General features: G+C 41.4%; 1 protein-coding gene across 2 annotated transcripts; it reads right to left on the minus strand.

The window, feature by feature from the left end:
• Positions 1–9,125: 9,125 nt before the first annotated feature.
• LOC148033552 (Lojap-related protein) lies at positions 9,126–51,061 on the minus strand. 2 transcript variants are annotated; one of them, XM_087681496.1, is made up of 5 exons: positions 50,787–51,057; positions 50,219–50,342; positions 49,987–50,125; positions 21,987–22,075; positions 21,281–21,884 (listed from the first exon to the last, which is right to left on the minus strand). In XM_087681496.1, exons 1-5 carry the CDS (start codon positions 50,991–50,993, stop codon positions 21,760–21,762), a joined length of 684 nt encoding a protein of 227 aa, XP_087537622.1. In that variant the 5' UTR covers positions 50,994–51,057; the 3' UTR covers positions 21,281–21,759. The 2 variants fall into 2 exon arrangements, with proteins under 2 accessions (XP_087537623.1, XP_087537622.1); XM_087681497.1 differs by lacking the exons at positions 21,281–21,884; positions 21,987–22,075 and adding an exon at positions 9,126–9,443 and having other exon boundaries at positions 50,787–51,061.
• Between the last annotated feature and the right edge of the window lie 21,028 nt (positions 51,062–72,089).

Consider the following 72,089-nt stretch of genomic DNA (forward strand, 5'->3'; position numbering starts at 1 on the left):
TATTATAGCAGTGTTATACTTACAGTATTCAACATTGTTTTGGAGAATAAACATTTTACTTTCATAGTCTATTGCTTGTAGTTGGTGGATAGCTCTACACTTTGGTATTCTCCCCTATTTTTTCATTCTTTTAGCTAAGTTTTGGGGCTATTTTGCAATCATTTATAACAGCCTATTCTCTTAAATTTTGCATTGCTATATTGTCATTATGACCGATTCTTTGAAGGATAATGCTATTTTCAATATTGAAAAGCTTGATGACACAAATTTCACCTATTGGACGAATAATTGGTATGGCAATATTTGGGGCCAAAAGAATTATCTAAACAAGTTTATTTCAATGTTTCTACACTTGAGGATAATGCATTGCAGTTATGTTAAAAGATATGTAGTTTTTATAACAAGCAAAGTTATACATCACAAATGTATTGATTGAAACAATATATGGACCTTCTCATGAAGGAAGGAACTTCTATGTGTCTGCTCACTTAAATGCGTTTCATTCAATTTTCAACCTATTGACTTGCCAAGGCATTGAGTTCAAAGATAATCTACCTCTCTTGGTCTTGCTTATGATAATTTCCAAGTCATGGTACACTTTTTGTCCAGCCATGTGTACCAATATTCCTAAGGAAGGCTTGAAACTCCCAGATGTTGAGGGTGCTTTACTTAATGACAAATAAGGGTGTGTTCACACCCGTATAACTTTACATAGAGACGAAGGGACTTTACACCTAACAACTTTCCACTTAAAGGCCCGAAGTGGTACCTTTAAGCTAACCAAATCCCACTAATGGGATGCAATGCTCATGTTGATACTTTGCAAGACTCTTAGTGAAAACATCTATAGGGTTATCTTGGGTTTTGATATTAGTCAATGTGACAAGAACATCATCCAAGACCTATCAAATAAAGTGGTACCAAGCATCTATGTGTTTGATACGTGCATGGAACATTGCATTCTTAGCAAACATGTTGCACTTTGGCTATCACAACCAAGCACTAGAGTATGTGAAAGAAATACCAAAATCCTTGACCAAACGACCAAGCCAAATAGCTTCCTTAGAAGCTTATATGTGGTTGAAATATATTTAGCCTTTGTAGTACTCAGTGCCACAATTTTTTGCAACCTTGAACACTAAGAGATAGCCCCACTAATCAAAGTAAAGACATACCCAATGGTAGATTTCCTAGTGTCAAGATCTCCTGCCATGTCCGAAACACATAATTTTTGCAACTCTAGTGTACCCTTTCCATAGCATATACACTTCTCTTATGTACCTTTTAAGTATTTGAAGATACATTTCATTGCTTTCCAATGTGGCTTGGCAAGGTTAGACATGAATCTACTAACAAGTCCCACTGCATGAGCAATGTTAGGGCTAGCTACAACCATAGTATACATTAAAGATCCATAAGCTGATGCATAAGGTATGCCACTCAGAGCACTAGGAGTTGCATCATCTTTTGGGCAATCAGCTTTGCTAAGCTTTGTATGTGGCGGTAAAGGCACACCAAGAAGCTTAGCATTAGCCATATTAAACTTGTCAAGTACTTTGTTAATGTACTTGTCTTGTGAGAGAAACAACAAGTGTTGCCCTCTATCTCTTTTAATGTGCATGCCCAAGATGTGTTTAACTGCCCCCAAATATTTCATAGAGAAGGCTAAACTTAGCTATCTTTTAAGAGCATTCAAATTTTCCTCATGCTTTCTTGCAATCAGCATGTCATCCACATATAAGACTAGCACAATAAGACTTCCATCGTCAACTTGTTTAGTGTATAAGTAGTGATGTGCATGACTGCATTTAAATTCATGGTTGAGTATGAAGGTATCAAAATTTTTGTAGCATTGTCTAGGGGCTCGTTTTGGCCCATATAAGCTTCATGTCAGCTTACAAACCAAATGCTCTTTCCTTGGAATGGTAAAACCTTCTAGCTATTTCATGTACAGCTCTTCATCCAGGTCACCATAAAGAAAAGCAATCTTCACATCCATCTGATCCAACTCTAAATCCAAGGATGTAGTGAGAGCAAACAAAACACAAAGCACAGTCATTTTCACCACTGGTGAAAAGACCTCCTAGAAGTCTATGCCTTCCTTTTGTATATAGCCCTTAGCAACCAACCATGCCTTGTACTTGGGCTTCCCATTGGTACATTTCACTTTGTAAACCCATTTATTAGGGATCCTTGGGCAGATGTACAACCTCCGAAGTGTAATTTGCATACAGAGACTTCAACTCTTCATGCATAGCAAGTTCCCACTTTCTCTTGTTTTCACATGATTGTGCCTCTCTAAATGTCAGAGGCTCACCCTCATCAATTAACAAAATGCAATCTCCAAACTTGATTGTTGAAACCTCTATGGTTGCCTTCTAACACATGTAGACCTTCTTACCCAATGATCTATATTGTTACACAATGAGCCTATATCCTCAGATACATGCACATCATCACCAAGTTGATGATCTTCATCATTTTCATGTTGCTGTAACCTATTTTTAGCATGTTCTTCTTGTTGTCATATTCCATTCTGTGCATTTATTTGGTGTCCATCATCTTCTAGCTGCTATGGCACGATGCGTTACTGCTCATTTTCAACATCAAAAGGGACTTAATCTTTAGCTAAGGGATGTTGCATGGCTAACTATTTATACTGAAATTTGTCATTCTCTTTGTCAAGGTCACCTTGTGTTGCATGTTTCAACAACTTTGCCTCATTAAATACTATGTCTCAACTGTGTACCATCTTCCTACCTTGAGGAAGCCAAACTCTATAATCTATCTCTCCCTCATCTCCATATCCCATGAACATGCCCTTTATGGATTTCATGTCTAGTTTGGTCCTCTGATCTACAGGTACATGCACAAAGGCATCACAACCAAAGATATGCAAATGGTCATATGAAGCAGGTTTGCCAAACCAAACCTCTTCAGAAATGTCATTTTCTAATGCATTATTTGGAGAGTGATTGCATACATGAATTGTTGTTTTTTAAGAGCCTCTCCCCATAACTGTTGTGGGAGATTAGTTGTGGACAACATGCATTTGACTCTCTCACAAATTGTGTGATTATATCTTTCAGCCATGCCATTTGGTGCAAGACTATAAGGGGTTGTCAGCTCCCTCTTAATGCCATGCATCTCACAAAATTTTTGAACTCATTAGAAACATAATCGCCTCCATTATCCATTCTTATAGCTTTTGACTTGAGTCCTTTTTGTGTGGTATTTTGTGTGATAACCAAAGGATGAAACCTTTTAAAAGTATCCAACACTTCCTTTTTGCTCTTTAACATATACACCCATGACTTTCTAACTACTGAAATAATCATTGAAAGTGACAAAGTACGGTGCACCCACATATGAAATGACATGCATAGTGCACACCTCAAAGTGTACTAAATCAAGAGCATTGGACTTCTTAATGACAGCAGAGTAATAATGAGACTTCACATGTTTTCCATATATGCAATCATTAAAAATGTTGAGACCAGAGCCTTTTACATCAAATCTCCCTAAAGAGGAAAGAATTTGAAGGTCCTTTTGGCTCATATGGCCAAGTCTTTTGTGTCAAAGTTCCATCTATGAATGAACTTCAACCATAGCTAAGAGCTTGCCAAGTAATGCTTTACAATGCAAATAACAAAAATTCCTATTTTTTCTACCTTTAACAATTAGCAGAGAGCCCTTATGGACCTTCCAAGATCCACCACCAAAGGTAGTAAAATACCCTCTTGCATCAAGCTACCCAATTGACAGTAGAATTTTCTTTATGCTAGGTACATATCTAGCATCTTGTAAAGTTAGCTCTTGGCTATTTTTAAGAACAAAATGTATGGTATCTACATCCTCTATCTCACATGCATAGTTGTTGCCCAAGTAAACCTTGCCTAGGCAACTTGCGATGTATTGAGAAAATGACTCCAAGGAGAGAGTAACATGAAAAGAGGCACTAATGTCCACTATCCATGATTGGGACATCCCATCATGATCTGAAAGTAAGGCATCAATTACTTCCTTTTTGGTGATGTGCATATCATCTACTCTACTAGCAGAATGTCTGCATTGCAAGAGGCTACAATAGGTATCTCTCTAGTGTCACAGAGCTCTTCAATGACTACACTAGATGCAGCATTTGCCTTTGCAAATTCTTTTGAGGGAGAGTTCATCTTTCTTGTCATCCTTTCTTTTTTTCCCCTGTTGTTTCTTTTTTTCTCGCTCTTTCTTGTAATATACCAACACTCATGCTTTTTATGCACTTTACGTACACATTGATAGCAAGTAACATCATGTTGTTTGTCCTTGTGTTTACTTTTACTTTTGCCTTTATTTGTTGCATTACCCCTCTTCTTTGACCTATCTCTAAGACGATAGGTTGAACCACTACTTTCTCCACTAGACTTTCTTCTGATCTCATTGAGAATAGAGCCCCTAACACCAAGTGAAACAACCAAAGCCTCCCAACTATCAGGTAAAGTCATCATCAAGATGGTGTGAAGTACTTTGTTATGTTCATTGATGATCATTCACATAAGGACTAGGCATATCCTATTAAGTAGAAATCAGATGTCTTATTTACCTTTCAACATTGGCTTGCTCTTGTTGAGAATCAAGCTGGGTACAAACTAAAATGCATAAGGTCTGACAATCAGGGTAAGTATGTCTCTAAATGATTTGAGTAGCTTTGTGATGAGAGGGGTATTAAGCATCAGTTTACCGCCCCATACACCCCACCCAAAATGGTGTTATCGAGTGCATGAACATGACCATTCAGTAAAGTGTCACCAATATGCTTAGTTAGGTAGGCTTCCTATAGCATTTTCGGGCTAAGACTATTACTACTGCCTTATATTTGATAAAAAGATCCCCACATGTGCATCTTAGAGTCTTTGGATGTGAGGCTTTCTACTATGTACCCAAGGACAAATGCAATAAGCTAGATCCTAGCTCATTGAAATGTATCTTTCTTGGTTATGGAGATGCAAGTGAGATGGGCTATCATCAATGGGATCTGCAGGCTCGAAAGGTGATTCACAGCTATGATGTTGTTTCCAGAAGGAATGCATAAGCAGCCTAATGAGCAAGTAGATGAGGTACGCATGGCGACCTTTCAAGAGGACTCCTTGTTAGAGTACAACTAGCTAGACAATCTTTAGAGTTGATGTTCCAATGGCCCATGATCATGATGTTGGACAAGATGTACATATCCCACAACTTGCTTTGAGATAGTTTACTAGAGATAAACATTAACTTGATTGGTTTGCACCCTCCATGGACTATGTTATAGTGGCGGATTCTCATGAGTCCCTTACTTATACGAGGCCATGTATCGAGATGATAGTCACTTTTGGGAGAGTACCATGCAGTCTGATTTTGATTCGCTGCAAAAAAACCATACATGGGATCTGGTTCCTTTTCCTAATGGAAAACATCCATTACGATGCAAGTGGGTGTACAAGCTGAAGAGTACTAGACGCCCCAAGCTAGCATATAAGGCTAGATTAGTTGCCAAGAGTTTTAAACAGGAGCATGGTGTTGACTTTGATGAAGTCTTTTCTCTTATAGTCAAGATGACTATCCTACACATGGTTTTGGCCTCGATTGTGCAGTTAAATCTAGACCTTTATCGGATGGATATGAAAATGGCTTTTTTGCATGGGGATTTGCATGAGGATGTCTATATGCAATAGCCTAAGGGCTTTATGGACAAGGAATACCCAGTGTGTATGTTAAGAAATAGCCTTTATAGCCTTAAGCAAGCATCTAGGAAATGGTACCAGAAGTTTGATGCTTTTATATATTCGCAAGGATATACTTGCAGTGATATGGATCCATGTCTTTACATAAAGAAGGCTTATGATGGCAGCCTTATTATCTTGGTACTTTATGACAATGATATGTTAATTACTCCGAGAGCTCATAATGAGCTAGATGCCTTGAAGACTCGGCTCAAGAAGAGCTTTGAGATGAAGGATGTGGGGCAAGCCTTACATATTCTTGGTAAGCACATCACATGTGATTGCTCTAAGAGGCTCCTTTACCTGTCACAACAGGCATTCATACAGAAGGTACTTAAGTGATTTTATATGTAGGTTGTTAAGCCTATCAGTTGTCCTTTACCTTTCCATGTGAAGGTTAGTTAGGTTAATGGTCCCCAATCAGATAAGCAGAAGGCCAAGATGCCCAAGTTTGCTTATGCATCCATAGTGGACGATTTGATGTGTCCCATGATAGCCACTTGCTTTAACTTAGCATTTGCAATGCGAGTTTTAGCACACTATATTGATACACCTAGTTAGAAACATTGGGACCTCATGAATGGTATCATGAGATACTTGAAAGGTATTGAAAATATGCACATTTGCTATGGTGGCTAGGATACTATAGCCATGGGTTATACTAACTCCAACTATGTAGGATATATAGATAGTAGGAAGTCTACCTTTGGGTATGTCTTCACCTTTGCTGAAGGTGTTATTTCTTAGATGTCTAGGGTATAGAAATGCACGGACTTTTCTACTATTGAGGCATTGTATATTGTAGTCACTTAGACTTGCAAGGAGGCCCTATGGTTAGACTATCTAGTGGCAAAATTTGGTATATTACTGTTATAAGTACTATTTTGTTGGCTAAGAATTCAATCTTCCATGTGAATATAAAGCACAGAGTGTGCCATCACTTCATTAGGGAGATGGTAGAGGACAATTCTATTGACCTTGTGAAGATCTCGTGGATTGAGAAGAATCATGTAGATCTGCTCATTAAAAGTCTCTCAATAGAATGTTTTGTATATACCTATGCCACCTTGTATTTAATACACACACCAATGACCATACACATATATACTACAAGTAGCAAACACACATCACTATCACTTTAATCTTTATTCTTTCACTATGACTACTAAATAAGGAAAGGTTGGTATGATTGTTGGAGTTCCTCTCTCTCTCTCTCTCTCTCTCTCTCTCTCTCTCTCTCTCTCTCTCTCTCTCTCTCTCTCTCTCTCTCTCTCTCTCTCTCTCTCTCTCTCTCTCTCTCTCTCTCTCTCTCTCTCTCTCTCTCTCTCTCTCTCTTTACCATAGCTTGCATCTCTCTTGCTTCTGATTGCTCATGCTTCCACTCAAGCTTCACCTCTTAGTTCATTGAAGAAACTAATAAAAAAGATCCATTACTCATCACTTTGAGCAAGAATGTTTAGATGTTTGGGAAACATCATGAACATGCATTAGGGGTGACTCATAAATAGGTAAGTCTATCACATGGGTAAGGGATCTTAAATTTTTCTTTTTTAGAAACTCTTTACATATACAAGGGTAACAATGGGGTAGGTAATTCATTAGTTTAATAGAAAAAGGTTCTATTTTATTCATTATAAGTTTGCATGTAAGGTGCATTTGAATTAGGCCTTGAATGCACATCATAGTAAGGATTCATATAGTAAAACCCCCAAACATGTGAGTGTGCAATCATAGCACCATAGCTAAGAAAGAGGCCTCACAACTTGTTCTCTCCTTCATAGAGACATACAAAAGTTTTTATTCATTACTTCAAGGAGCAATGGATTGAATGTTTACGTTAAAAATGTAACTAGTGGACTAGTGATAGTAATATTAAAATCAAATAATGGACCCTCATGTGTTTGCATGTGCTTTGTAGTAAGGTGGGTCCATCCAACAAGACTATTGCCAGATGCCAATCAAGAAACTAATGATAGTGTCTAGCTCTATCATATAGTTTTTATCTCAATCCATAATTGGAAGGAAGACAATTCATAATTATTGTCTAAGTTGGTTGCTTTAGAAACTTCTAGGACCATGTCACTTTTTCTATCAGTAGTATCAAGATACATTGTAGAAGGTGAGTTTCAAGAAAAACTTCAATATTATGGAGGCTATGGTCAATTCTTGTGAGTGGGCCAAGAAGCATGTAATATTCTTGGATGATGACAAGAAATATGCCAAGGTCAAGAGTCGAAGCAAGGCATATGCTTGGTACACAGTGTTGAATGTAGATTATGAATGGGCATGTTACTTATGTGAAATAGTGATGAAGGGATACATATGCAAACACAATTGCAAGTGTTAATATCTTAGTCTAGAGCATGCCACCTTGTCGAATACTTCCTTGGATATGTACAATGACACCTTTGCAAGGCCATCACATGAGTGTTCACTCATAGGCCTAACATTATACTACTAGTTCAAGGTTTAGGGTGATAACACTCTCACATATAGGTCATGGGTATGGGTGGGAGTAACACCACAACCTTGGATGCCTCCGCATCACCATTAAATGTTCCTCCTACAAGTAAGGTACAATGCATGTTTTTCATAAAAAAGGTTTGATGACCTCCCTTGATAACTTTTCATTTTCTCTTGTAAGACGATGATCATTCAAACATGGAAGATGCTTTACCAAAATTCAACAAGTATGTCATAAGGACACTTCATCCAATTTGGCAATTTTTTAGCAAGTGCCTCACATTTACATTTAGAACCTTGTTTGTGAGCAATGTGCACTTATAATCCCATGCCCTTCATTTAACATTGGCTTCCTTGTGACAAATGAGGACCTTGAAAATGACATGGCACCACATCTATGCTTCCAATTAGAGCTAATAGATTATGGATTTGGGAATTCCTTATTGTGAGATAAACCTTTCATAGGAAAGTAATTGTCATAGTCACAAAGGTGAACAAGGGCACATAATAAAGTGATGCATTGTTTTCCAATTCCCACAAAGAAAAGAAACAAAAAATGCTAGAGAAACTAGATCGTATTTATAATGATGATTATGGAAGGGAGAAGCAACTATCTCCTACATACAAATTGTATCCTTTCCATGTTTTGTCTCCATGACTCAAATTCTATTCCATCCATTTTTTAACTCCATGAATAGTCTCTTATGATTTATTTCAAGCTTTTTGAAACTATGAATTTTTAAACCACCTCCACTAAATGTTTGGTAATGCATAAGTATTAGCAAGTATATTGTATATACTATATCAACTAATACTTGATTAGTAATGTTTGTATATCAACTAATGTTTAATTTGCTAATGTTTCTATAGTAACATCTTTTGACCATTAATCAAGTAACATACAATGTATAGTTACGTAGCACTCTTTGCTTAAGTCATTGCCTTCCTAAATTAGTATTGCCACATGTATCTTTTATTACTCCATCTCCTCACCCTTTATCATTATAGCTATTATCATTTCCTTTGTCACCACTCCTACATACCATCCTCAATAATCATCATCTTCATCCTAACCTCCAACATATGAGAGGGAAAGTGCCCCTTTCTTTTCACTTGTCTTTGTTTTAATGCAATCATCTTCTTTTTCTTGCAATCTGTGCCCATTCATGCAATAGTCCACCTAGATTAGCCACCTTCTTTCCAAAAAGTCCTCTTTGAGTGCTAATACACTTGCACCTAGTATAATATATACCCTTGGTGGTCAGTATAGCAGAACTCACATTAAAAAAGCATTACATGGAAAGCTTCAAAGACTAGAAAATTAGTGCTAAATCCTCCAACTTAGTTGGATAGTTAGCAATGAGGTCCAAAATTTCACTCACAATCAAATAAGTGCATTGAATCAAAATATAAAATTTCAACCACAATTTTAGAAAGATTCAGAAACAAGCATGCATTCATATGCTTCTTCATCACACTACTATGAGGGATAGACAATATTAAGCCTAAAAGTCAACCATGAATGTCAAAACTACATGCAACTACCATAGAAGATTGTTAATCATATTATCCCTCAAAGTATATAAAAGAAAGCACACCATGGTAAGAAAGAATCATAAACAATGTCGATACATAATGGATAATAGGATCTCTAACTAATACCATCATTCACAATAATATAATCTTTGAATTAACAAAAGGAAATATGTATTATCATAAATTTGGATTGTTGAAAGAAACAAATGTGTCTACAACTTAACGGCTGAATACAAGTGAATACTCAGTGCCCCAAGCGAAATACCAAAAGGCATACGGAACTACAAATAGAGCAAAAGCATTCACATCATCCTGTCTTGGTAATGACCACTTGAGGTATCATGAGTGTGAAAACTAGTTCAATTACAAATATTGTATTTGTGTGATGAGAAGTATGCACAACCTCAATAATATTGTCATTCCTAAAAACCTTCACATGCTACTCCACCATATTGGATTCTTTGCTCAATGACCTTGTAAAAGCAAGGTAGGATGAGACGTCATTAACATAAGATACAAATAGCATTGGACAAAAGATACAAAATTAGCTAAAAGCTAGACATAAAACCTTTACTTGTCTCTTTTCAAGTGCTTGATTGTATACCTTCACTAATTAGAGGGCCTACATGTGTAGAGACAACATTTGAACATAGGGAACACGTCTAATATCAACATGAATAACAATTTTAAATATTAATAGGAGCAACATATTTTCATACTGTGGATTGCTACAACTAGCTCCATCCTCTCCCCAAAAAATGTAGACCTTTTGTAATACCAAGTGTAGCATAAACTCAAGCTAGTAAACCCTTAAAATTAATGAAATTTCTGTTAAGGGTAAAGGCGCATCCGCCTAGCCGCCCGTGTATTATTACACTAACAATGCCCACCACTGCACATTGCACGTGGCGGATGCTCGTCACCATCACTTTATTCTTTATTCTTTTAGTGATAGTTTGAATAAAGGAAGGCCCGATCACACATTGTGACTATTGGAGTTCCCATTTTGTGTCTCTCTCTTTCTTGCTTTTGCTCTCCCGCCATAGCTCTTCCAAGCAAGCTTTGATCCTTCTCACCTTTCAATTAGTATCAGAGTATGGTTACTCCAGCATTCCGACTTGGTTTGTGATTTCTTCAGCTTCCCATTGAATCCCTACATTCATTGGGTCTCCTTCCCAGCAACCATAGTCGACTCTCTCGAGCTCCCGTTACTCCCCAGCTTCCTGAGCACCTACCCAGTCCCTTTGGGCATCCTCAGGGCATTGCATCAAAGGCATTTCTTCATTTTCTTCAGGGTTTCATTGAGTTCATAGGTCTAGAGGTCTGAGAAGAGAACGGGGGCAACACCATTGAAGCTCCCGTATTTCATATCTCATCATAGACCTCTTGTGGGTACTTGAGGCTTCTTGTGTGCCTCTCTTGACACTTAGTAAAGCCCTTGAGCACCCTAAATTCCATCATTTACAGCAGCAACAACCCCATGTAGATTATCGTGATTTGCGCCTGATCTACAGGTCCCTGGACAGCTCATCCTAGTCATTGGCAGCCTCATTTGGGCACTATACACTTGGTTTATGCTTGGCATTTGATCCCGAGACTTGGCATTGAGCATTGATGTGATTTACTTCGGGTTTGGGAATGTTATACACAGTTTACAGGCAGCCCACAACAGTGCTACATTAGCATTTTATGTATGGACCACTTTGGCATTGACATTGGTTGCCCAGTTGGTCCCGAATGCTCTCCGAATGCTAGGAGAATGTATGCCTATGATGTGGGATGCTTTTGGGGATGAATTTGCTCAGCCATTGACTATTTTACACAATCCACAGGCAGCCCAAAACAAGGCAGCCCCCAATCATTACACTTTATGCTTATGCTACATGGTCATTTGATGCCCGATTATGCCCGGTTGGTGCCTAAACATATGGGAAAGTACGCCTATGGTTTTGAGCTTGGATTGAGCCACTGTTTGCTCAATTTTGGGCATTTATTTGCTGCTAGAATATTCAGGACTAAAGCTCATTTTCTTATGTTTGGATATGCCTATTGGATTCGAGCTATGTCTTCGATGTATTGATAATCGGGGATTGACTTTGAGCTTGATATTGCTTCAGATCATTGGTTGAGCTTGAGCTCCGCTTTGTAGCACTTGAATCTCCGTCTTTGGATGTATTTTGGCATGTACCTCACTTATGTCTGACCAGTCTTGACATGCTTGGCTTATGCCATCTCTATATATGCTAGTTACATTGTCCTGGAGTTGATTGCTACTGCAACTTACTTGGGCTTGACATTTGATTGCTCGGAGCTTACTTTGGCTATTTCTTGGCTTGCCAGAGTTACAGTTTGGATGTACTTGATGTGTATGAATGCTATGTATGGATGCTAAGGATCCTATATGCTCAGGATGTCTCATTGATGCTTGATCTTGGACACCTGTCCTGGTGCACTCTTACATGCTTTGTTCGAGTTTTCTTGCTTGAAATTTACGGTTGTTGTGCCAATGGGAGTGTCTTTGGATGCTTGACAGACATTGAGCAGGTGGCTTATGCTATTGAGCACTTTGGATACTTGAGACTATTGGGATCTTCACTTTGGATGATACTTTGCTTCTACTGTTTGGTCCACTCTACTTGGTTATGAGCTGACACCTATTTGTGTCAAGTCTTAGCAGTGGCACGTACATTTTGCTTCGTTGATTGGGAGGTGTACCACCTCACTGGCAGATGTTTGTATGACATGTTTCGATATTGATTTCATGATTATTGACTGTCATATGCCTACGCTATGCCCACATGATGCTGGTAGATGTTTGTATGACATGTTTCAGTGTTGATTTCATGATTATCAACTATCTTATGAGTTGACACCTACTTGTGTCAAGTCTTGGCAGTGGCACGTACATTTTGCTCCTTTGATTGGGGGGTGTACCAACTCACTGGCACATGTTTGTATGACATGTTTCAGTGTTGGTTTCATGATTATCGACTGTCATATGCCTACGCTATGCCCACATGATGCTGGTCTTGGACTTGGCAGTATTTGATTGACTTGGGATCCGCTTTTGGCACTTCCAACTCTCATTTTCATAGTTCTGTAATTTATTACAGCAAGTATTTATATATGGACTAACATGGAATTTTCATGCTGAATCATCTTGATTCGATATATTACTGATGGTACTTGGTAGACAACATCATTGGCTATCAGTTCGTGGTTATTTTACCTTGGTTTTGGTGGTCTTTTGGCTGTTTAATGCAGAAAACAACAAGCAGTTTTGAATTGTCTGCACTGTTTCAACTTGCAATATGGCATCTTCTTCCACTAACACTGAGCCAAGTTTGGTAGGTATTGGTGCAGAAATCACAAATAAAACCACTAAGGTTGCATGGAGAGCAGCCTGAAATTATGATTGATGACGAATAGATGGAGCTTGATGAGTTATACAAGTCCACCCTTATCTTGTCTCTCACTGAACAAATGCATTACAATGTGGTTGAGAAAGCAGAATGCTTGGCAGATTTGGGATAAAATCAAGAACCTCTATGACAAGAAAAACCCAGCAAGTTAGATGAAGCAACTAATGGACCTGCGCATGAAGGAGAATATGACGATCTCTGCTCATTTGAGCCAACTCCATGCTATTCTCAAGAACTTAACTTCACAGGGCATTACTTTCAATTATAAGGTTACTCCATTGTTTTTGCTTAGGAATCTGAGTGAGTCATGGGATGTATTCCGCATTGCCTTATGTGCTCCTGCTACTATTTTGAACTTGCATGATGTAGAGAGTGCTATTCTCTGCAGGAAGAGATCAACTGTAAGAACTTGAATGCCTCTCGTGTGTCGCATGCTATGACTGTTAGAGGCAGAGATGGTACTGGAAAGAATGACTGTGGGTATGGATGTGGTAGAGACTCGTAGAAGTCTAGGTCTAAGTCGCGCAACAAGTCTCGTGAGAGAGATGCTAATGTGGCATGTCATCATTGCGGCAAGAAGGGCCACATATGCCCACAGTGTCATGAGTTGGGCAATGAGAAGTACAAAGAGAAGGGAAAAGACAAAGTACAAGAAAAGTCCTCTGATCGCAACATTATGCCTGTGAAATCCTGTGTGAAAATCAAGGAGATAAATGTCATGCAGACTGATGACTCTAATGGGGAGTACATACTTGCATCTAGTTCTTGTGATGTTATGTCATTGACCGAGGTTCACTCTATGTATGCGCAGTGTTGGCTTTTGGATTCTGGTGCTTCATTTCATGTTACACCATGCCATGAGTGGTTCCACTCCTACTGCACTGTCTCTAGTTCCGTTCGCTTGGGTGATGACATATCACTTGCTATTGTTGGCATTGGGGATGTACGACTATAGTTCTCCAATGGCAGTACTTTTATGTTACAGGATGTACATCATGTACCTGCACTTACACGAAGTATTATGTCTGTAGGGCAGCTTGATGATGCTAGGTTTCATGTCTCTTTTGGGGATTTTGCTTGGAAGATCACATGTAGTAGACTTATGCTTGCTAGAGGTGCCAAGGTTGGCAGCCTCTATCGTCTTGTAGTTGATGGGTTCTCTGTTCACCATGTTTTGTCAGTGCGTTCCATCCCATAAGTATCTTTTTGGGCCATATATCCTTGAAAGGAATGAAAATGATTTCTGGTAAGCAGTACTTACCGCCCCTTGACTATGCATGTTTTGATTCATGTGAGCATTGTCTTTATGGAAGACAAATTAGAAATATGCATAAGAAGTCTGGTAGGATACACATGAGTGAGCCCTTGGCTTTGGCACATTCGAATGTCTGTGGATCCATACCCTGTCAGTCTATGGGTGGTGTAAAGTATTTTGTGATATTTATTGACGTTTTTTGCGTAAAGTCTGGGCTTATCCCATTAAGCTTAAATCCGATGTCTTGGTTGTGTTTCACAGTTAGCTTGCATTGGTTGAGAACAAGACTGGGCATAGACTGAAATGCCTTAGGACTGAAAATGGGGGAGACTATATGTCACATGCCTTCGAGCAGTTTTGTGACGAGAGGGGTATTAAACAGCAGTTGACTACCCCCTATACCCCACCCTAGAATGGTTTAGTTGAGCAGATGAATAGACCTATCCAGGAAGAGCGTGTACGCAGTATGCTTAGCCATGCAAGCCTACCATTGAGCTTTTGGACTGAGGCAGTCAATACAGATGTGTATATCATAAATAGATCACCTTCCAATGGTTTGGATTTCCAGGTTGCAGAGGAGATATGGACTAGGAAACCTCCGTCTTATGCGCATCTACGGGTCTTTGGATGTGAGGCATTCTGCTATGTGCCCAACGACAAGCGTAGTAAGCTGGATCCTAAGAGTGTGAAATGCATTTTCCTTGGCTATGGAGATGTAGGCAAGATGGGTTACCGCCTTTGGGATCCGCAGGCGTGGAAAGTCATCCGCAGCTATGATGTAGTATTCCATGAAGACAAGATGCATAAGCAGCCTGAGAAGGTGGTGAAGATATGTAGGGTTATATTCCAGGAGGAGCCCCGTGCTCCAGTCCCAACCTGCACAGTCAGATGGTCAGCCTGTAGCAGCAGTTGGTACACATGGCCAGCGTGTTAGAAATGCAGTAGAGCCTGCCGTGGAACGGTCTACTAGAGATAGACGTCCACTTGATAGATTCGAGTCCTCGATGCTTTATGTCTTGGTTATAGATGCAAGAGAGCCTCTCACCTATGATGAGGCTATGTTCAGGGGTGACAGTCACTCCTGGGAGAGACCTATGCAGTCTGGGATGGACTCTCTGCATAAGAATATGACTTGGGATTTGGTTGCATTGCCTAAGAGCAAGAAGGCTTTGCCATGCAAATGGGTATACAAGCTGAAAAGTACCTCTGGGCACCCCAAGTCGGCTTATAAGGCAAGACTTGTTGCTAAGGGTTTTAAACAGAAACATGGAGTTGACTTTGATGAAGTCTTTTCACTTGTGATCAAGATGACCACCCTAGGCTTGGTTTTGGCCTTAGTCGCGCAGCTTGACTTGGACATGTATGAGATGGATGTCAAGACTGCATTCTTGCATGGAGATTTGCATGATAAGATTTACATGGAGTAGCCTAAGGGCTTTGTAGAACCTGGCAGGAAGTACCTAGTGTGCAAGTTGAAGAAAAGTATTTATGGCTTGAAGTAGGCACCTAGGGAGTGGTATCATAAGTTTGATGCCTTTATGCAGTCACAGGGCTACAACGGGAGTGCTATGGATTCATGTCTTTACATGAAGAAAGCCCATGATGGCTCATTGCTTATTTTGGTACTTTATGTGGATTGTTGGGGTAAAAGGCCTCTGGGCCTACTCGTGTATAATGTGACTGCCTATTCTTTATTCATATATAATATGATAGTGCAATAAGGCTGTCAGTTCAGTTGGATAGCACCTACATTGTGTGTGCTCTTCTCTCTCACATCTTCCTCTTCTCCTCCACTGCCATTGCATCTTCAACTAGTATCAGAGCGGGTCTTCAAGAGCTCATCCTGGCCTTCCACACGAGGAATTGCTTCATTATTTCAAAGATTTATCTCAGTCCACAGGTCTAGGTAAACAGGGTTTTCACAGGTTGTGGGCAGCCATAGCTCACACCTCTTAGAGCTTCCTTCACCTGGATCTTGCTTCCAGCCTATCAAGGCTTGCTGAGGCTTAGTGTAGGCCTTCTTTGGCCCCCATTTGTGCCCCCTTTGGGCCCATTGTTGTCTCGAACATTCAAAACCCGATTCAAGCAAGGTAAGAGTCTAAGTTGGGATATTGGCACGCTCCGGACGCGATAGTAATGTCGGATTTACCAAATTCTGATGATAGAATATTCTGCAACAGATTTCAGGTCTGAGACAGCATGTATTTGTATGCCTATGGCTTATGTGATGCTTCTACTGATGTCTATTGATACCGGATCACTTGTGGATGTTATGCCTCTTATGTGCGACGCATTTGGAGCTGATTTAGCTCAGACATTGACTATTTTGAACAATCCCAGATCTGTCCAAAACAAGGCAGCCACCTATTACTTCAATTTTATGCTTACAGGTCTTGACATTTGATGCCTGATTATGCCCGGTTGGTGCCTATACATACGGGAATGTATGCCTATGGTTTGCCTATGGATTTGAGCTTGGATTGAGCACTGATTTGCTCAGTTTACAGAGGTTATATGCTGCTGGAAACTTCAGGGATGAAGCTATTTATGCTACAGTTGAGTTATGCCTATTGGTCACGAGGTGCTCCCGGCTACTCTGTATGATGCCATGATGTATTTGGACTATGCCACATGTCTTGTTTATGCTCCGGAATGCTTTTGAGCTAAGATTAGAGCTCGATTTGGGTTTGACTGTCACTTCTTTGGAGCTGGCATTTCATATATGACGTGGTTTATGCCTAGGCTACCCAATACAGGTTATGATGACTTGGTGAATGCTTTATGCTTTGGTCGTGGATGGTAGTTGTTTGAGCTCGTCTGGACATTCATTTGAGTATTCCCTTAAGCAGTTGGACATTGACTTGGGCTTTTTCCGTTACGACTTGGCTTTTTCCATTACGACCTTGGATGCTATATGGGATTTTATGCTCCGATTATGGATCTTGGCTATTACTTGGATGCACTTACAGGTATTGAGCAGTAAACTGCTTCCTTGTTTTGGTATATCAAAACCGGATGCCCGTCACCGTCACTTTATTCTTTATTCTTTTAGTGACCATTTGAATAAAGGAAGGCTCGGTCACATATTGCGACTGTTGGAGTTCCCATTTTGTGTCTCTCTTTCTTGCTCTTGCTCTCCCACCATAGCTCTTCCAAGCAAGCTTCGATCCTTATTACATTTCAATTTTCATTTTTTTCCAATAGGAATTGACCTTGAAAGACATTTGGGTGTGGAAGTGATAATGGAAAAGAGAAGGATTTTTTTTAGTACTAAGGTCACAAGCTAGTAGATCATTGCCACTCATCATAGCACATACAACAATGATATGTAGATAAAACCATGGATACCCTAGCAATAGGTAATCAAGCCACCACCAAGGTGCCTTAAAAAGACATCTCATGCCTATCAACAATGCCTAGTAGCATATGTGATGATGAATTTGTTACCTTCCACAAGATTGCCAAAGTGTCCCCTTATGTAAGCTCTAACTAGGAGTCAATGCCTCTCTTTGCTATGAAACAAGTCCAAATGAACCTGGATATCAATTGTATCTCTACAGTTTTAATGTCCTAGATTTTGTAGATATGTACGGAAAGCTATTCTCTTGGTCCATTGCCTTTGCATATGGATGAGGCTCGAAGACCCCACCTCCATTGTCCTCTCACACTCCATCTCTGGCACTAGAGAGGCCCTCTTTGGGATTGGAGAATTGTGAGGGATGATTCCACCACTAGGACTAGAAGGAGGAAGAGGAGGCCTTCATGGCGTTTGCCTACTTTATAGAAGAGAAGGCCCACACCATCGTTGCCTTGGCCATATTGGCCAAGACCTGAAGATGATGACTCATAGGAGTTGCTAAACTTCTTCATATGTTTATTCTCTTGTTATTGTGCCCCTAATGTCCTGTGAGCTATCCAAAAGATGTCCCTTCTTGCCACAATGGTAGCACCATACATTCTCCTTCTTCTATGAATTTGTACACATCACGCTTCCAAAAGAACATTAGATGAGTAGACAACAAAATGAAGCTTGTAATCAATAGTAGAATATGAAGGAGCCATTGTGAGGTAGATGCAAAGAAGATAAAATAAGGCAAGGGATATGAGAGAAATACGTTTTTAAAACACAAGTTCAAGAGTTCAAGTGAGCACAAAGCAAAGGATAAACAATGTACTACATGCAACCCCTCTCGTAATTACAAGATTAAAGAAACATTTGAAGAGAAAATTTGGGAAATGGAATCCATATAATAAGGCACAATACAATACAAGCTTAGATTGTGAGTCATCAAGCACTTGCTCCCTCTCTCCACCATGAAAGCAACTAATTGAATGTGGTGACTAAATGAGAAGGAAACATACCTATAAAAAGACACCAAACATACCAAAGTGGGTGACTAGTTTGGCAGCCCCAAAATTGGGTGTCCAAAAATACCAAATTGCCCCTAAAATATTGGCTACCAAAATCAAGGTGGCCAATCTACATCATACCTAGTAAGAAACTACATAACTATACAGTGTAATACATAGACTCACACATTAGATGTATAATCTACTAACAGTTACATTGTAATACCGAAGTATATATATCAAGATGTGTCATAATCACATTGCTTAAATTTTGGACTTGACTATAGTACTCAAGAGGGCAAGTTTTGCATGTAAGAGGATAATAAAACCTTTGCTATCCTTTTGTTAGGATTCTTTGAAGAGTGGACATTTGTAATCCGACATACAAGAGGGTGTTCCATTGAGTGTTCCAACATTTGTATCTTATTGACATGTCAAAAAATGAATGATAGGACATTGGAAAGTCTATGCAAGCCTTTTTAAATATTAGATGAGCTACAAGAAAAGATTAAATGCGTGAATTTGAGCTTTACCCGTCTAGGCTAAAATATCTTCCTTATGAGTCTTATAAAAGCATCATCTAGCAATTGAGAGCAAAGCAAGACTATTTGCAAATTGTTGACTCAAATCAATGCATATCCACTATCTATCACGTGCTTCTCACAAAGGCAACTTCATTTCATTGGATATAGGATTGACAAAGTCAAGTAATTAGAAGTGCTAGCGACAACTTGCATAATCATATCCACAAAAGAACCTTTAAGTATTTGATTGTTTACACAAAAATGGCCTTATAATTTCTTATACCAAACTTCAACTCTATCGAAAAATGTATGTGTGCACATGTAGAGAGAGAGAGAGAGAGAGAGAGAGAGAAAGAAAGAAATAAATATTAATGTCTACATAAGGCGGATGTGGCCTATGAGACAAAATCTAGAGTACATCCATGTCTAATGTCATCTCATCAGTAAGGTAAAGATAACATTACAAATAAGTGGGTGGCCTATGAAACAATACTGAAAATAACTATACAATACGATGGGACTATACTAGGGTTGAACCATGTGTAGTGTTGTTTCATCGATAGAAAAGAAAAGGAGAACCAGATCTGATATAACCATGTACAAAAGTGTGGTGGAGACTATGGGTTGTAGTTGATCTCAAGATCTGCACATGACCTCACCTATGATGCGATCCCTCTTGTGCACACACACAATTGCAAAGGACCTCTTGTGCAATCATCTCTTGAAAACCCATGTTTTGCCTTAACGCTTCTTTCACCATGGCCCCTACTCAATTCAGCCAAATTGACAAGCTTCAAGGCTCTTTCTTAGGGCTGTATTGACCCCTTTTAAATTTCAAGCAAAGGTAAACAAGCATAGAAACAGACTAGGGTAGGGACACAAAAAGTGGCAAGCATAGATGGAGAAGACTTTTCGAATTCATCCAAATCTTTGAACCTAGGTAAGAAGAATCTACCCAAGGCACATACTCAGATGATTCCAAGCCTAAGGAACTAGCTTCAAAATCTAGTTTGAACACCCTCAAATGTGTCCCAATAACCCAAACTCAAATGATTCCAAGCCTAAGTAACTAGGTTCAAAACCTAGTTTGAACACCCTCAAATGTGTCCCAACAACCCAAACTTTCGGTTTACTTCATAGAAAAAATCATTGGACGACTTGCTAAAAGCTTCGGGCCAAGGATGTAGTCTATCAGCTGGCTTGTACAAGTGGCATATAACTAATTGGTACGCTATGCCTTGAACTACAAGTTGTACATTTTGAAGGAACTGGCTAATTGAGCAAGGTTGAGTGGAAAGAAACGTCTCTATTTGGCTACAAAATTTGTTTTATACACAGCAGTTGCTTACAACTATGCAGCCTGCCCTTTCACCAAATTGCAAAACCAGTTCATTAATATAACAAACAGGCAGTCAATTGTCAAACAGCCTGAACATCAGGAACCTGAGCAACAGCCAACCTTTTAAGTCATGTCACTGAACTTCCATGAAGAAAGACATGGGCAGAAATATCAAAACACAACATTAGCCAGCAGTACCATATTCCGAATTCTAATCAACATGGGCTATCTGAGGGCTACATTTCTATTCAGCCTCCACCTGCACATGGTGCTAATAACTCGTGGAATCTTCTGAGTTCTGCTCAATAGCTTTATGTGAGTTTACAATCTTTGGAACTGTAACTTCCCATGCCAGCAACTGTGCTGAATAAGAGGGATTGTCCAATAAAAACCAACCAATCCACGCAGCTGAGAGAGGTAGCTTCATCCAAAACATTGATGCAAGTTCTTGAAGAGTAAGGCTTCATCCAAGAAGAATAAGTTTGCTATTAACAATTCCCTGCCTTCCCCCACAGGACGATAAAACTTTTCAAGCCGTTTCTGTGTCAAGCTACAATCTAGGACCGACTGTATAGTAGCATGGAAATGGTAATGAGAACTGTAAGGCAACAATTAGACAGCTCTCACATGGAAATTGTGCAAGTAGCTTATGAAAAAGGCAACATTTTGATAGAATCAGTATACATATTTGAAATATATAGCATGTTAACATGCCTGTGATCAGAAAGCATGCCATAGGCATTGCACACAATTCATAGAATTTGAAATCTTAAACCATAGAATGCAATGAAATCATGGATGATAGCTGAAGCAGAAAGTGAATCCTTGTTTATGCTCAAAGAATTTTTAGGCACCAAACTGCCATGATTTTAGATTCTTTGAAGGTGGTAGATGTGAAGGTACCTCCAAGGCAACAATAGCAGCTTCAACCATAAACTAACTGTCCCAGGAGCTCCAAATTAGATACCTGAAGATACAAGCTGTCCTTAGCAAGGCCCTCTAACACAAATGCATCGTGTGTGTCCACTGTCCCCAAGTCCTTGACCTGTCGATGAAGATCACTGATACATCATGGCTGCAAGGAAGTTGAGTAAGCACATCTTGAAGCTGAGCAACCATTGTGAAATCAACCCATTCTTGAAGCTGCATGTGACTTAAAAGGAAGCTCCACCACAGTTGCATTTGCATAGAACTCCTCAAGGTTATAATAAGCCCTCTCCTGCGGCATAAAAACGTGCACTACCACATCTCCTATAGACATAGGCAAAGCACAAGTACGCAAAATAATTAAAGGTCAAGTGACACAACGAGTACTGAACCTCCATGATAATCAGTGAAAAAGCGATGAGCTACCAAAATCAAGTAGTGTCCATGGATTTGGTTTTGTATCACCCTTTGGAACCATCTTAAATTGTTCTCCCCCAACATCTCGCAATTTTTTCCTGTAGAATGAGCAGAAAGACAGCCACAAAAGAAAGTGTCATTATTCAAAAATCCCTTGAAGATACCACGAATTGTGATGATAATTTATTTAAAATTGATGATATACTCCAATAGAAAGAAAAAATAACCTGAACACTGAGTCTTTTAGATATGCTATCAAACCGAACTAAGGAGTTCATCAACGGTTGTCCCTAATTGTTGCAAGGTGAATTGTGCACAGGTTTGTTAAGGGTAATCATTTAATTTGATCCAGACTACAGCCAGATTGAGAATAACATCATTTACTCTTTTATGGCCATTCAAAACCACACGAGAAAACTTTATAAGTCTATAGAGGAGAAAAGCATGAGCTTCTATGAGCCTCAAGTCTCTGATGTATTCTTGTCTCTCCGATGTATTCTTGTTTTTCCCATTCCAACCTAATCAGCAGAACACAATTGCTAAACACTAAGAAGAATGGCAATGAAAGAGAGAACACAAGAACTCAAAGAATGAATTAATAGGCAATGGAATCCATAACAAAAGATGTGAGGTGTACCATACAAACTACACAAGTGATGGCACGTGTGGTGACCAGCAATATCTCTTATATCCCTCTCTCCAAGTGGATGTGATCTAGTACTACAAGAGTAAAGGAGGAGTGGAGTATGTATAGGCTTGACCATGACAAAGAGAAGTTAGCTTTTTTGACATGAAACAACCATCAAAATCAGTCCAAGGGGTTCAAGGGTCAATGTAGCAGACATCTGTCCAGTAACCAAACAAAACCGGCCATGCCACCATCAGAATCAATCCTAGGGGCTCAAGGGTCGATGTAGTAGACATCTATCCAGTAGCCGAACAAAACCGTCCATCCCACTCTCCATTTGTCACCCTCGTCAATCAATCAATATGGTCACCATGAAAAAAACATGACACCATCTCATCTATGTAGCATAGAGATGGGGCCACCAAAGCTGCCAAGAAGTAGCCACCAGGAGAACTAAATCAAGCATTGCCAAAAACCACCAACCTCCAAAGCAGCCTCCACCCTATAAAAGCATCATAGATGTGGAGTGAGTTTGCAAAGCTTGGAACATAGTCAAGGCAGAGGGTAAAGAACCTCCAGCTGCAAACAACAAACCAAGCATCCTCCAAACTTGATAAGGAAGCCTCAAAAGATCGAAGGCTAGGGCATAGCAACAAAATCTCAAGTCCATCAAGTCCATCAAATAGAAGAGTTGTAATGAAACTCAATAATATGCAAGATGATGATGGACAACAAAGAGAGTAAGATATACGCGGGGTACCCATGGTCAAAACCAGCCTGAACAATCAAAAGGTTCAACAAGTCAATAACACAGTTCACACACAAACAATAGAAAAGTAGAGAGATTGAAATCACCAAAGCAATGCACAACAAAGTACAAACTGAAATAAATAAGCTGAAGACACACATGACAAAGGAGATCAATACATGGGAAACCATAGTGAAACAAGCACAAGTTGAGGTAGCTGAAAACTCCAAATGGATTGAAGTGGCAAAGAAGACACCAACAAAGAAGGAAGAGCCAATGAATGCAGTGCTTAAAGAGGAGAAGAGAAGGAAAATTAGAGCTCTAAATGTCTGGGTGGTTGGATGGAACGAGGGAGACAGTCCTCTAGAACATGCCAAGAGCATGTGTGGAAAAATGGGAGTGGAGGACCCCTTTATTGTGGAAAATGCATGGCGCATAGAAAAGAATCTAGAAAAGGGCCAGCTCCTTATCCTAAAATTTGGTGATTTGGAGTCCACAATGAGCCCTCCTCTCCAAAAGGAAGGCTCTTAAGGGAGAAAAAGTCTATCTTGAGGATGATCTCACACCCGCCCATATAGCCCACCACACGAAATGCATGCCACAAATTATGGAGGCTCACAAAGCGGGCAAATGTGCAATATACAGAGACAGACACATCATTATCACACATAGGCGTCAATGACTGGGTGTGGTCTATGAGACACTTGAAGTTTGCGGTGTGGAACTGTAATGGAGGCATGAGGACTGATGCAGGGCTATTCCAAGAAACCTTCACTGACAAGGACATCATCTTATATATAGAGACGCACCAAAGTCTTGGCACACACTTGCCAAACGTGAGAGGGTACACATGGGAGATGGCATGCTACCCTAGAGTCCAATCACAAGGAGGGACCAAAGGGTTTGGAGGAGTAGTCATACTATACAGTGAGGAGTTATAGCATATGGTGCAAGTCATGCAGAGGGATGAGAAGGCCTACTTCATGTGGATTTAGGTACATATAAATTACCCCTATGATATATACATGGCAATGGGCTAGTTTCCTCCACCGAACTCCCCATATGCACCGCAAGGGGAGAATCACTATATTTACCACTATATGAGGATATTATGCATTACTTCAATATTGGAGATGTCTTGTTGGCTGGGGACTTCAATGCTTGCACATCACAAAGACATGTACAAAGAGATAGCACCATATACGAGATTGGGCTCAACTAAACATCACAGGACACATCAGAGTGCACAAATTATGGTAATTGATAGAATTTACCAATTCTATGGGCAACACCCAATGTAATTTGTATGGTGTGGACTTTTATTAAAGTGTCAATGTAAGGTGTGTACACCTAGTGTCTTAGAAACTTAAAGTAGTGACACTAGGCTCTAGAGTAAAATAAACGTAACTCTAGTTGGTTGGTGGAAGGCTAGTTAGGTCAACCCTTGACCTAAACATAAGTTCTACTTTCACTCTATCTTTCATTCTAGCAAGTACACTCTTCTCTTTTTACTTCAGCTCACTCGCTTGCTATCATTGTTTCTCCTCTCTCTCTCCATAGCTGGCTGCCATTTTCCTCAGAGCAGCTCGTAGGCGCGGATTCTGTTCAGCAACCATCAGCAAGTGCCATCCCACCCAAGGTCCTACTGCTGCCAGCTTGGTTCTCAACTCGAGGAAGAGTTTTCAGCTACTGGAAGGAGCTGCTAAAGCAGAGGAGGAGTTGTAGCTGAGCCGTCTCTTGTCTACTCCAAATCTGTCCAACTCAGCCATCAGCTCCAAATCTGTCCATTTGCTGCAGATCTGTCCAGCTTAGTCATCTGCTCCAGGTCTGCTGTTTTCAGCCTGCGCACAGTCCAACGCACAGTCCCAAACGCAGCCCTGCACGCAGCCCGAGGAGCTGCTGTTTTGGAAGAGCTGCTGCTGTTTCCAACTCTGCCCGCCATTTTCTCAGCTCTGCCGGCCATTTTCTCAGTCATGCCGGCCAATTTCTGCAAGCCCTAAAAAGTGCAGAAAGCCTAATTTTCAGATTTGGGGTTTTCTCGAAATTTCTTGAATTTCCAATCTATTTCAGCCATCTCTTCTCGAATCTCAGCTCGTTCTACCCAAAAATTTGGGGCTTTTGCTAATTTTTGCTCCCAAAGTTCAAATTGGCAACCAATTCGAAGAAATTTCTTGATTTCTTATACATTCCCACCAAAAATTTGGGACCTTTGCCCGATTGGAGGCCCTTTGCGCAAATTTTTACCAAACTCATAGACATTGCGCAATTTCTTCCACATTGGCTCAAGAAAATTTGGGGATTTTCAGTTTTCTAGATCCTGCACGCATCATGAGGCAAATTTCAGCTACTATTCATTGCTGACACGCATATGGTCCCATGAGGACATGCGCACTTGGAGGTCATCAATACTTTGTTACATTTATTGATGACTACTCTCGGTATACATGGGTGTATAGGCTGAAGGCAAAATCCAATGTGTTCATGCATTTCAAACATCTTGTTGAAAAGCTTAAAGTTGTAACTGACTTAAAAGTGCACACACTTCGCACAGATAGAGGGGGGGAGTACATGTCTCATGCTTTTGAGACATTTTTGCTTGATCATGGCATTACGCATCAAGCCATTGTTAAAATGACTCCTTAGCAAAATGGTGTTGCTGAAAGGAAGAATCAAACTGTTATGGAGATGACTCGTTGTATGCTAAAAAGCAACGGGCTACCTCTTAAATTTTGGCTAGAAGGCCTTCACAGAGCAGATCATGTATTGAATCGTGCAACCACTAAGGCACTGAAGAGGATCACACCGTTTGAAGCTTGGCATGGCAAGAGACCCAAAGTAGACTACTTTCGAGTGTTTGGTTGCATAGCCTATGCACATGTTCCAAAAGAGCTTCATGGACAACTTGATGACAAGGTTGTAAAATGCATATTTATTGGCTAGAGTTCGAAGAGTAAGGGCTATTGCTTCTATGACCCACGCATGAAGAAAGTCTTTGTCAGTAGGGATATCCTATTTGCTGAAAATGTTGCATTTTCACATGATCACTTTCAAATGCCAACCACCCATGACATTGGTGATTTCTTTGAGGATCTTGTGCCACTTACTTTGGAGTCTGTGCTTGCTGTAAATGGCACGACAGACTTAATACAGCAAGCTGTCGTTGCACCATATGCTCCCAAACAGCAAGGTATCGATGATGGTTTGCCACATGCAGTGGAAGAAGCAATACAACATGAAAGGGCTGCTGTAAATGCAGCCAAAATAGTCCCAAGATGGCTGTTACAGACTCTCCAAGAGTGTAAAATGGATGCTCCTATACCTCAACACACTAGAAGGGCTGCCAGAAATGCAGCAAATGATGCAAGGGGGGCACATTTGATTGATTTTACGGAAGTAGATGATTGTGATGAGCATGTTTTTATGAGCTCACTATTGGATGATAATGCGCCTACTTCCTTGGACGAAGCTCAGCAAGATGTACATTGGATGCAGACCATACAGGATGAGCTAGACTGTATTGCCACTAACTCTACATGGGATCTTGTGGATTTACCACCTCGCAAGAAGGCCGTTGGCACAAAATGGGTTTTTAAACTCAAACGCAAGGCTGATAGTGCAATTGACAGGTACAAAGCAATGTTGGTAGCAAAAGGCTATGCACAGAAAAAGGGCATAGATTATGAAGAAACTTTTGCTCTTACATCCCGTATGAGTATGGTAAGATATGTGATTGCTATGGCTGCAAATTATGGTTGAAATATATATTAGTGAAGGAATCGATTATGCACGGATATAGAGATAGGCAGACCTTACGCTCAGTGAGGGAGACAGAGAGAGTGCGAGTGAGCAGAGTAGAGAGAGCACATTTTTTCGGTACAATGACGAGTGTACCACTTTAGGTTTTAGATAGATATATGTATAAAAGTACAATGTGCTAAGGGTGTGCTCACACCCGTGCACATATTAAAGGCACGATGGCCCTTTATTCCCAACAACCTCCTACCTAAAGGCAATGTGCCTTAAGAGGAGAAAAGAATCAGCTAAGTCTAAGTACGTACAAAGCTGAAATGAATATATCTATCCAACTCCCATCCTCTATCGGCAATGAGCAAACCGCTTTGCTGGAAGTCCCTTCGTGAGAAGCTCTGCAAGATTATCATCTGTATGCACTTTGACAAGCTCAATGCTCTTGCTGTCAAGTACATCTCTAATGAAGTGATACTTCACTTGTATATGCTTTGTCTTTCCATGAAAGACATGATTCCGTGCTAGCATGATAGCACTCTGACTATCACAATGGAGAACGGGTATCTCTGTGATGCGAAGCTCTCCCACCAGACGTGAAAGCCATAAAGTCTCCTTGCATTCCTCAGTGGCAGCTACATACTCTGCCTCTGTGTAGTAGACAATGCAACACACTTTTGTAGCCTGGAGATCCAAGAGACCGCTCCTGTGAAAGTAAACACATACCCAGAAGTGGACTTCCTGCAGTCCGCATGACCAACATAGTCTGCATCCGTAAAGCCAACAACAGATGCTTTCTGCTTTCCAAAGCAAATGCACAACTCCTTTGTGCCTTTGAGGTATCTCATAATACCTTTCACTACATCCCAATGCTTCTTGCCAGGGGTTGCCATGTATCTATTAACCACTCCCATTGCAAAGGCAACGTCAGAACGTATAGCAACCATAGCATACATCAAACTTCTAATAGCTGAAGCATATGGTATCTTCGCCATTTCAGCCTTCTCATCATCAGATGTAGGGTTGTCCTCTGCACTAAGTTTCACATATAGAGACAATGGAACCCCAATTGTTTTCCCCCCCTCCATATTGAAATGCTGCAGAACTTTGGAGATATACTCCTGCTGAGATAGATAAAGTAAGCCTTTAGATCTATCTCTGAGTATTCGCATGCCAAGAATGTGATTTGCATCACCAAGATCCTTCATGTCAAAGCTGCCATGAAGACTTTGCTTCAATGAATCCAAGGCATGAGTAACCCTGCCAGCAATCAGCATGTCATCAACATACAAAACCAAGATAATCAGGCTGCCATCTGTTGTCTTTTTGGTGTACAAGCAGTGATCCACTTGACTTCTATGAAAGCCTTGGGGCCGCATGAATGTATCAAACTTATGATACCATTCTCTTGGTGCTTGTTTCAACCCATACAAACTCCTTTTGAGTTTACATACCATTTGTTCTTTCCCTCGTTCAACAAACCCTTCAGGCTGCTGCATATATATGTCTTCATGCAAATCACCATGTAAAAACGCAGTCTTTGCATCCATCTGTATGAGCTTCATATCCTCAACTGCAACCAAGTCCAAAATGGTTCTCAATGTAGTCATCGTGACAATAGGAGAGAAAATCTCATCAAAGTCAATTCCATGCTCCTGTTTGTACCCCTTTACAACCAATCTTGCTTTTACTTTGGTGAGGAACCAGAAGTGACCTTCATTTTGTAAACCCGTTTGCATGAAAGGATTTTCTGTCCTTTAGGCAACTGCACCAAGTCCCAAGTGCTATTTTTTTCAAGACATTCCATCTCTGACAGCATGGCTTTATACCATTTCGCTGTCCTGTCTGTCCATTGCTTCCTTGAAGCAAGACGGTTCACCACAGTTTGTCAACATAACATACTGAGCCACATTAATTGCACCAGGAACAAATCTGTCAGGTTGTCCAGTAGCCCTAGACGATCTCCTAACCCAATGGTCATTGTTTGCTGGCTGTTCCTACAAATTTTCATTTTCAGCATGCTGTCCTGGTATTTCAGCCTGCAAATCAACATTAACATCTTACTGTCCTGGCTGTTCTTGCACATATAATGGCTCATTTTCATGGGCAATAGCTGGCTGATCATTTCCAACATCATTTCCTGCATTTACAAGTTCATTTACAGCAGGTATTTGCTGCTGTACAGCGGGCACATTTTGCTATCCAAAAGGTATTTCTTCCCAGAATACAACCCTACGGACCTCCTCAGTCTTTTCGGGTTGTTTGTGCATGCGATCTTCCTAGAAGATAACGTCATTGCTGCGTACTATTTTCCTTTTCTCGGGATCCCACAATTTATACCCCATTTCACCCTCGTCACATATCCTAGGAAAATGCATTTACAAGACTTTGGCTCAAGTTTGCTGCGTTTTTCTTTACGAATGTGCACAAAAGCCTTGCAACCAAACACTTTCAGATGAGCATATGAAGGTGCTTTGCCCGACCACGCTTCTTAGGGAACTCCCCCCCCCAAAAGACTTGTTTGGTGAACGACTGTCATAACAGCATCATACGGACCTTATCCTGTATGGTCCGATTCATACGCTCTGCAACTCCATTTTGGGGTGGATTATGAGGGGCAGTGAGCTTCCTCCTTATCCCTTTGCTGTCACAAAATGCCTGAAAGGCTTTGGACACATATTCCCCACCATTGTCAGAGCGAAGACACTTAAGTGTCTTATCTGTCTGATTTTCAGTCAATGCCAAGAATTTTTTAAACTTGTCAAGCACTTCATCCTTGCTACGAATAGGATAAACCCATACTTTCCGTGTAGCATCATCGACAAAGGTGACAAAATATTTCTTTCCCCCTAAAGATAATCCTGGCATTTGACATACATCCGAATGTACTAACTCTAGAGGAGAAGATTTCAAAGAAAGAGACTTTTTGTGAGAAGTCTGTGCATGTTTGCCATAAATACAATGATCACAGTTCTCAAAATCAGTATAACGAAGACGAGGCAAGTAACCCAAACAAGAAAGCACTTTCATACCTGTTTGACTCATGTGTCCCAACCGGCCATGCCACAAAGAAACACTTGGCTGTTCCGTCACGGCAACAACATGGTCACACACACTAGATACATGAAGTGGATACAACGTATCACTCTTGCAACCTCTGGTAATAACCCTAGATCCCTTACAGATCTTCCATTTTCCATCACCAAAGGTGGTACGAAAACCATCATCATCTAGCTGCTCTGTGCTGATCAAGCCCTTCTTGAGCTGAGGTACATGCCGTACATGCTAAAGTGTAAAGACAAAGCCATGTTAAAACTGTAACTGCACACTGCCAATACCTGTAATCTCACAAGTATAGTTGTCCCCAAGATGGACAACACCATGTTGACCCCCTATATATGCGGAAAACTACTCACGATGAGTTGTGATATGAAAGGAAGCACCTGCATCAAGAATCCAGGTATGCATATCATCATCTATATCTGCAAGTAGAGCATGTGTACCAAAATGTGAAGAGACAAAGAGTACATCACTTCCACTGTCACTGTCAGAAGTGACTACATTCACCTCTTCAATTTTTACACTGCTCTTCTTAGGCTGACTGTCCTTCTCTTCCTTGCAATCATTTGTCTTCTTGCCTTTTCCTCTCTTTCTTCCATTTGTAGCAGTCACGTTTAAAGTGACCCTTTTTGCCACAATGATGGCATTCAACATCTTTGCCACGTGATTTACTGCGTCCCTTGCCATCATATTTGCCCTTTTGCTGTGATCTGCCCCTAGTATGCAAAGCATTGGAAGACTTACTGGATGCATTGTTCTGCCGATTCATCTCTTCCATAAGTAGAGCACTCTCTATATCAGCATACACAAGGATTACATTAGAATTGCTTATAGCAGTCCTGAATGTATCCCAACTCTCTGATAGAGTGCAAAGCAAGAAAGTAGCCTTAAATTCCTCATCAATCATGAACTTCAAGGCAACCAGCTAGGTGAAAATGGAGTTAAACTTACTCAAGTGAGTAGACATTGCTGTACCCTCTTTCATACTCAAATCCATAAGCTTTTTGAGCCAATACACTTTGCTTGCAGCACTCTTTTGTGCATACAATTCTTCCAGTCTAGTCCATATAGCATATGCAGAATCCAAACCTTCAATGTTAAAGAGCAAGGCATCAGAAATCGATAGCTCTATGGTTGAGCGTGCAAGCTCATTCAACTCATCCCAATCGTCCTAAACCATGTCCGCAGACTTTGCCCCTTTAGTTTTGATCGGCTTTGCCTACTTCTTTTGTAGCAGGATATTGTAGCACTATTTTTGCTACACTACAAAATTATGTGCGCCTTCAAGCTTTCTTTATATGCATCAAATTACTACTGTATTGCTTCCAGCCATGGTTTTCAGCTCAAAAGTGACCAAAAAACCAGTAAATGCAGGCCCAAATTGTCACCCAAGTGACCAAGGTACAAACAAGTACCTATCAGCAATAAATGACCACGCAGATGTACAAATTTCACATTTGTAATTCAGTTTTCAGAAGCACCAAACCAAGTGCTACAGCATTATCCAACTGATTACACCTGTTCCAAAGGGCATGTGCATCACATTACATGAGAAATCCCAAAATTTCAGCTGCAATTTCTGTTGTACATGTACCCATGGGCATAAAATTTGACAGGAACGGTCAAAAGCCCCAAAATTTTGTGCTCAGAAGCGTCAAACACACATCTGCATGTCCTCTGTCACGCATAGGACTGTCCAATTTTGCCAAAATAAAGCAATTTCAGCAAAACCCCCAAATTTCACCAAGTGTTGATGTCCAAATTGCGTGGAATTCAACCTGCATGTACATAAAATGACCAAATGCTGCACAAATTTTCTCCCAAATCGCAAAAGCCCCAAATTGCACTGGGTCCAATGTGCCTCAATGTCGAGAAATTGAGTTAACTTCAGCCCAAATTGCACATGTACATTAAAAGCCCCAAATGTCGGGGACAAAATGTCACAAATTCCTGCAATTTCTAACAAATTTGCTTGTCCTGCATCGAATTCCCCAAATCTGGGAAAAGCCCCAAAATTTTGGCTCAATTTTGCACAAATCTGCACACTGTGCTTGCGTGCGCGAACGCCCGGAGGAGAGGAGTTTAAAATAAAACAAGATTTTATATTTAAAAAAATTGGATGACGGGTCCGTTGCCCCGTCAGGCCTGTACTTGGCCTGCTGGTCCCGTCATGCATCGCAAGCCCTGTCAGGCCTGTTCTTGCTTGCTGGTCCCGTCGCGCGTCGCGCGCCCCGTCAGGCCTGTTGCAGGTCAAACGCAGCCTCGTCACGCGACGTCTGCTGCCCACTACCCGTCCCGTCACGCGTCGCGCCTATCGCCTGCCAGTCGCCACGAGCCTTGGCACACAACTGGAGCCTGGCCCTCGCACATTCTCCACAGCCTGTCCGCTTTCTGCAGCTCACAACTGTCTCAGCCTGACTGACGATCGTCTGCAGCACCTTACGCTCTGATACCAATTTGAAGGAATTGACTAGGCACAGAGATAGAGGTAGACAAACCTTACGCTCAGTGAGGGAGACAGAGAGAGTGCGAGTGAGCAGAGTAGAGAGTGAACACGTTTTTTCGGTACAATGACGAGTGTACCACTTTAGGTTTTAGATAGATATATGTATGAAAGTACAATGTGCTAAGGGTGTGTTCACACCCGTGCACATATAAAAGGCACGATGGCCCTTTATTCCCAACAGTTGGACATTAAGACAACATTCTTGAATGGGGATTTGAATGAGGATGTTTATGTGTCACAACCTCCAAGGTTTATGGTTAAAAGGAAAGAGCACATGGTATGGAAGCTGCATAAAGCTCTTTATGGTCTCAAACAGGCTTCTCGTGCACGGTACTCCAAAATTGATGCTTATTTGGCTAGCAAAGGGTTCACAAATAGTCCAACTGCTCCCACTCTATACATTAAGAATGGTTGGGGGGGGGGGGGGGGGGGTGCAGCTTGCTGATTATCATTCTTTATGTAGATGACATGCTACTCAATGGATCTACAGAAGAAAAAATTGCAGATTTTAAGGCTGAATTAAAACATGTATTAGCTATGTCAAATATGGGCTGCCTACACTATTATTTGGGGATTCAATTCACCCAAAATCAGCATGGTATCATCATGTCACAATCACAATGTATGGATGAGCTGTTACATAGGTTTAGTATGCAAGATTGCAAACCTATGTGCACTCCTATGGAGCCAAGCTCAAAGCTGTCTATGCATGATGGTGAAGAGATGTCTGATGTTGCAATTTACAGCCAAGCTGTTGGCTGTCTTATTTATCTTTGCAACACACGCCCTGACATTCAGTATGCAGTATCTCAGGTGAGCAAGTATATGCATAGCCCATGGACCATACACTGGCAAGCTGTTAAGCGGATCTTCAAATATTTGCAAGGTACTCAGTCACATACATTATTATTTGCTAGGGGGGAGACTTGCACTTACAGGCTTACAGTGATTCAGATTGAGCTGGTGATCCAGACACTAGGCAGCCTACTAGTGGACACTGTTTCTTTCTAGGCCGTTCATGCATTTCATGGCTAAGCAAGAAACAACCTACAGTGGCTACCTCGTTTTGTGAGACTGAGTACAAGGCAGCCTTCACGACAACAATGGAATGTGTATGGTTGAGCAAATTGTGGTTGATCTACATTTAACATTGGATGGCCCTACTGAAACCGGTCTATGACTCACATAAAGCGGTAGTTCCTTTAATTAATACATGGTCTTTTCACACACGCATGCAAACAGCGACCTCACTCCCTCGCTCAACACTAGATTGGCCCCGAAGACCAGCACTCCTCTCGATATTTCTTTATCAATTAAAAGATGGAAAGTTACAAAAATGAAATATTCTAAAATACATAACCTGTGAACAGTTGGTTTTCATCTTTTCTGAGTAAATCTCAGCTGCATGAGGACAATACAGCATATCCAAAACAACATCCCCTTTAGGAAAACATTTTCTGTGACCATAACTCAATGATTCAAGTGCAGAGTTACAGAACTCTGTATTTACTGTTGTTACTGTCCATCATATCCAAAACAACATCCCTTTTAGGAAAACACTTTCTGTAATCATAACTCAATGATTCATGTGCAGAATTGCAGTCTACAGAACTCTGTATTTACTGTCCAGCATATCTAGAACAACGTTCCTTTTACCTTGGCATCATTCCAGAAGTAAAACAGTCCCACAAAGAGCACTAAATCAGATCTGAAAAACCATGTTCCTATGTGGCATGGTCATCACTTTCTTTAGTTCCTACATTGGAGAAGCCATCAGTTGCTCCTGAACCTGGACAGTGAGGCTCTTGCCTCAGCAGAACTGCAAAGAAAACACATAACCGTACATTCGATGGAATCAGCCCATCATACAGAGCGTTTCCTCTAAGAATAGAGAGAGAGTTGACCAGAGGGAGCAAGCTCTACCTCCGTACATTAGTCAGAGACGAAGTACTCTCCATAGCTGATGTACTTGCAGCAATCTACCCTCAGCCCTTCAAAACTTCATTCTCAGATCTGCCCATCTTGCCTTTTACGTTTTTTTTTTAAATGCTCAGATCACTTCATTAGAGATGTACTTGATAGCAAGAGCATTGAGCTTGTCAAAGTGCATACAGATGATAATCATGTAGACCTTCTCACAAACAATCCTCCAGCAGAGCGGTTTGCTCATTGCCGCCAGATGATGGGAGTTGGATAGATATATGTATTTCAGCTTTCTACATACCTAGACTTAGCTTATTCTTTTCTCCTCTTAACGCACATTGCCTTTAGATGGGAGGTTGTTGGGAATAAAGGCCCTCGTGCTTTTTAAATGTGCTCAGGTGTGAACACACCCTTAGCACACTTGTACATTCCTATATATATCTATCTAAAAACGTAAAGAGATACACTCGCCATTGTACCCACAAGTCGTGCTCACTCTCACTCCCTACTCTGCACTCTCTCTATTGCTATCTCTTTGCAGTCAACAAGCACTAAATGTCTCGATCCTTGCGCTCCCTCGAACCTCAACAGAGGTTGCTTTGGAGGTTGGTGGTTTTTGGCAATGCTTCATTTAGTTCTCCTGGTGGCTACTTCTTGGCAGCTTTGGTGGCCCCATCTCTATGCTACATAGATAAGATGGTGTCATGTTTTTTTCATGGTAACCATATTGATTGATTGACAGGGGTGACTAATGGAGAGTGGGATAGATGGTTTTGTTCGGCTATTGGATAGATGTCTACTACATTGACCCTTGAACCCCTGGGACTGATTCTAATGATGGCATGGCTGGTTTTGTTTGGTTACTGGACAGATGTCTGCTACATTGACCCTTGAACCCCTTGGATTGATTCTAATGATTATTCCATATCAAGGAAGCCAACTTCTCTTTGTCATGGTCAAGCCTATACATACTCCACTCCTCCTTTACTCTTGTAGTACTAGATCACATCCACTTGGAGAGAGGGAGATAAGAGATACTGCTGGTCACCACACGTGCCATCACTTGTGTAGTTTGTCGGTACACGTCACGTCTTGTGTTATGGATTCCATTGCCTATTAATTCATTCTTTGAGTTCTTGTGTTCTCTTTCTTTGTCATTATTCTCAGTGTTCAGCAGTTGTGTTCTGCTAATTAGCTTGGAATGGGAAAAACAAGAATACATCACAATCTTGAGGCTCATAGAAGCTCATGCTTTTCTCCTCTATAGACTTATAAAGTTTTCTCCTGTGGTTCTGAATGGCAATAAAAGAGCAAATGATGTTTTTCTCAATCTGGCTGTAGCCTAGATCAAATTAAATGATTACCCTTAACAAACCTGTGCACAATTCACCTTGCAACATTTAGGGACAACTGCTGATGTAATCCTGAGTTCGGTTTGATAGCATATATTAAAGACTCAATGTTCAAGTTATTTTTTCTTTCTATTGGAGTATATCATCAAATTTAAATAAATTATCATCACAATTCGTGGTATCATTAAAGGATTTTTGAATAATGACACTTTCTTTTGTGGCTGTCTTTCTGCTCGTTCTACAGGAAAAAATTGCGAAATGTTGGGGGAGAACAATTTAAGATGGTTCCAAAGGGTGATACAAAACCAAATCCATGGACACTACTTGATTTTGGTCACTCATCTCTTTTTCATTGATAATCATGGAGGTTCAGTACTTGTTGTGTCACTTGACCTTTAATAATTTTGCAAACTTGTGCTTTGCCTATGTCTATAGGAGATGTGGTAGTGCACGTTTTTATGCCGCAGGAGAGGGCTAATTATAACCTTGAGGAGTTCTATGCAAATGCAACTGTGGTGGAGCTTCCTTTTAAGTCACATGCAGCTTCAAGAATGGGTTGATTTCACAATGGTTGCTCAGCTTCAAGATGTGCTTACTCAACTTCCTTACAGCCATGATGTATCAGTGATCTTCATCGACAGGTCAAGGACTTGGGGACAGTGGACACACACGATGCATTTGTGTTAGAGGGCCTTGCTAAGGACAGCTTGTATCTTCATGCATCTAATTTGAAGCTCCTAGGACAATTAGTTTATGGTTGAAGCTGCTATTGCTGCCTTGGACGTACCTTCACATCCACCACCTTCAAAGAATCTAAAATCGTGGCAATTTGGTGCCTATAAATTCTTCGAGCATAAACAAGGATTCACTTTCTGCTTCAGCTATCATCCATGACTTCATTGCATTCTACGGTTTAAGATTTCAAATTCTATGAATTATGTGCAATGCCTATGGCATGCTTTCTGATCACAGGCATGTTAACATGCTATATATTTCAAATATGTATACTGATTCTATCAAAATGTTGCCTTTTTCATAAGCTACTTGCACAATTTCCATGTGAGAGCTGTCTAACTATTGCCTTACAGTTCTCATTAACATTTTCATGCTACTATACACTCGGTCCTAGATTGTAGCTTGACACAGAAACGACTTGAAAAGTTTTATCGTCCTGTGCGAGAAGGCAGGGAATTGTTCATAGCAAACTTGTTCTTCTTGGATGAAGCCTTACTCTTCAAGAACTTGCATCAATGTTTTGGATGAAGCAACCTCTCTCAGCTGCATGGATTAGTTGGTTTTTATTGGACAATCCCTCTTGTTCAACACAGTTGCTAGCATGGGAAGTTACAGTTCCACAGATTGTAGACTCACATAAAGCTATTGAGCAGAACTCAGAAGATTCCACGAGTTATTAGCATCATGTGCAGGTGGCGGCTGAATAGAAATGTAGCCCTCAGACAGCCCATGTTGATTAGAATTCAGAATATGGTACTGCTGGCTAATGTTGTGTTTTGATGTTTCTGCGCATGTCTTTCTTCATGGAAGTTCAATGACATGACTTAAAACGCTGGCTGTTGCTCAGGTTCCTGATGTTCAGGCAGTTTGACAATTGACTGCCTGTTTGTTATACTAATGAACTGGTTTTGCAATTTGGTGCAAGGACAGGCTGCACAGATGTAACCACCTGCTGTGTATAAAACAAATTTTGTAGCCAAATAGAGACATTTCTTGTTGGGAATAAAGGCCCCGTGCCTTTTAAATGTGCTGGAGTGTGAACACACCCTTAGCACTTGTACTTACACATATATATCTATCTAAAAACCTAAAGGTATACTCGTCATTGTACCTAAAAACGTGTTCACTCTCTACTCTGCTCTCTCTCTCACTCTCTCTGGCTTTCACTGCGCGTAGGGCAGTCTGTCTCGACCTTCGTGCCTAATCGGTCCGTACAAACTGGTATCAGAGCGTAAGGTGCTGCAGACGATCATCAGGCTGAGGCAAAAGACCAGTCTGGTGACGAGACAGCTCAAAGGCGAGCAGGAGAGTCACAGGCGACATGGCCAGGCTCTAACGAGGAGAGTGTGGCGGACTGATGACCAGCTGACGGGCGTCTCCAGCAGAAGTGACATGCAAGCAGTGGGTAGCAGGAGCAGCAATTGACTGCAACAGGCGTGGACCATGCGTGCGACTGCAGCGCTGATGAACACCAAGCAACCAGGCGACGACCACGCCACAGCAGGCAGCCAACGGACAAGTCCCGCGGACAGTGCGTGCAGCAGTCGGCAGCCAGCATTTCGTCGGGACAGGTCGCACGTGACGGGACAGTCAAACGGGGTCAACAGACCCCGTCACACTTTTTTTTTAATCATTTTTTTAAAACAAAACATTCAACCTCTACCCCTTTCTTGACGGGGTTTCGCGCGCTAGGCACAAAAGGCCAGATTTGTGCAATTTTGGCCCAGAAATTTGGGGCTTCTTTAGACTGAGTACTCTTCGTGCAAAATTGAGGCATCTGCATCGGAATTGCAGACATTGTGCGCATTTGAATTGGGGATTTCGCCAAAATTGTTGTAATTTTGCTCATCTGAGTGAAATTTCTCAACATTGGACCCATAAAATTTGGGCCTTTTCTTAGATTTGGGAAATGTGATGCAAGACAAGCAAATTTGTCTCAGAAATTGCAGGAATTTGTGAAATCTTGCCTCCGACATTTGGGACTTTTAATGTACATGCACAAATTGGGCTGAAATTTACCCAATTTCTCGACATTAAGGCACATTGGACCCCGTGCAATTTGGGGCTTTTGCAGTTTGGGTAAAATTTGTGCAGCATTTGGTCGTTTTATGTACATGCAAGTTGAATTCTGCACAATTTGAACATCAATACTTGGTAAAATTTGGGGGTTTTGCTAAAATTGCTCTATTTTGGCAAAACTGGCCTGTCCTAGGCATGACAGAGGAAATGCATATGTGTGTTTGATGCTTTGAGCACACAATTTTCGGGCTTTTGACTGTTCGCGTCAAATTTCATGCCCGTAGGTACATGTACAACAGAAATTGCAGCTGAAATTTTGGGATTCCTCATGTAATGTGATGCACATGCCCTTGGAACAGCTGTAATCAGTTGGATAATGCTGTAGCACATGGTTTGGTGCTTTTGAAAATTTAATTACAGATCTGAAATCTGTGCTTCTGCGTGGTCATTTATTGCTGATTGGTACTTGTTTGTACCTTGGTCACCTGGGTGACAGTTTGGGCCTACATTTGCTGGTTTTTTTGTCACATTTGGGCTAAAAACCATGGCTGGCAGCAATGACAGCAGTAATCTAATGCGCATAAAGAAGCTTGAAGGCGCACACAATTTTGCAGTTTGGCAAAAGCAGTGCTACAATATCCTATTACAAAAGAAGCAGGCAAAGCCGATCAAAACCAAAGGGGCAAAGCCCGTGGACATGGATCAGGACGATTGGGATGAATTAAATAAGCTTGCACGCTCAACCATAGAGCTATCGATTTCTGATGCCTTGCTATTCAACGTTGAAGGTTTGGATTCTGCATATGCTATATGGACTAGACTGGAAGAATTGTATGCACAAAAGAGTGCTGCAAGCAAAGTGTATTGGCTCAAAAAGCTTATGGATTTGAGTATGAAAGAGGGTACAGCAATGTCTACTCGCTTGAGTGAGTTTAACTCCATTTTCACCCAGCTGGTTGCCTTGAAGTTCATGATTGATGAGGAATTTAAGGCTACTTTCTTGCTTTGCACTCTACCAGAGAGTTGGGATACATTCAGGACTGCTATGAGCAATTCCAATGTAATCCTTTTGTATGCTGATGTAGAGAGTGCTCTACTTGTGGAAGAGATGAATCAGCAGAACAATGCATCCAGTAAGTCTTCCAATGCTTTGCATACTAGGGGCAGATCACAGCAAAAGGGCAAATATGATGGCAAGGGACGCAATAAATCACATGGCAAAGATGTTGAATGCCATCATTGTGGCAAGAAGGGTCACTTTAAACGTGACTGCTACAAATGGAAGAAAGAGAAAGGAAAAGGCAAGAAGACAGATGATAGCAAGGAAGAGAAGAAGGACAGTCACCCTAAGAAAAGCAGTGTAAAAATTGAAGAGGTGAATGTAGTCACTCATGACAGTGACAGTAGGAGTAATGTACTCTTTGTCTCTTCACACTTTGGTACACATGCTTTACTTGCAGATACAGATGATGACATGCATACCTGGATTCTTGATTCAGGTGCTTCCTTTCATGTCACCCCTCATCTTGAGTGGTTTTCCGCCTATACAGGGGGTCGACATGGTGTTGTCCATCTTGGGGACAAATATGCATGTGAGATTGCAAGTATTGGCAGTGTATAGTTACAGTTTCAGCATGGTCCTGAGTGGTTTTCTGCCTATACAGGGGGTCGACATGGTGTTGTCCATCTTGGGGACAACTATGCACGTAAGATTGCAGGTATTGGCAATGTGCAGTTACAGTTTCAGCATGGCTCTATCTTTACACTTCAGCATGTATGTCATGTACCTCAGCTCAAGAAGAGCTTGATTAGCACAGGGCAGCTAGATGATGATGGTTTTCATACCACCTTTGGTGATGGAAAATGGAAGATCTATAAGGGATCTAGGGTTATTCCCAGAGGTTGCAAGAGTAGTACTTTGTATTCACTTCATGTATCTAGTGTGCGTGACCATGTTGTTGCCGTGACCGAGCAGCCAAGTGTTTCTTTGTAGCATGGCCAGTTGGGACACATGAGTCAAACAGGAACGAAAGTGCTTTCTCGTTTGGGTTACTTGCCTTCATATGCTCATCTGAAAGTGTTTGGCTGCGAGGCTTTTGTGCACATTCGTAAAGAAATACACAGCAAACTTGAGTCAAAGTCCTATAAATGCATTTTCCTAGGATATGGTGACAAGGGTGAAATGGGATATAGATTGTGGGATCCCGAGAAAAGGAAAGTAGTACGCAGCAATGACATTATCTTCCGGAAAGATCGCATGCACAAACAGCCCGAAAAGGCTGAGGAGGCCTGTAGGGTGGTATTTCAGGAAGGAATACCTTTTGGACAGCAAAATGTGTCCGTTGTACAACAGCAAATACCTACTGTAAATGAACTTGTAAATCCAGGAAATGATGCTGGAAATGATCAGCCAGCTATTGCCTATGAAAATGAGCCATTACATGTGCAGGAACAGCCAGGACAACAAGCTGTTAATGCTAATTTGAAAGCTGAAATGCCAGGACAGCATGCTGAAAATGGAAATTTGCAGGAACAGCCAGCAAACAATGACCATTGGGTTAGGAGATCATCTATGGCTACTATACAACCTGACAGGTTTGTTCCTGATGCAATTAATGTGGCTTATTATGTCATGTTGACAAACTGTGGTGAACCATCTTGCTTCGCGGAAGCGATGGACAGACAGGACAGCAAGAAATGGTATAAAGCCATGCTATCAGAGATGGAATCTCTTGAAAAAAATGGCACTTGGGACTTGGTGCAGTTGCCTAAATGGCAGAAAACTCTTCCATGCAAATGGGTTTACAAGATGAAGGTCACTTCTGGTTCCTCACCAAAGTACAAAGTAAGATTGGTTGCAAAGGGGTACAAGCAGAAGCATGGAATTGGCTTTGATGAGATTTTCTCTCCTGTAGTCAAGATGACTATGACTACATTGAGAACCATTTTGGGCTTGGTTGCAATTGAGGATATGGAGCTCATACAGATGGATGTAAAGACTGCGTTTTTACATGGTGATCTGCATTAAGACATATATATGCAGCAGCCTGAAGGGTTTGTTGAACAAGGGAAGGAAAAAATGGTATGTAAACTCAAAAGGAGTTTGTATGGGCTGAAACAAGCACCAAGAGAATGGTATCATAAGTTTAATACATTCATGCACTCCCAAGGCTTTCATAGAAGTCAAGTGGATCACTACTTGTACACCAAGAAAGCAGCTGATGACATGCTAATTGCTAGCAAGGATACTCATGCCTTGGATTCATTGAAGCAAAGTCTTCATGGCAGCTTTGACATGAAGGATCTTGGTGATGCAAATCACATTCTTGGCATGCGAATACTCAGAAATAGATCGAAAGGCTTACTCTATCTATCTCAGTAGGAGTATATCTCCAAAGTTTTGAAGTGTTTTAATATGGAGGGGGGAAAACAATCGGGGCTCCATTGCCTCTATATGTGAAACTTAGTGCAGAGGACAGCCCTACATCTGATGATGAGAAGGCTGAAATGGCCAAGATACCATATGCTTCAGCTATTGGAAGTTTGATGTATGCTATGGTTGCTACACGTCCTGACATTGCCTTTGCAATGGGAGTGGTTAGCAGATACATGGCAACCCCTGGCAAGAAGCATTGGGATGTAGTGAAAGGTATTATGAGATACCTCAAAGGCACAAAGAAGTTGTGCATCTGCTTTGGAAAGCACAAGGCATCTATTGTTGGCTTTACGGATGCAAACTATGCTGGTCATGCGGACTGCAAGAAGTCCACTTCTGGGTATGTGTTTACTTTCACAGAAGGAGCAGTCTCTTGGATCTCCAGGCTACAAAAGTGTGTTGCATTGTCTACTACAGAGGCAAAGTATGTGGCTGCCAATGAGGCATGCAAAGAGGCTTTATGACTTTTACATTTGGCGGGAGAGCTTGGCATTACAGAGTTACCTATTCTCCATTGTGATAGTCAGAGTGCTATCACGCTGGCATGGAATCACGTCTTTCATGCAAAGACGAAGCATATACAGGTGAAGTATCACTTCATTAGAGATGTACTTGACAGCAAGAGCATTGAGCTTGTCAAAGTGCATACAAATGATAATCCTGCAAACCTTCTCACAAACGATCTTCCAGCAGAGCGGTTTGCTCATTGCCGCCAGATGATGGGAGTTGGATAGATATATGTATTTCAGATTTCTAGATATCTAGACTTGGCTTATTCTTTTCTCCTCTTAAGGCACATTGCCTTTAGGTGGCAGGGTCTTGGGAATAAAGGCCTCGTGCCTTTTAAATGTGCTCGGGTGTGAACACACCCTTAGCACTTGTACTTAGTATATATATCTATCTAAAAACCTAAAGGTACACTCTCGTCATTGTACCTAAAAACGTGTTCACTCTCTACTCTGCTCTCTCTCTCTCTCTCTTTAGCTCTCACTGTGCGTAGGACAGTCTGCCCCAATCTTCGTGCCTAATCGGTCCCTACATTTCTTTCCACCCAACGTTGTTCAAGTAGCCAGTTCCTTCAAAATGTACATCTTGTAGTTCAAGGCATGGCGTACCAATTAGTTATATGCCACTTGTACAAGCCAACTAATAGACTACATCCTTGGCCTGAAGCTTTCAGCAAGTCGTCCAATTATTTTTTCTAGAAAGTAAACCAAAAATTTGGGTTGTTGGGACACATTTGAGGGTGTTCAAACTAGGTTTTGAAGCTAGTTCCTTAGGCTTGGAATCATCTGAGTTTGGGCTGATGGGACACATTTAAGGGTGTTCAAACTAAGTTTTGAAGCTAGTTCCTTAGGCTTGGAATCATCTGAGTATGTGCCTTGGATAGATTCTTCTTACCTAGGTTCAAAGATTTAGATGAAATTAAAAGGGGTCAATACAGCCCTAAGAAAGAGCCTTGAAGCTTGTCAATTTGGCTGAATTGAGTAGGGGCCATGGTGAAAGAAAAGTTAAGGCAGAACATGGGTTTTCAAGAGATGATTGCACAAGAGGTCCTTTGCAATTGTGTGTGTACAGACATACTCTCTCTCTCTCTCTCTCTCTCTCTCTCTCTCTCTCTCTCCACATGTGCACACGTTTCGATGGAGTTGAAGTTTGGTGTAAGAAATTATAAGGCCATTTTTGTGTAAACAATCAAATACTTAAAGGTTCTTTTGTGGATATGATTATGCAAGTTGTCGCTAGCACTTCTAATTACTTGACTTTGTCAATCCTATATCCAATGAAATGAAGTTGCCTTTGTGAGAAGCACGTGATAGATAGTGGACATACATTGATTTGAGTCAACAATTTGCAAATAGTCTCGCTCTACTCTCAATTGTTGGAAAATGGCGGCCAGCTATGGAGAGAGAGAGGAGAGACTGACAGCAAGAGAGTGAGCTGAAGTAAAAAGAGAAGAGTGTACTTGCTAGAATGAAAGATAGAGTGAAAGTACAACTTATGTTTAGGTCAAGGGTTGACCTAACCAGCCTTCCACCAACTAACTAAAGTTAGGTTTATTTTACTCTAGAGCCTAGGGTCACTACTTTAAGTTTCTAAGACACTAGGTGTACACACCTTACATTGACACATTAATAAGTGTCCACACCACACAAATTACATTGGGTGCTGCCCATAGAATCGGTAAATTCACCTCCTAGCCTTGGTAGATGCACATAGATTAACCATCCTTGGCCTGGATCACGAGCACTCTCCCATCCTTTCCACATAAGCATGCATCCAAACATACAAGAGGAGGCCCCTTTGGAGGATCTATACAAAGACTATGAGCAAGCATAGTTAGGGCCCTTATCCCTCATCCCCAACATAGACTCTTTCAAAGTGTCCCCTCCAATAGCGGTGGCAACCAACCACGCTTACTACAGTTCACCATCACCTATAGACATGATGTAATCCCTCCAATGAGCAACCACCCGAGATTCCCCAAGTACCACTTCACCAGATTGACAGTGAGTGCCTACTCAGATCATCTCTATTGGAGCTTGCTAGAGATGGATCCCCACATACCCCTAGAGGAGTTTACAACATAGCTTGCCAGAGCACTTCACACCTCAACTGTCATGTATTTCTACATGCACATCCCCATTCCACCCCTCCAAGCAAAAATGTCCCACAAAACAACTAGTATGATGAGGAGTGTAAGGAAACTCATCTTCATCTCTAGCAAGGCGAAGCACAAGGGATCTAGATTCTGCACACAATTAGATACTCTTGATCTTTCGTCGCCTAGTGTGGCAAAAGAAGAGGGCATATCTATTCAAATTGGAGCATAAGTTCTACCAACTCTTCTTGGGACAAGATAGCAAGGAGGCATGGAAGCATTCCAAGGTCCCCAAGCCCATACACCCATTACCTCCCCAAATATGTGGCATGCATATGAATATTAGGTACCCAGGCAGCCCTTGTTGCCTCAACCACCAAAGGACATACCCATGTCATCTATGTTCTTCAGCATAGAGAGGGTTCGTGACACTATCGGCAAGCTCCAAAATGGCTAGGCTCAAGACCATGATGAACTAGTAGCACAGCACCTATCACATGCCACAAATATACTCACACCCCTTCTAGCTCCCCTGTTCACCAAGGCCCTGTGTGAAGGCTTCCTTGCCAATTGATCAACTAATATTATAGTACCAATCCTAAAAGCTGAAGACCCCATGGTTCCTACGAACTATAGAACAATCACGGTTGGCCATGTGCTAGCAAAGCCTTATGGATCGATATTAGAGCATGAGCTAAGCAAATGGGCAGAGAAGCACCAACATCGAGCATGTGGATAACCAATGCTCAGCCTCTGCCGCCAATGCAACCACCTACCACTTCTACAGCTCTACTTGTGCTTTTTGCACCTCTAATAGCGCCTATTTTGCCACCACACTATCACCCTAACAAACGCCACCACTCCATGGTCCACCGCCTCCTCTAGCGCTTGGTCTATTACTATTCAAACTATCCGCCTCCCTACTGTCCTTCTGCCTAAAGCAACACCTACAGCAATCGCCACTTCCAACAATGCACTGCCACCTGTCCTACCTTGCCCATCAATTTCCGCTTGTGCGGCCCCATCTATAGCATTGCCTGCACTGTTTGTGCCCACTTGTCAATGGTGCTACCTACTCAATTGTGTCGCCTCCAACACATAGCTCCAACTGCCTGCACCTCCTCCTCCAACTGCTGCGTCAACACCACAACTACCCAAAGATCCTGAAATTTGTGCACACATCCCAAGGTACTCAACATTTAGGCCTTTTGACTGAATCGGCACCTTGCACATGAATCAACACGAGGAATGTTGACATTGTATAATTTCCTCCAATTTTGTGCAAGAAATTCAAGACTTTTTGGTCTAGAGGCTCCAACACGCATCACAAGGCAAATTACAATTGTTGGTTCCTGTTGGCATGCAACCTGAGGCAACATTTTGAGAGAACTAATTTCTTCCATTTCTTTAAAATTTAGGAAAGAAATTTGGGGCTTTTGCCCAACACACATTCAAGGCAGAGATGTGGCCACTACTATCCACATCCTTAATCGATCCCCTACCTTAGCCATGGTTGATATGGATCCTTTGGGGCTTATTTTGGACAAAAGCCAGATGTCTCTCGTTTAAAGGTGTTTGGTGTGATGTCTATGGTTACATCCCAAAGAAGAAGAGGGACAAGTTTGAGCCGGCTAAAGAAACAAGTGTTCGTGGGATATAGCTTGCAGTCCCAATAATACAAGCATGCGATTAACGTGAATTTTAAAGCCTGTTGTTTAATTTTTCTCTTCTCGAATTTTGATAGAGTAGCTCTAGTCTCTCCTGTAGATAGATAGTGTGTTATAGTAGCATATACCAGGAGGGAATAGAAGCTATATCCATCTTAAACAATGTTTCCATGTCTCTTCCTTCAGCCAAGACCTCTTTTGGCTCTCCGAAATCCACAAGACATTCTACAATGCCCTGTAGCTTCGATGGCTTGCTCTTAATCTCGTAATCAAATTCCTGCTCAAGATGTTTGATTCTTGGAGTTTCCAATTGTGCAGAAGGGGGCATTGAGCATCCCATTCTTGGAAATCTAAGTTATAGTTGGGACACCTCTTCCAATGCCTTCAAAGCCTCTGCCTATTGAGACTTCACTCTTAGTGTGGAGGATGGTGGAGAAGGAGATTGCTTCACCAGCAAATTCACCCATTGCGTTGACCTTGGTGGATCTTCCAAAGACTTTGGCAAAAAAATAGCGACGAGGGGACTATCGGCCTCCTCCTCGTTGGGCTCGTGATACATTCGTGATTCAAGGATTGAGGGGGTTCCTAAGGAGAGGCAACCACAAGGTGGCCTACAACATTCTCAGAGAAACCAGACATATTCCATTGAGCTTGTTTATACTAACTACTGTTTAATGACCTATGCCATGCAAGATAGGAAACCCACCTCCGTGAAGGAGGCTTTGTAGTCATAACATTGGAAGAAGGTTATGGAGCAAGAGTTACATGCTATTGAGTGGAATAGCACTCTAATCTTGTGCCCCAAACTGTTCATAGGAAGTGATTGCTGTTAAATGGATCTTTAAGACCAAATACCACAATGATGGTACTCTAGATAAGCACAAGGCACAACTCGTTGCAAAGGGCCTCTCACAACAACCATGGGTATACTAACTACTGTTTAATTACCTATGCCACGCAAGATAGGAAACCCACCTCCGTAAAAGAGGCTTTGTAGTCACAACATTGGAAGAAGGTTATGGAGCAGGAGTTAGATGCTATTGAGTGGAATAGCACTCTGATCTTGTGCCCCAACCTGTTCATAGGAAGTGATTGCTGTTAAATGGGTCTTTAAGACCAAATACCACAATGATGGTACTCTAGATAAGCACAAGGCACAACTCGTTGCAAAGGGCCTCTCACAACAACCATGGGTGGATTTCCAATACATCTTTGTACTTCTAGCTTGGATGGCTACCATTAGGGCCATTCTTGCCTTAGCCAGCCATAGGAGATGGCCACTTTATCAATCTGATGTGAAGTCTACCTTCTTTAACAATGATTTGAAGGAGGAGATCTACGTTGAGTAGCCTCCTAGCTTTTCCTCATCAGATGGACAAGTGTACACGTTGAAGAAGGGCCTTCACAGCCTCAATCAAACTCTACATACTTGAAATGAAAAGATAGACTCGTTCCTTCAAGGAAAGTTAGGGTATCGGTGTTCTGCAATGACATCCCCTTCATCACGATCAATATGGCAAGCATCATCACGTGACAAATGTAATAATTCTCCCCATTGAACTTCTAATCTAAAGGAAGAGCCACCAACATGGGGACATTACAATCCATAATAGCTTAAAACTTCTAGTCAATTTTGGTTGAATTTGTAAATGAAATGACCTACACAAAAATAAGGACAACCCCCTCTAACTCCGCCCACAGTACCAATGCTTGCTAAGGCTTTCTCCACTTGTCCTCAAAGAGTTTTACCCACCGAAGGCAATGACAACTCAAAATCTACTCCTAAAGACTAAAAGCGCAGCCTTTTCTCCTTCACCAATAGCAAGAACCTACAAAAAACAACTTCGCTCCTTCTAAGTGCTTTACCTATTCACCTTAATCTCCATAGGTTGAAAACGCAAAGTTTTATATGTTCCTAAGAGTCATTGTTGACAGATGCATAGACCTATTATAACTCCTCTCTAGTTTTCAAGAGCCAATACGATCGACATCAACATTAGGTTCTCTTCGAGGCATCTTCGTGGTGGCTTGATCACCCACTACTTGGATATGCATGGTTCTAGTCTAGTGTTTCTTTGTTGTATGGACCATGATTAGACTTTATCATTGTATCATTGTATTGTATCAAATCACCCATGATGTAAGAGAGGGTGTTAGCAGTCTAGACAACTCATATGAGAGTCTGAGTTATACCGAGCATGGCTAGGCAAATTAAGTGTTTTATTATGGAACTTATATGCTTATTTGGGCATTTTATGCTAGCTGATTTGCTACTATTTTGGCATTGGTTTCTCCTATTTATACTGGGTTCCCTCCTCATTTAGTTATATCATCACCTATAGGTTATATTGGAGAGAGGGAGCCAATGCAAGTATCTATAAGCCAGTGATTCACTATTATACGCATCATTCTCGTGTTTGGTATATGGATTCCATTTCCCAAGCATTCTACGAGTTCTCTTCTTTGTAGTGTTATTCAGTGTTTTTCTCTTCTATCCTTATGTTCAACAATTTATTACAGCATTTATTTATGCTTTCATTGTTGCATCCACTTCTAACAATTTCAAACAGGAGGTAGTGCCACATGGCAGTACAACAGCTGGTCATCATGATTGGGCATTATTTGTGATCAATCAGCTGCATTTATGGCTGCTTAGCCAATTTGCTAGCTGTCCTAATTGATATATTGCTTTATTTCATGCTATATATGGCCACTAGGCAGCCTACCCTCTATCACTTGTCTTTTCAGGAGTTGGAAAGAGAGACCAGCTCAAGGAGATACTTCAACAACCCCTTGTATATCTGCCTTCTTCATTTCAACATTCATTGACTGCACATTTCTACATTCTTCTATCTCTTTTCTCTCTCCCTCTTCTCTTGTGTTCATTATCTTTCAGTCTTGACCTATGCTTCCGCATTCGCTGCACTCAGACAATTCTACATGAAGAACGAGTGTCGATTATGTTAGAACTTGCATTCCCATCTTGAGATTTATTGCTGCATTCAAACTTCCCCTTTGAAGAAGAGAATAGCAGGGGGCCCTTTGTGACTAGACAATATGGATAGATCTTTTTGTGGACTTGGTCATGCAGCCTTGTACAATGCAAGAGTTGGCATTCGAACTCGTAAAAGGTTGGTGGTTAGGGCAATGACTTGATGGATAAAGGGGAAGTATTTAGAGGACAACTTGTTGAAGAATAATATGACCTAATTGTGATCTAACTTCAGTGAGCCAATGGTGGCAAACTCAGTGAGTAACCCCTCTCCATCTCAACTTTTAGATCATCTTCTTCCTTAGTGAAGAACCCTTGTAGCTTGTGATTGAGATTGATAGGTCATATTGGATCTCTTGCTGCATAGTAGTCAATGAGATGACTCCAACACAATGGACTGGACTAAAGCATTATTGGTCACTGCTTGTACCACTTCTTAGCCACCAGCAAATGCTTGTATAGAAGAAAAGTTGGTTTATTAGTCAGCATATCAATGAAACAACTGATTAACCAAGTTCATATTTAAAGAATGCAAGACTGACATTTATTTCTAACAAGCAATTCAAGCCCAAAATTTTCATCTGGAATCATACATACCCAATAGCAGCCAATTGTGGTCGAGAGAAAGCAGTGGCAATGACAAAAAAACGGGTCCAATAGACCAATGGCTTGACATGTAACACTAGTATATCTGCTGCTTTTGTATCATTTGCTGCTTCAGCAAGAGCAACCGCAACTGCAGTAAAAAAACGTTTACAAATAGTTAGGATTCTTACACAAAAGTTTGATAATTCCTGAATAATGTAAATCTTAATTGAGATAAACATACGTGCCAGGCTCTGTGAATCATCATCCACCTCAGCAGAAACGGGGCTTGGATCTGAAACCACCACTTCACCGAGCTCATCAAACAAGACATCCAGCTCTTCTTCATCAATCTCGTCATCAAAATCCTTTTTTTAAACAAAAGTCCAGCAATCCTCAGTGATTTAGCTGTTCATGAATTCCAAAAAAAGATAATGCATATTCAAAGAATAAAACCCAATGAAAAGAAAATGAAGAATACTGAGAAATACATATTGACTATGGTTTGCAAACTTCTACAAACTGATGTTCTATTCGACTGCTCTTGTTCTAATAGCTTAAAAAGAACAATGAATGATGGAGCAACTGATTCAACCTTTTGTGCAAACAACCAAATAAGCAACAGCAAAGAGTAATGGTGAAAGAAAAAGGCCAAAACTATGATCAACAAACTTTTGTGGAGTGCAAAGTGGAAATGAAGATGGACAAAACTGAGCCTGACAAAACAGAGATAGTGTTAAAGGCGAAGATGAATAAGCTGAGCTAGAACAACAGACGGGAAGCTTAGACGAAAAAGAATGGAGCTTCTTTACCTGCGGCCCAGTGTCGGCTGGAGAGATGAAGTCCGCATCGCGCTGGGAAAGGCGAGGCACTGAAGGGGATCGGGATGCTCGCAACACATGATCGGAAGGGTGGACGACCACGCTACTGCATCTTCTGAGTAGGCTGGGCAGCTGCTGATTTGCACCGATGACTAGAGATGACCCAACACATAGTACCCGGTGCAGGGCTAGGGACATGGCTCTCTCTCTACTCGTGTCTCGCTAAAATTCTTTTGTCCCTATATCTATCTATTATGTTTTATGTCTTTAATCTCCGTATGGGTTTATCATCACATATTTATCCCTCATTATTCTCTATATCTACATGGGCACCGTGAGACTTGAGTTGTGGGGTGTTATAAGTATGGAAGGCTGAGAGACAATGAGGCATAGAGAGAGAGAGAGAGAGAGAGAGAGAGAGAGAGAGAGAGAGAGTGTGTGTGTGTGCGCGCGCGCGCATGTGTGTTTTCAACACATGCAAGCATATGTTGTGCTTACTCGGCTATCCTTGGATGGTCACCTTATAGTGGGCGCTTTTCTAATGAGGCATTATTTTCGTGCACATGAAAGATAGAGGCACTAACACTTGAGGAGTCTTGTTTTCATCTATAAATGATTGTAGACAAGCAAGGTTCATGTGTAACGATGTCCTACTATTCATACAAATCCTTGTCTCCAAACATAAAATGAAAGATCTAACTTATCAATCATGTGCAATCATATTTGAAGGTACGATACTTATTTGAGGTTTGTTGGCACAAGTTGTTACAATGACTATGCCTTTTGTTCGATTTTGTTTGATGGTGTTGCTATGCACAAAAAAATCAATTATTAGATCAATTATGAAAGAAACTCCAAAAAAAAGATTAGTATGAATATGTAGTACACAAAGCTACATGACTAACATGCAATATGAAATGGTGGAGAGATGGCACAATTCTCTCAAAAATTATAAATGTGGAGGCCATGCCCTCCCATGTTCTCTTGGGTACATGTTGTCCTAATCTATACTACTTTATTATTTGAGCTACAAGTTCAGGAGGCACCAAAGCACCAGAGAGCTCCTGAATCAAACCAATTTTGAATTGGTTTAGTGATGGGAAAGGTGGAAAGGTAAAAGTGATGGGTGGTGGAAATGTGGCTCATGATTGCTCTCTCTCTCTCTCTCTCTCTCTCTCTCTCTCTCTCTCTCAACAACAGGGGAGCATGGGAGTAGCAACACTGGCAAAGGGAGCACGAACAGTAGAAGTAACACACCTAAGTCTCTCTCTCTCTCTCTCTCTCTCTCTCTCTCTCTCTCTCTCTCTCTCTCTCTCTCTCTCTCTCTCTCTCTCTCTCTCTCTCTCTCTCTCTCTCTCTCTCTCTCTCTCTCTCTCTCTCAACAACAGGGGAGCATGGGAGTAGCAACACTGGCAAAGGGAGCACGAACAGTAGAAGTAACACACCTAAGTCTCTCTCTCTCTCTCTCTCTCTCTCTCTCTCTCTCTCTCTCTCTCTCTCTCTCTCTCTCTCTCTCTCTCTCTCTCTCTCTCTCTCTCTCTCAGATAAACTCCAAAAACCACAACAACATGCCCTGGCACCATAACACAGCATAACACGGCGTATCATGGCCCTTGGGACTCAACATGGCACCATAAGACGACATATCACCATAACGCGACATGGTTCCCCAACATAACACAGCACGGTTTCTCGACTCAGTACGGCGCCTCAGCGCGACATGGCACGGTAACGCGACACGGTTCCACAGTCCACCATGATATCTCCCCCCTATGGGCAAGGAGCTTTTCCTCAAGGCACTTGAAAGTTTATGGTGCTTACGCAAGGGCTCATGCATGAAACCCTTCACTATGGGCCAACACACCACTCACCTCTCGCCCCATGAAAAAGACTACCCATCCCCCTCACTCTCACTGTTTGCACTCACCATCCCCACTCACCTATTCCTGGGGGAAGCCCCGAGCCACTTAACCATGCCCAAGCGACACGCACTACGGCCCCACGCCGCGACGCGCTGTCGTAGAATTCACGCAAGGGCTGCAGAACACGGGGTTCAAGATACAGCAAGGAAAGAGGCTAACAAGAAGATCTCAATATTTGATGCCAAAGACCACTATATTGCTTGTCAAGTAATTTACAAGAGGTCCATGTTCAGAAAAATCTGTAGTATCTCATAATCAGCTTCACATTCAGATGTTCGAGGACAGCTCTGCCATTGGCTCATAGGCTTGATGAGTTCTGCTGAACAGAAAGAAAGGGCTAGCTTTCTAGGTTTGGGACATATGACTTCTCCATCTCAAGCATTAGCCTGAAACCCTGATCTATTCATCTCTGATTTATTGTCTTTCGTAGTGAAAGCAGCAATGTGACAGTTTTCAGAAACTGAGAGATACAATGTGTCACGCTGACCAATCTGCAGAGTTCCCTGCGTCGAGGCGAGCTGTGGGGAAGATCTGTATTCTGCAGGATCACGGGAAAGGGTATGCTCCGAGGGAGGTATCTGGAATTGATCACGACGCAGCTATGACGCAGATGAATTCTGCACCTGCCTCATCTCATGACTGCTAACTATTTTATCAATCTCATCAATAAAAACAATTTCATCTGACTCTGCAAGCTGAATGGCATTTTTGGTAAGTTGGTCAGTGTTCAGATGTTTTTCCATCTCAAGTTCAGCCAACTTCAGCTTTGCATCTTTCACTGGCATCTCTACCTTTTGGCTCTTTGTTACCTTCTCTATCTTGTAAACAAAATCACTCACTCCAATTCCACCTCCACCTGTCAAATCGAATGGCACACGCATCCTTCCCTCAGGTAACTCTATGGTTACTAATTTCGTGTCCAACCCACACTGTTATACAGCTGACGATAGCCATGATAAGCCTCTTGTTCCTCTAGGGTTAGATTTCCACGCTCTTTTGATCCATTCAATCCAGTCAACTTGAATAATATTTGTTCTGCCACAGCTTCCTCGACTTCTTTGCTGAGCTGAGATCGCACTTTTTGGCGCTGCAGTTAAATTGCATTGTCAGCCAGATCACGGATGATCTGATCAACATCTCGACCATGAAACCTCACTTCTGTAATTTTTGTTGCCTCGACCTTAACAAAGGGAGCATCAGCAAGCTTTGCAAGTCGTCTAGCAATCTCCGTCTTTCCGCATCCTGTAGGACCAATCATTAATATATTTTTGGGGACAATTTCTTCCCTGAGTTCAGGTGGGACACGGTGTCTACGCCATCTATTTCCTCTGCAGCAACATTGGCTAATTCTCTGATAGCTTCATCCGTAAGACAAATCATAAAGAATCAGACCTCCAGTGCATGGTGAAGCCTGCCGCATTATATGCACTGGAGAGAAAGAACCTTTAGATAGAAAGCCAGGGTTAGAACTTATCAAATTGCATATATTTGAGACCGTGAGGAATTTGTTGGATCGGGTCGGTCAATGAAGCAGCAGCTCGATCTCGGAAAAGCCCTGAGGCAGAAATGCAGACCCGGGGTACACAGGTAGACCACACACAGACACAAACAGACCGAGAGAAAAGAGAGACAGAAAAAGCTCCCCATGCAAATTCTTTCCTCCTTGTCGATAGTCTTCGTTTCGTTCTTCCCTTCCATCCAAGCTTACAAAGTCAGTGTAGAAGATCCTACCGCTCTGAGAGTTCGGAATGGACAACCAGGTTGTGCAAGCTCGCTCTTAAGCTGCTGGTTTCGTCAGATTAGGCTCTTCATTTCCACTCCCTTCAGTCGTCGAGGGCTCCAAGAGACCAGCATCATGCTCGCAGGGATAGGCACCATGCGCCCAGAGATACTGACATTACTTGGAAGCATATCACATCACTATCTCTTCTTCTGTCCAAGCTTGCTTACCCTCTTCGGTTGGTTTCCGTCTTCCCTCTCTCCATTCGAATTCTCCCCCATCCGTTTTTGCCGCCACCACTCGATAATCTTAGACAAATCTAAGAATAGCTTTTTCTATTCTTTCCCCTTTTCTTTCTCTGTAACGGTGCAGAAAAAAAACCAAGGGATCCCCCAAGCATTTGGTATTACCAAAGCATCCTTTAAACTCACTCCATAAAGTGATGTTCCTATGCCACATCCAAGGATCCCACCAGCAAACTGCCCCAGAATATACCAACAAACATCAAGCCAAGGGAACTTCCCTCTACTTGCAGATCCTGTTGTCAATGCTGGGTTCACTTATGCTCCAGATATGTGCCCAAATGAAAAGATAACAAAGATGATGCTAAATGCATCACTTTCAGCAAACATATCCACCACAGCAGTCCCAAGTGCTGTACATACCCAGCAATAAGTGCATTCCAAGAGTCTTCATCTCGACAAGGGAACCCGTTCAGCACTCCTTAAGCTCTGCCCATTACACATGATATTCCTGAATTTACACCTTTGTCTTCATAGCTTAAATGTCAGCTTCTATAAAGCTTCCTTTGATTCCACGGTATCCTGCACTTTTCTTCGAGTTCATCATTAAAATTATCAGCTGGATAATGTCCTTTGGCATCAGCTTTTCATATTTTTCTAATACACGCACATCATGCATCCAAACAAAATCATGCGCATGCACTAAGGGAATATATACATTGGATGCGGATTATTAAAATGCATCACACAAACAATGAATCACACGCGGAAATTAACACAAATGCACAACAAAAGAAATGGAGGTGTATACGACTCGGATGCGCAGCAACACGACATCCACCCCCTCTAAACCTGCGCATCCTCCGGATGTGCCAACTAACCAGGATCATTCAACTCCACAAACAGGTCAAGTCCATCTTCTGATTCTAGTAGACCTGTTTCTCCATCGGCTTCATCATCTATGTCTTCTGTCTCTTCTGCTTGTCTTTCTCCTATCTGCTCTTCTTCTGTCAATGCTTCAAGTGCATATTCTTCATCTTCTCTTCTCTTGAAAATCTTGACTCGTTTTCCAGCAATAGGCACCCTCAATGTTGTTCCATCTAACTCAGCCAGCTCATAAGTACCATTGTCAAAAACTTTTTTTACTTCATACGGTCCAAACCATCTTTGAACCATTTTTCTCATGCTACTATGCTGATTTTCTAGACTACTGTCATAGACTAGAACCCAATCTCCTTCTTTTATGGCTCTAGGCCTCAAGCGATGCCTTAAATCAAACCTGTCCTTATTTCTGAGACGGGCTGCCTTCAAACGGTCAACGGCTAGCTGCACATCTTCTGTCCTTCTCTCTAGTTGACGAATCCGAAGGGCTAACAGCTCTTCCCTTGATAAATTCTCATGCCACGGAAGAACACTCCAAGTGAGAGCACAAATTTCAGTAGGCATGACAGGTTTTTGCCCATACATCAACTCCGCAGGCATGTATCCAGTAGTCACACTATGTGTAGAGCGATCAGCCCACAATGCAAAAGGTAGTAATCTCGGCCAATCTCCAATCCGACCTCTACAAGCTTTTGCCAATGCTTTAACTATTGGCGGATGTCCTCTTTCACTTTTGCCATTTCCCTCTGGATTATAGGCAGTAGTAAGAGCCAATTTAATCCCAAGCCGTGAGAAGAATTCTCTAGCTTCATCAGCATCTAGCTCTCCACGATCAGCTGTAATCTTGCCTATACATCCATACCTGCAAAATATTTCTTCCAACAAGAATTTACATACTGTAGTGGTGGTCTTCGTCCGCAACGGTCTACCTTCAACATAGTTTGTAAGATCCTCCCTAGCCAAGACAAGATATCTCATCTGCCAAAGTCCCACTGGCAAAGTAACCAAGTCTACCACCCACTTGTAATGCATACATAGTGGATAAGTCGGATGCAGCTCATCACGATGTCGCACTAAAGAGTAAAGCTGGCAGTCCCTGCAAGTCTCCACAAAGTGAGAAACATCTTTATACATCCCTTTCCACCAGTATCTTTCTTTGATTTTCTCATAGGTAGCCCACACACCTCTATGTCCAGCCCATGAGCTCTCGTGAAACTCTCGCATAATCTGTATTTGCATCGCTACATCACAAACTACTCTCAAGGGCAAGCCTCCTCTCTTTCTTGGATGCTTCCAAAGAAAACCATCTTTCAAGAAATACCCATAAGCCTTCCTTCTGATTTTCTTGAATTCATCATCTGTCCAATCAGCTCTTCGAGTCAATGAACTTAGATATTGTCCAATTTGCAGCCATTCATCAACATAAAGTTCTTCAATAAAGGCTTCAACAATAGATACATGACAATCATGAATAAGGACAGAAGCAGCAAACTCTGTCTCATCATCTTCTGCAAGCATTGACTCCTCATCCTCATATCTCGCTCTAGAAAGCATGTCAGCAACTGGATTATCTTTCCCTGCTATGTGTCGAAATTCTGGATTCAATGATTTGATATAGGCAATCCACCGAAGCATCGCTATATCTGGAGTCGAGCAACTAGTAATCATGCCAAGCAAAGGCAAACAATCTGTTTCCACAATAACTGAAGCTCCAATAAAATATCCTTTGTCACACTTCAGTGCAGTGACTACTCCCCACAATTCTCTTTTAATCTGCGGATATCTCCTTTGTCGCTCATTAAGAACTTTAGCTCCAAAGCGGATAGCATACCTATTTCCATCAGCATCATCCTGACCCACAGCCCAACCTATGCCAATAGGGCTAGTATCAACTGTCAACATGATCGGCCGTCCACACTGATAATCCGCCTTGCGTAGAGTAGGAGCTGATTGCAACAGCTTCTTGAGCTTACGCATGGCTTTTGAATGCTTCTCATCCCAATGAAATTTCTGCCCCTTTCGAAGCAGCTGATAGAGAACATCTACAATATGAGCAAAATGAGGAATCCAAATCATGTAAAATACACAAGCTCCCACAAATCTCCGCACCTCTGAAGTAGTCGAGCAATACTTTGCAATCCTGTTTATGGCATCCACCTTTGCAGGAGAAGGCTTTCTGCCATAATATCCAACCATATGCCCAACTATGATGACTTCATTAACACCAAAGACAAATTTCAGCCCTGAAAGTGTCAAATTTACCTCCTCTAATCGTGTCAAAATTTGCTCACAAGCAATCAAGTGATCAGCCGCAAACTGTCTACATCCACGCAAATCAAGACTTTCATTCTTTTCTTCTTCTGCACAACCCTTAATAGGCACATCATCTAGAAAAGGCATGGTAAATTGCGGAATATAGTCTCGAAGAACTCTATGCATAGCATTCATCATATGAGCAACTGAGTTTGTAGCACCTTGAGGCAAGGTACACATCCTCACAAGACCAATAGGTGTCCGCATAGTAGTAATATCCCTGCTTTCCAAGGCAAGCTGAAACTGATCATAACCTGAATACAAGTCTCCTAGAGAATAGATGGCTCGTCCTGCAAAAGCCTCAGCAAATTCATCCACAACTGGACCTGTACCCACATTCCTGATTGTCACTTTGTTCACGGGCTGCATATCCTGAATAAATCTCAAAGTACCATTCTTCTTTGGTACAGTAAACCACCTGTTAGAATAAGGTGCAGAAGAGGGTTCCAAAATCCCCATTTTAATCTTCTCATTCAGCAACTCTATCAGCTTTGGCAAGTGTGCCTTAGGCACAGGTATAGGACGTATATTCCACGGTACATGAGGAACAGTGAAGATGACCATAGGTGCAACCAATTCGGGACTAATGCAGCCAATTTCATGTGGGAAGAAAGCAAATGCCTTACCATGACGTCCAAGCATCTCTCTAAAACATTCTTTTTCCACTGGAAGCAAAAAATCATCATTTCCAATCTTTAATTCTGCAAGAGTTTCAGCTGTAAACTTATGTCCAATATTTGCAGGATCCCTCAACATAGGCTGCTTCATAGCTTTTTCAATCTGTTCATCACTATCAGAAGGAAGCGGGCCTGCAACCGGCTTAACCTTCTTATCAACTGTTTTATATTTTGTGTCAACCTTGGCATCATTCAAGCACTCCTTCCTTTGCTGCAATTTCTGCAAATTTTCAGCATCTTTCAACTCTGTTGGCTGAAAAATTTCAGCCTTTAGCTCTATGGACTGCATGGGTGCAGTCTGAAACTCTGTATGCAGAAATTTTTCTGCATTCAACTCTGTTGGCTGAATGAATTCAGCCCTCGGCTCTATGGACTGCATAGATGCATCCTGAAACTCTGTATGCAGAAATTTTTCTGCATTCAACTCTGTTGGCTGAATGGATTCAGCCCTTTGCAATTCTATTAGCTGATCAAGATCAGCCATAAATTCAGTTTGCTGAGTTTTCTCAGCCTCTAACTCGGTTTGCAGCTTAAAACCAGAAATTTCCTGAAATATATCCAAGGTTTGCACAGGTATGATCTTTGAACCCTTGCATACATCAGTTTTCAGCATTGCTCTCATCTCAAACAATGTATCTGCATAAGACATCCCTTCATACAATCCATTCACATGCTCTTCTGCTTGCAAAATACCTGCATTCTTCAACTCTTTCTCCTTACGACCAATGTACTGCCTGGCAGCTCTAGGCAAATCTGAAATTTTCTGATAACTTACTGAACTATCTGAAGTAAACCCAACAAAGTTATTGGAGAAAGACTGGCTGCCAGGAGGCGAGATCTCCTCTTTTCTCCGCTCCGTACCACTGGCGTCTCGCAAGACAGCGGTACCTAATGAAAATCCAACTCCTTCGCAGGTAGTGGTGCCTCACGCAAGGAGTCCCTGTTTCTCGGATGATTTACCCCAACAGTCATAAACTGAACAGCTCGCATACCATCTTTACTGCGTATCCGCGCATAAGCTGATCCGTCATCCATCACTTTTGTTTCCATTCTTGCTTCTGTAATGAAAGGCTGTCCAAGAATAATCGGATAAGAGCATGAATCCTGAACAAAGCAATGATAATCCTCTTCAACATTACCAATAGAAATTCTGATACTCGGACAAGCAGCATACATATCACCAGAAGTATTATTGGCGGCTCTCATGTGCCAGCCATGCTCTGCATCCATAGGCCACTTGCCACTCTCATAAACACCTCGAGCAATAAGATTAATCTCAGAGCCATGATCAACTAAAGCAATCAAGGGAATTTGTTTCTCTCCAATCCTTACCACTGTCTCAGTGGTTGCTCTAGCCCAATGACTTCGTGAAAAATGGCTGCGAGGAATGAGAATAGGGGTCTCATCATCTTCATACTGCATAGGCTGCACTATTTTCTCCAATTGCGGATTAACAGAAGCATTATCAACCATCACTGCATCATCATGCTCTTCCCCAAGAGCTTCATGCCACAATCCCTGTAAAGCAGGTCCTTCCATCGCATGTCGTTTCCTCCGCAAAAGATCCTGCATCTGATCCTGTATTTCTCTTCTAGCAATCCCAAGAGCCTCTCCAACAGTAAAAGTGACTTCACTATTCAATATTCTTTCATGAAAAATCTTACTCATATCCGTTTGCATATCAAGGTCTGACAAGAGCTTGAATCCTGGCTCTTTTCTTGGTTGCCTCTTTTCTTTCTGCTTGTCTCCCATTGGTTGATCAGAACCTGTTTGAGCTGGAGAATTTGGCATAGGTGGAGCTGTAACAGGTTGATGCCAGGAGGCATATTCCACGGTGGATTCCGTGAGGTTTTACGGTGGATTCCGTAAACTTAGATGATCGGGGCTCATACGCAAAGAGGATTCTTTGTGCGAGAAGTTGATGGGGACGCCTGTCCTTTTCGGGCGTTTCATTAATTTAGTGTGTACATGGGTGATTCCATAGCGGGTGATTCCGCAAAATGCATATTAAATTAATAAACGTTTATGAGTTTAGAGTGCGCACTCGTAATAAATTAAGGTTAGGATTTATTTCTAACCAGTTGATTTATTTATGTAGCTGAAGACTGCTAGGTATTCACTTTTGTCGGTTTAATTGTGTTATTTTACTAACGATTGTGAATGCTTCAGTTGATGTGTAGAGATAGCAGCAGTGGCGGAGGAAAGCATTGGAGTCTAGCGAGTTTTCGACCTTTCGACTATATTTTGATAGGCGCCACGCCTATATTTTGATTATGTCTATAGAGACATCGACTATTTATTATTATTTTGTATGCGCTTATGCGCCTGGATATGTTATTTTTATTTGGACATTGAGATTGGGCGTGCCAGACTCTTTGGGCACCGTCCATTAGCTTTATTTTCCTATTTTTGGTAGAAAGCAAACTCAAAAGCTAAAAGCTTGTCATATTTTTGTAATTGGGCTATTTTTGAGCAAAAAGATTGGAAATATATATTAAATACATGCTTTGTGAAGCGCTCACACAAGGCATGGGGGAGATTCAACCCAATTTGTCTCTTGTCTCATGTCGTGCTTGTTTTTACATTGGTTTTTGTGCTAAAAAGTAGAGTGCTTTGTTCTTGGGGACCTTTGGGAATTCACTACGTGAGCTACCTGCGTCCGATCTGCGCACCAGTGGTATCAGAGCGGAGCAGAGATCAAGGGCTTCCAATCGCTACCAATCTCGGGCGAAGGCGGAGCTCCAGGAACAAACGGCCTCTACAGTCAATCTCGTCGCGAACCGTCGATACAGGCAGACTTCTGGCGATCAAGAACCCCTATTTCCACTGTCAGATCGCGAAGGACCAGGCTCTATCGGCGGAGGACCACGCAATCATCTTCTTCACTAAAATCGTGGATAATACAGTAAGAAGCCATAACTTTTGCTTCAAAAAGCTTAATCTTGAAGTTAAAAGCTTAAGAGATTGGGGGAAACTCCACAAAACTTCTCCACGAGGTATCTGAGGACGTCCGAGAAATCCGCGACGTCATCAAACACCTCCTCTCGTCCTCCACGGATCACGCCGTTTTCCAGTCGTTACTTCTCCCTAATAAGCTTAAGCAATTAAGCTTATTAAGCTTAAGCTTAACTCATTAAGCTTAAGACACTTCAAACTCTGCAAGTCAGTTAAGGCAAACAAGTTAGTAACTCCGGGTCCTGCGCTCCAGAAGTCAAGTTCAGTAAGTCACTTGGAATCAAGTTCTGCAAGTTGGCTAAGTCCAGCAAGTCAACAACCCTGCAAGTCTGTTAAGTCTGCAACTCTGCAAGTCAGACTAAATCAGAACTGACTAACGCTTGAAACTCCTAGAAGACTTGTTCGTTTGCAAAAACTCTGAACTGGAAAGTTGTTCGCAGCAAGCTGTTTTACCTATCTGCAACTTCGTTGAAGTACTTTCAGCAAACGGAGACAGAAATATTTCAGAATTTCTGAAAATTGAAGAAGAAAATACCCAAAAATACATAGCCTTGTAACCCCAAATTTGAGCTACGCTCATCCCGCTAACTGATTTTGAGTGAGAAAGGTTTGTTGAGTTTTACAGGATGACTACCCCACATATGGATGATCCTATGGCTGAAGACGACCTACCTGAGCCTACCATGGAGCAAAAGCTGGATCTTATCATGTTGCAATTAGACGAAGAGCGAAGAGCTAGGCAAGCCTTACAAGCGCAATTGACAAAGCTACAAGGAGCGTCCACTGACAAAGAAGAACCTCAAGCTGAAGATCTGATTCGCCGTACCATCGACGCCACTCTTGAAGCACAAACCATTCGCAAGGAATCCAAGATAAGTAAACGAAGTTTCAAGTTTCGCACTTTCAATGGCATAAGAGAGGGAAAGACTGTTTTATCATTCATTAGCCAATTTGATGACTATTTCCATGAGGAAACTTATCCTGAGAAAGATAAAATCAAGTGTGTTACTAATCATCTGATAGATAGAGCATCACTTTGGTGGACTGTCGTCCGCAAGAGCATAGAATGTCCTGCTACATGGGAAGATTTTAAGAAGAAGTTCATGCAAAATTTCCTTCCACCGCAATTTCATGAGAAGGCAATCAAGCAATGGGATTTACTCCAACAACGCGACCGTGAGCCTATTCCACAGTATACAGAGCGTTTTTGGAATGCACTCCTACAGCTACGCATGCTTGAAGACGTACCAGAGACGACACATAAGCGGAAGTACATGTCTGGACTTCTTGGACATTACTACGCTGAGGTGAATATGTTCAAGCCTGCTACTCTTGAAGATGCCATCTCCTTAGCTCACGACACTGAAGATAAGTTACGTGGAAGAGATCGACGACCACAGCCATTCCAAGCAAATGGTAATTATGGATCTAAACAATTCAATTCAAATTTCAGAAGGTTTAATCCAGGTCGTTTTTCATCACCATCTTTCCGCAAGAATTAGCCTAAACCACCCGCATTACCATCCACTGTCAATCCAAATCCTAAGCCTATCCAACAAGCAAATCCAAATATACCCAGACTCCCAGCCATTGCAAATAATGTGACCAAAGCCAAGCCTATCGTATGTTACAAGTGTCACCAGCCAGGCCATCTCGCAGCAAATTGTCATTCAAAGAAGCCATCAGCACATATCAACTACCTTCGAGCTATGGACGAAGACGAGCATGAGGATATGCCGGACTTCACTGAAGAAGAAGATGATCCTACTACTACTTCCGACACTTTATCAGGTATGCCTACTTTACATTCATTGTTGACTATGAAATGTATGGTGCATGGAAAAGAAAGAACTATATTGCATGATGACGGTAGTACGCATGACTTTATTTCAGCAAAATTGGTAAAGGAATTGAAATTGCATACAGTACCTACGCACTATCGCATAAAAGCTGCATTTTTAGGTACTAGGTACAATGGCACACAAGAAGTTCAAGATTTAGAAATTCAAATTGGTCCATATATTGAAAGAAGAAATTTCTTAGTTGTCCCATTACAGTCTAGCGACATTATTCTAGGAATGCCATGGAGACACCAACATAATCCCAATATAGATTATTCCACACACACAATGAATATTAATTTTCAAGGAAAATCTATTATCTTATTTGGTATGCATGCATCTCATATGTTTCCACTGCTTTCGCATACTCAAGCAAAACGTGCACTACGAAAGAATACTAAATCATATCTCATTTGGGTGAATGAATTGCACGCAAAAGAAACTCATATGCACCCTAGGCATAAGGAATTTCTTGCATATTTTAAGGACTGTTTTGCAGAAGACCTACCACCAGGTTTACCTCCATCACGTCCAGAAGACCATAAGATTGACCTAATACCTGGCACACAACCACCTTGCAAAGCCCCATATAGGCACAATCAAATAGAGCAAAAAGAAATCCAGAGTCAAGTAGAAGAATTACTAAATAGAGGCTTAATTCGACCTAGCAGTTCTCCATTCGGTGCACCTGTGCTCTTAGTCAAGAAAAAGAATAATACTTATCGGATGTGTATTGACTACCGAGCATTAAACAAGATCACTGTAAAGAATAGGTATCCTATACCTAGAGTTGACGACCTTATGGACAAACTGCAAGGATCTTCTATATTTAGTAAAATCGACCTTAAATCTGGATATCATCAGGTGAGGCTAGATAGATCCGACATATTTAAGACTGCATTCAGGACACAGTTTGGCCATTACGAATTCTTAGTTATGCCATTCGGATTAACTAATGCACCTGCCACTTTCAGTAGAATGATGAATCGTATTTTTCTAAAATATCAATATTGTGTGATTGTTTTCTTTGATGATATTTTAGTGTTCAGTCAAAGTGAAAAAGAGCATTATGAGCATTTATCATTAGTTTTTCAATTACTGAAAGAAAATCAATTGTTTGCAAATCCTGACAAGAGTGAATTCTTTAAGACAGAAATAGAATATCTAGGTCATATTGTATCAGAAGAAGGAATAAAAGTTGATCCTAAGAAAATTGACGCAATATTGCATTGGCCTATTCCTAAAAATGTACATGAATTACGCTCATTCCTTGGTCTTGCTAGTTTCTATAGGAAGTTTGTACGTAATTTCTCATTACTTGCTTTACCACTGACCAAACTTCTTAAGAAAGGCATTGTTTATCAATGGGCTGAAAACCAGCAGAAATCCTTTGATTTACTCAAACGTGCATTGACCAATGCCCCTGTTCTACAATTGCCTGACTTTAACCGACCATTCTTTTTAGTTGTGACTGATGCTAGCGGATCAGGAATAGGAGCTGTGCTTATGCAAGACAACCATCCAATAGCATATTCTAGTTCTAAGTTGAAACCCTCTGAGCTCAAATATTCCACTTATGACAAGGAACTCTTAGCAGTTGTCCAAGCATTAAAACAATGGAAGCATTATTTAATGGGTTCAGAATTCATGATAAAGACCGACCAGCAAAGCATTAGACATCTAATTAGTCAACCCCAAATTTCTGACCGTCATATCAAATGGGCTTCATTCATTCAAAGTTTCCATCCTATCATTCAATACCAACCTGGAAAAGAAAATGTAGTTGCTGATGCATTAAGTAGAAGACCTGCAATTCATAACATTTCTATCATATCTTTTGATTCTTTGATTGCTATGAAAGACACATATCACCAGGATATTACTTTTCATTCTGATTGGCAAAAATTAGTTCAAAATAATTTCATTCCTGTTGATTCATTGTCATATAATGATGGATTCATGTTCTTTGAAAAGAGACTGTGTGTTACTATTCCATTCCGATCTTTTGTTTTAAATGAAATTCATTGTCCCCCATATCAAGGTCATAGAGGTATCATTTCTACATTACGCATGTTAACTGAAGATTTTTATTGGCCGCATATGGATGCAGATGTATCTAATTTTGTTTCTGAATGTCTGATTTGTCAAAGAATAAAAAGACATCATGGTAAACAATATGGGTTATTAATGCCTTTATCTATTCCATCTAAACCTTGGGAACATATATCTATGGATTTCATTACTGGCTTACCAAATACTAAATCTAACCATGACATGATTTGGACAATTGTAGATAGATTTAGTAAGCAAGCATATTTCATTGCATGTAAGAAAACTTTAACAGCATCACAAGCAGCACAGTTATTTTTGAAAACTGTTTTTACTAACCATGGATTGCCGAAAGTGATTATTTCAGATAGAGATTCTAGATTTTGTAATAATTTTTGGATTACACTGTTTGCAAATCTAGGCACAAAGATTGATTTCTCATCTGCATTTCATCCAGAAACAAATGGACAAACAGAAGCCACAAATAGCACTATTTTAGATCTTTTACGTGCATACACTATCTCTAAACCTCAGACATGGGATACTCATTTACATTTATTACAATTTGCATATAATAATACACCGCACACATCTACAAAGAAAGCACCTTTTGAAGTTATTTATGGATATAGATTATCTACACCTGTTGCATCTTTGTCTAATAGAATACAAAGTGCCGATGATATTGCTGTTATGCATAACACTATTTTTGATGAAGTAAAGGATATGATTGCTAAAGCCCAACAATCATATACCAAACAAGCCAACAAGAAAAGACAAGCCATGAATTTCAAAGTTGATGATTATGTTTGGCTTAGAATAGAAAAGCGTAGACTGCAAAGTGTAGATAGACATCCAGTTGTCAAATTAGCCCCTAGATTCTACGGACCATTTAGAATCATTCATAAGATTAATGACAATGCATTCAAGTTAGAATTGCCATCTCATTGGAAAATTCATAATACATTTCATATTAGTTTATTGAGACCATTTAGAGGACAATTACCTATCCACCCTGTCTATGAAAACCCACCTTTACTAGAAGAAGAGACTGAAATCCTTGAACCAGAAGCCATCATAGACACTGACTACATGACCACTAGAACTGGCCGAAGGTACTCTAGATATCTAGTGAAATTTAAGAACCATCCTGTAGAAGAAGCACAATGGATGCACGCTAGAGACCTAAATGCTTTCCCCACTCTGTTAGCTCCACATTGAGCTAATAGCAATTGAGGTCAATTGCTATCCCACCCCGGGGGTATGATGCCAGGAGGCATATTCCACGGTGGATTCCGTGAGGTTTTACGATGGATTCCGTAAACTTAGATGATCGGGGCTCATACGCAAAGAGGATTCTTTGTGCGAGAAGTTGATGGGGACGCCTGTCCTTTTCGGGCGTTTCATTAATTTAGTGTGTACATGGGTGATTCCATAGCGGGTGATTCCGCAAAATGCATATTAAATTAATAAACGTTTATGAGTTTAGAGTGCGCACTCGTAATAAATTAAGGTTAGGATTTATTTCTAACCAGTTGATTTATTTATGTAGCTGAAGACTGCTAGGTATTCACTTTTGTCGGTTTAATTGTGTTATTTTACTAACGATTGTGAATGCTTCAGTTGATGTGTAGAGATAGCAGCAGTGGCGGAGGAAAGCATTGGAGTCTAGCGAGTTTTCGACCTTTCGACTATATTTTGATAGGCGCCACGCCTATATTTTGATTATGTCTATAGAGACATCGACTATTTATTATTATTTTGTATGCGCTTATGCGCCTGGATATGTTATTTTTATTTGGACATTGAGATTGGGCGTGCCAGACTCTTTGGGCACCGTCCATTAGCTTTATTTTCCTATTTTTGGTAGAAAGCAAACTCAAAAGCTAAAAGCTTGTCATATTTTTGTAATTGGGCTATTTTTGAGCAAAAAGATTGAAAATATATATTAAATACATGCTTTGTGAAGCGCTCACACAAGGCATGGGGGAGATTCAACCCAATTTGTCTCTTGTCTCATGTCGTGCTTGTTTTTACATTGGTTTTTGTGCTAAAAAGTAGAGTGCTTTGTTCTTGGGGACCTTTGGGAATTCACTACGTGAGCTACCTGCGTCCGATCTGCGCACCACAGGTGGTGAAACAAAGTCACCCCCTCTAGTCTTTTTGGAGGAGCTAGGACCCTCCTCATCTCTTCTTCTCTTTTCCTCAACCATGGCATCTAAACCCTGCGTTTTAGCCATATAAGCAAAAATAGAATACCTGTCAACAGGAGAATCCCATCCTGTTTCTCCTCGGATGCTAGAGCCCACACAAGTCATAGTAGAAGTTTGAACTTTCCCTCTTCTCGCTATCTCCAAGGCAGAAGACCATAAAGCAGAGTCTCCATCAGATTTCTGCTCAAGCTGGACTCCAAAAGCTGAAGCATCTCCTCTAACACTCACATAAGCTGATCGCGCAGCCATATCATCAACAAGCTTCTTCATACCTCCCTTACCAAAGTTCGTGTCAAGAGGAGCGCCAGTCTCTGTCAGCCATATCTTCCCATCTTGTCCCCAGAACACTACATTCTTCTTACGTGCTTCCTGAAAAGCATCACAATCTCTGCAATGTTGATGCTCTGTACTATCACACCAAATACATCGTCGCCCTTTTCTTTGACCAGCTGGAAAAGCAGTCACTGGAGCAGGTGCTACAGCAGGTACTGACATAAGTTGCTCCTTTAACTTACCAACTTCAGCTTTGACTGCTTCAACTGTCAAATCCGCCAAGCCTTTAATAACATCATCTACAGATAAGGGCACTGGAGCAGAAGGAACTGGTGGATTCACAACAGGAGGAGTAGGCTTAGGCAAAGAAGTTGCAGCAGGGGTAGAAGAAGAAGTCTCCAAAGATTTCTCAGGAACTGATCCTGTATTTCGATGCAATCTGACTCTCCTGCGCTGCTTCTTGACAAGAGCATTCACAGCATCAATGACATGTCTCCACTCAGTCTTTAAACCTGAATCAGTAGCTTGATCTTCCAAAAGATCATCCAACTTCTCCTGTAAATCAGCATCTGCAGCTTGCAAAAATAACTCCACTTTCTGCATCTCCAAAGCTTGCTGTTCAGTCCCATCCAATTGATCATAACGGCTTTCAAACTCTCGCAGAAGAGCGGTAACAGAAAGTCCCTTATTAGGCATAGAAACCCATGCTAAAAAATTCTTGCGATTCATAAGACCTGTATCCTCCAGGAAATATTCATCTTTTAATGCCTTTTTAAATTCAGCCCAACCTGCATGTGCCTCTTGAATTTCTGCAATTCGACCTTCAAGAGCGCGCACCACGATCCGCAAGAAGTAGCGGCTCCAAACATCTTGAGAAACCCCAAAAAACTTCATCTTTTCTTCATACAAATGCAGGTAAGTTGACACTTGCTGGCCGTTAAACTGCTTCATCTCCTGTTGGACAGCTTTCAAAGCATCCATAGCATCACTGTCACGTTTTGCATGAGCTTGCTGCTGCATATACATGGTAAATGACTGAAACAGGTTCTTCATGACATTATCATCTGTCATCTCTTCTTGCGAGTCTCCCATCTTGCTGATGACGCAGCACTTTCACGTCGGGTTCACCAGAAATGTCGTAGAATTCACGCAAGGGCTGCAGAACACGGGGTTCAAGATACAGCAAGGAAAGAGGCTAACAAGAAGATCTCAATATTTGATGCCAAAGACCACTATATTGCTTGTCAAGTAATTTACAAGAGGTCCATGTTCAGAAAAATCTGTAGTATCTCATAATCAGCTTCACATTCAGATGTTCGAGGACAGCTCTGCCATTGGCTCATAGGCTTGATGAGTTCTGCTGAACAGAAAGAAAGGGCTAGCTTTCTAGGTTTGGGACATATGACTTCTCCATCTCAAGCATTAGCCTGAAACCCTGATCTATTCATCTCTGATTTATTGTCTTTCGTAGTGAAAGCAGCAATGTGACAGTTTTCAGAAACTGAGAGATACAATGTGTCACGCTGACCAATCTGCAGAGTTCCCTGCGTCGAGGCGAGCTGTGGGGAAGATCTGTATTCTGCAGGATCACGGGAAAGGGTATGCTCCGAGGGAGGTATCTGGAATTGATCACGACGCAGCTATGACGCAGATGAATTCTGCACCTGCCTCATCTCATGACTGCTAACTATTTTATCAATCTCATCAATAAAAACAATTTCATCTGACTCTGCAAGCTGAATGGCATTTTTGGTAAGTTGGTCAGTGTTCAGATGTTTTTCCATCTCAAGTTCAGCCAACTTCAGCTTTGCATCTTTCACTGGCATCTCTACCTTTTGGCTCTTTGTTACCTTCTCTATCTTGTAAACAAAATCACTCACTCCAATTCCACCTCCACCTGTCAAATCGAATGGCACACGCATCCTTCCCTCAGGTAACTCTATGGTTACTAATTTCGTGTCCAACCCACACTGTTATACAGCTGACGATAGCCATGATAAGCCTCTTGTTCCTCTAGGGTTAGATTTCCACGCTCTTTTGATCCATTCAATCCAGTCAACTTGAATAATATTTGTTCTGCCACAGCTTCCTCGACTTCTTTGCTGAGCTGAGATCGCACTTTTTGGCGCTGCAGTTAAATTGCATTGTCAGCCAGATCACGGATGATCTGATCAACATCTCGACCATGAAACCTCACTTCTGTAATTTTTGTTGCCTCGACCTTAACAAAGGGAGCATCAGCAAGCTTTGCAAGTCGTCTAGCAATCTCCGTCTTTCCGCATCCTGTAGGACCAATCATTAATATATTTTTGGGGACAATTTCTTCCCTGAGTTCAGGTGGGACACGGTGTCTACGCCATCTATTTCCTCTGCAGCAACATTGGCTAATTCTCTGATAGCTTCATCCGTAAGACAAATCATAAAGAATCAGACCTCCAGTGCATGGTGAAGCCTGCCGCATTATATGCACTGGAGAGAAAGAACCTTTAGATAGAAAGCCAGGGTTAGAACTTATCAAATTGCATATATTTGAGACCGTGAGGAATTTGTTGGATCGGGTCGGTCAATGAAGCAGCAGCTCGATCTCGGAAAAGCCCTGAGGCAGAAATGCAGACCCGGGGTACACAGGTAGACCACACACAGACACAAACAGACCGAGAGAAAAGAGAGACAGAAAAAGCTCCCCATGCAAATTCTTTCCTCCTTGTCGATAGTCTTCGTTTCGTTCTTCCCTTCCATCCAAGCTTACAAAGTCAGTGTAGAAGATCCTACCGCTCTGAGAGTTCGGAATGGACAACCAGGTTGTGCAAGCTCGCTCTTAAGCTGCTGGTTTCGTCAGATTAGGCTCTTCATTTCCACTCCCTTCAGTCGTCGAGGGCTCCAAGAGACCAGCATCATGCTCGCAGGGATAGGCACCATGCGCCCAGAGATACTGACATTACTTGGAAGCATATCACATCACTATCTCTTCTTCTGTCCAAGCTTGCTTACCCTCTTCGGTTGGTTTCCGTCTTCCCTCTCTCCATTCGAATTCTCCCCCATCCGTTTTTGCCGCCACCACTCGATAATCTTAGACAAATCTAAGAATAGCTTTTTCTATTCTTTCCCCTTTTCTTTCTCTGTAACGGTGCAGAAAAAAAACCAAGGGATCCCCCAAGCATTTGGTATTACCAAAGCATCCTTTAAACTCACTCCATAAAGTGATGTTCCTATGCCACATCCAAGGATCCCACCAGCAAACTGCCCCAGAATATACCAACAAACATCAAGCCAAGGGAACTTCCCTCTACTTGCAGATCCTGTTGTCAATGCTGGGTTCACTTATGCTCCAGATATGTGCCCAAATGAAAAGATAACAAAGATGATGCTAAATGCATCACTTTCAGCAAACATATCCACCACAGCAGTCCCAAGTGCTGTACATACCCAGCAATAAGTGCATTCCAAGAGTCTTCATCTCGACAAGGGAACCCGTTCAGCACTCCTTAAGCTCTGCCCATTACACATGATATTCCTGAATTTACACCTTTGTCTTCATAGCTTAAATGTCAGCTTCTATAAAGCTTCCTTTGATTCCACGGTATCCTGCACTTTTCTTCGAGTTCATCATTAAAATTATCAGCTGGATAATGTCCTTTGGCATCAGCTTTTCATATTTTTCTAATACACGCACATCATGCATCCAAACAAAATCATGCGCATGCACTAAGGGAATATATACATTGGATGCGGATTATTAAAATGCATCACACAAACAATGAATCACACGCGGAAATTAACACAAATGCACAACAAAAGAAATGGAGGTGTATACGACTCGGATGCGCAGCAACACGACATCCACCCCCTCTAAACCTGCGCATCCTCCGGATGTGCCAACTAACCAGGATCATTCAACTCCACAAACAGGTCAAGTCCATCTTCTGATTCTAGTAGACCTGTTTCTCCATCGGCTTCATCATCTATGTCTTCTGTCTCTTCTGCTTGTCTTTCTCCTATCTGCTCTTCTTCTGTCAATGCTTCAAGTGCATATTCTTCATCTTCTCTTCTCTTGAAAATCTTGACTCGTTTTCCAGCAATAGGCACCCTCAATGTTGTTCCATCTAACTCAGCCAGCTCATAAGTACCATTGTCAAAAACTTTTTTTACTTCATACGGTCCAAACCATCTTTGAACCATTTTTCTCATGCTACTATGCTGATTTTCT

Source organism: Lygodium microphyllum, chromosome 7 (genome assembly GCF_053477565.2).
Source record: "Lygodium microphyllum isolate KBCC chromosome 7, Lygodium_microphyllum_v1.1.10, whole genome shotgun sequence".
Taxonomy (NCBI): domain Eukaryota; kingdom Viridiplantae; phylum Streptophyta; class Polypodiopsida; order Schizaeales; family Lygodiaceae; genus Lygodium; species Lygodium microphyllum.

Coding starts and splice junctions, on each gene's coding strand:
- LOC148033552 (XM_087681496.1), bottom strand. CDS start 50,993: ATGTCCCTAGCCCTGCACCGGGTACTATGTGTTGGGTCATCTCTAGTC. Junction 50,126..50,218: donor TGATTCACAGAGCCTGGCAC/GTATGTTTATCT, acceptor TTTTTACTGCAG/TTGCGGTTGCTCTTGCTGAA. Junction 21,885..21,986: donor ATGGACACTACTTGATTTTG/GTAGCTCATCGC, acceptor CTATGTCTATAG/GAGATGTGGTAGTGCACGTT.